Source organism: Vicia villosa, linkage group LG2 (assembly GCF_029867415.1).
Source record: "Vicia villosa cultivar HV-30 ecotype Madison, WI linkage group LG2, Vvil1.0, whole genome shotgun sequence".
In the NCBI taxonomy this organism is placed as follows: domain Eukaryota; kingdom Viridiplantae; phylum Streptophyta; class Magnoliopsida; order Fabales; family Fabaceae; genus Vicia; species Vicia villosa.
Genome location: NC_081181.1, coordinates 213,341,531 through 213,406,703, shown reverse-complemented (window position 1 = coordinate 213,406,703; position 65,173 = coordinate 213,341,531). Strand labels below are relative to the sequence as shown.

The 65,173-nt window shown below is 33.7% G+C and overlaps 4 protein-coding genes, 1 long non-coding RNA gene and 1 other non-coding gene across 7 annotated transcripts; 2 read left to right on the top strand and 4 right to left on the bottom strand.

Annotated features, from left to right (window-relative positions):
- Positions 1–1,390: 1,390 nt before the first annotated feature.
- LOC131651278 (uncharacterized) lies at positions 1,391–2,349 on the top strand. The gene is made up of 2 exons (XM_058920950.1): positions 1,391–1,642; positions 1,831–2,349. Exons 1-2 carry the CDS (start codon positions 1,391–1,393, stop codon positions 2,347–2,349), a joined length of 771 nt encoding a protein of 256 aa, XP_058776933.1.
- A 6,027-nt stretch (positions 2,350–8,376) lies between these two features.
- LOC131653810 (uncharacterized) lies at positions 8,377–11,524 on the top strand. The gene is made up of 5 exons (XM_058924101.1): positions 8,377–8,593; positions 8,694–8,945; positions 9,967–10,110; positions 10,194–10,883; positions 11,007–11,524. The coding sequence occupies exons 1-5, from the start codon at positions 8,492–8,494 to the stop codon at positions 11,250–11,252; spliced, it is 1,434 nt and encodes a 477-aa protein (XP_058780084.1). The 5' UTR covers positions 8,377–8,491; the 3' UTR covers positions 11,253–11,524.
- A 70-nt stretch (positions 11,525–11,594) lies between these two features.
- On the bottom strand, positions 11,595–15,395 carry LOC131653808 (protein NRT1/ PTR FAMILY 2.6-like). The gene is made up of 4 exons (XM_058924100.1): positions 15,185–15,395; positions 14,851–15,068; positions 13,273–13,823; positions 11,595–12,444 (listed from the first exon to the last, which is right to left on the bottom strand). The coding sequence occupies exons 1-4, from the start codon at positions 15,279–15,281 to the stop codon at positions 11,664–11,666; spliced, it is 1,647 nt and encodes a 548-aa protein (XP_058780083.1). The 5' UTR covers positions 15,282–15,395; the 3' UTR covers positions 11,595–11,663.
- A 12,084-nt stretch (positions 15,396–27,479) lies between these two features.
- LOC131654429 (small nucleolar RNA R71) lies at positions 27,480–27,585 on the bottom strand. The gene has a single exon (XR_009299468.1). It is a non-coding gene; the product is annotated as a small nucleolar RNA R71 (small nucleolar RNA).
- A 9,210-nt stretch (positions 27,586–36,795) lies between these two features.
- LOC131651277 (uncharacterized) lies at positions 36,796–38,479 on the bottom strand. The gene is made up of 2 exons (XM_058920948.1): positions 37,328–38,479; positions 36,796–37,101 (listed from the first exon to the last, which is right to left on the bottom strand). The coding sequence occupies exons 1-2, from the start codon at positions 38,477–38,479 to the stop codon at positions 36,796–36,798; spliced, it is 1,458 nt and encodes a 485-aa protein (XP_058776931.1).
- Positions 38,480–46,400: 7,921 nt separating this feature from the next.
- Positions 46,401–47,281, bottom strand: LOC131648187 (uncharacterized). 2 transcript variants are annotated; one of them, XR_009298063.1, is made up of 4 exons: positions 47,144–47,281; positions 46,933–47,033; positions 46,694–46,764; positions 46,401–46,579 (listed from the first exon to the last, which is right to left on the bottom strand). It is a non-coding gene; the product is annotated as an uncharacterized LOC131648187 (long non-coding RNA). The 2 variants fall into 2 exon arrangements; XR_009298062.1 differs by having other exon boundaries at positions 46,933–47,281.
- Between the last annotated feature and the right edge of the window lie 17,892 nt (positions 47,282–65,173).

The window sequence follows — 65,173 nt, the reverse complement described above, 5'->3', positions numbered from 1 at the left end:
CGAAATTATTATTTTTTATTTAAAAAAAAAGGTGTTTTTGGAGATGCATCTCCGAAATCACCCTTTCGAAAATGCATCTCCGAAAACACATGCGTTTTGCAGTTTAAACAAAACAACCTCCCCTTTTTTTATTTTATCCTAAAACACAAATTTTTCAAAACTCTAACCAATTTTTCCTACTACACTTGCACTTTTGAACTCTAAACTCCCTCTACAACAATCAAAGGCAACATTCAAAGGCTCACTCATTCAAAAGCTTCCTCTACAATTTGTAAGTTTTACAATTTTCAACTCTTGCATTGATAATCATATTAGGGCTGTCACAATTAGAAAAATGTAGTATGCTTAAGTTATTATGGGTCAATGGTAGTGTATAGATGATAAAAATAGGATTTTGAATGGGTTAGAAGAAGAAATGGGTTTCTGCAAAAAATAGAGTTCGCAGGTATTTTCGGAAGTGCACTTCCAAAAACAACTTCATGACCAGTTTCAGAAGTGCACTTCCGAAATGTAGTCAGAATTGTTTTTTTTTTCTTAATTGTTTCGCTGTCTTACTGGTTTCAATTTTTTCAGGAAAATGCCAGGAAACCAGGCACGACTTAGACAAGGTAGGAAGACCCATACTGTATCGGCTCGACGCGAGCGGGCGACACAAATAGCATCGACACGGACAGGGTCGAGTACGAGTACCCGTTCAAATGGATGAGGCGCCTGCAGGTTCCTCATATGGATCGAGGAGTCGGCTGGCTAGAGCGTCTTCCTCTCGTCAGGTGGTACGTGCGGAGGAGGAGGAGGAGGTGAGACATGATGAGGAGGAGATACCCGATGTTGACCCTCCACCCGGGAAGGATGATGCGGAGGAGGGCTACCCGGGAGGGCCTACAGACACTTCTGTGTTGATTTACTATCATGACCACGTCGCTCGACGTGTTTGGGAGGGAGAGGTAATCTTTTTAATTGCACTTTATAATTTAACCGTTTTTTAGTTAAGTTTTTATTCCACTTTCTCCTAACAGTCTAAGTAACCATTTTTTTTTTGTTGTGACAGGAACGGCCGACCATAAAATCCGTGAACCATGCGCAGAAAATGTTTTCTCTGTTTAAACCATAGGCTCAGTGGTTTAATGACGTTGTAGCTGAGAGCGGGCTTGGCAGGTTATGCATGACTGGATATAGTACCATCTGCCACGACATGCAGGGGGCTTTTGTCGAGCGGTGACATAAGAAGACATTTTCTTTTCACCTTCCTGTTGGGGAGTTAACGATCACATTACACGACGTGGCCTGTCTGCTCCACCTGCCAATCAGAGGGAGGTTATTGGACCATTCTCGTATACAGAGGGTTGAGGCCATAGAATGGATGGTGGATTATCTGGATATGGACCCAAACATGGCGGATTATGAGTGCAGAGCGACGAGTGGGGCGCATATAAGGTTTTCTAGCTTGAAAGAGCTGTATGAGAACCACTTGGTGGCGGCAGCAGAGTCCGAGCAGGAGGGTGACGGGCTTTTTACTGAGTATCACCGTGCTTGCGCTCTGAAGTGTTGGTTCATGTTCTTAGTAGACACTACACTCTTTGTGGACAAAAGTGCAACCTACATCGACATGACGTATCTCCGATACTTTATCGAGCTAACTATAGTTGACTAGTGGAACTAAGGGGCATCCATTCTGGTAAACCTATACCAGAAGCTGAATGAAGCTTCCAACTGGAGGACAAGAAAGTTGACTGGATCTTGCACACTCCTCACGGTACGTTTCTTTTTAATTATTTCACATTTAATTATGATTCATATTTTTTTCAACATATTATCGTATTTATGTTTCAGGGCTGGATCATCTCATACTTCCACCGCATCCACGACTTCTACATTGATCTTGTGTACGATGACGCCATGCCCAGGGCCGCACGATACGTCCTCCAAAGGGGGAATAACGCAGTGGGCCTATATCGCGTGTACCTCGACCGCACTATTCACAATGACATCCGTTGGACGCCCTTCACTGATTACTGTGATGTTGTCCCATTCGACCGCATCGCATTATATTCTGGATGGTTGGCATATGGGACCAACACCATGGTCAGGTATCTGTCGGAGCGGTGCATGAGGCAATTTGGACGTGTGCAGATGATACCGAGGTCTCCGTTTGAGGCTGCTCCTGACACCGTTATCCGAGTGAACTTCACTCCTATATTTGAGGATTGGGCTCATCACTTGGTGCCTGAGAAGTATCGGCGTACGGTGGACACCCAGGCCTGGAAATGTGTGGATGGGAACGTCACATGGTTATATCGTGTGTCACATCCTTTGATGATACCCACACTCCCGGAGATCCGCCTAGGCTAGCACATGAGGAGATCTTGGAGAACCAGCAGGCCGATGATGACCATGCCACTGATCTCCTGCCGGTATGCCAGCGAATACAGATGCTTGGACCGAATGCATTCGACAGAGGTATTATTGAGCAGGGCGGTCCAAATGCAGTATATTATATTTTGTCGATTCTATTATATTTTGTCGATTAATGTAAAATATGGGATTAATCATTGTTTTGAAAAGAAAAAAAAAAACTCAGAACATATTTCAGAGATGCATCTCCGAAATAATGGAAATTGTGAAAATGAGTGTTTTCGGAGATGCATCTCCGAATTCTGAGAAAATTGATAAAAAAAGGTGACTTCAGAAATGCACCTCCGAAGTCAGAAGTATTATGGGGTTTCAAGCAGGGGTTCTCACCACATGGGGGTGGATAAAGGAATTGTCATTTTAATTACGATGAAACCAAAAGTGTTTGAATATCAATTTCAAAAAGTAGTTAATTTATCCTCACACATTTATATATTAATAGTTTATAAATTAAATAAAGATTGACTTTAAACAACTTTTATACCTATTATCTAGGACGAAGATTGACTTCAAACAACTTTTATACCTATTATCTAGGACGGATTTAGATATTGTATATTGGTGTGATTAAACATGAAAAATTTATGAATTAAGTTATATTGAAAATAAAAAATAATATTATTTAAAACAATACATTTATAATGAAATTCGCCTATCACAATCGCGAGATTAACAAATATAAAAGTAATAGAGAAACTTAAGAGGTAGTGAAAGTGTTTCAAAACCAGACTGCGCAATCAATCGAACCCAGAATCAGAAGGGTCATCAGTCTGATTTGATTGTTGAGTCAGATAAATTATTAAACCAACGAGAGCTAGCTAGAACCAACCAATATCATTAAAAATCGACAAACCGACGGTTTTTGAAAACGGATGAAATAAATACTTACTTTTTTCCTTAGACAAAACGACGCCACTTTGATGATTCTTTTTAAAAATAAAATTAAAATATAAGTAGAGATTACTCAAAACTTATTTGGAACAACTTTCCCTCTTTAAAATTAAATTTACTAAACACTACACTTATTTTGTTATTCAGTTTTTTTTGCCATTAGACTTTGTTCAGAATATATTTTAATTTATATTTTGTACTATTTTGTTGTGTGTAATGATTATGTTTAGAATTTGAATTTAAAGAAGGAACTAGTAAATTTATGATATTTTGAATTCGGTAGGTGTCATGACTTTTTTAGAGATTGAGTCATCTAGTTCGACCGGTTTAATAACTATATAATTTTGTTATAGAAACTGATTTATTCAATTGAGTTATATGGTATATTCAAGTGAATTATCCGATTTATTCTGATTTAGTCAAGCGGCCCGACTAGTAAACCAGTGACATGTCCTTTTCGATTTGATAATCCGATTTAGTCATGTGTTACACCAGTAGTCTAGCGACCCAATAATTCAACCAATAAATCAGTGATCCACATTCTTCGATTTGATGATTAACACGATTTTTAAAATATTAGAAAGAGAGAAAAAAGAGAAATTATATATATATATATATATATATATATATATATATATGAAAAATAAAAAATTGGTGTGGCTATAGCTACAGTGTGCCTAAGGGTGGATCAGCCCGTGCCTATCATCCCTCCTAGAGTCACACTTCAATCCTTTAATCCAACTGCGATACCATGTTAAAAGTGGTTGGATCTCTTCCTCAAAAGTTATATCAGAGAATTAAATTGTCTTCACATATTTATACAATCAATAATATAGTAATTTAAACAATATATGGCTTCAAACAAGTTACAAATAACTTTAATAAATCACATGTTGCCAAATTATTGATTGAAGAAACAAAAGATGATGAGGAACCTGATATTGGAAAACCATATGTTTCCAAATAAGTAATTGAGGAACAAAATGTTGGGAGTATTTTAAGAGTGAAGCGAAATTTACCTAAAGAAATGATTTCTTGGGTGTAAACTTTGAATATGTTATTAATTTATTTTCCAAGTAAAGCTTAATTTTCATATACTAAACTATTAAATTGGTGGGTGGATGTATGTAGGTTGAAAATTTTACGGGGTTTGACAATTCCATGTTGTGTTTGGGTTGTCATTTGAGATGAATGAGGTGCATAAGGGGAAATAGGTGGTTGAATAGGTGGACAGGAGGTGGTCGTTGTTGTTTGTGTAGATGAGGTCGTTGTTTGAGAGGGAGAAGGTTTTTGAGCCGTATGTGTAGGTTTTTTATCCGGGTGGGTTATTCAGGGGGAGGTTGTTTGGTTTGTGGTTTGAGAGGGAGAAGTATGTTGGGCTACAGGTGATGGTGGTTGGGTGACTGCTATGTTGGGAGAGGAGGTTGGTCGAGGTGTGGAATACACTTGTGAGGTCAGTGGGATTATGCCATCATGTAAGAAGTTATATAGTTAGTCGTTGTATGGGCATTCATGATGGAAAAGGGAAACATATTTTCCTCAAAAATAACATGCTGAGAGATAATGATTTTACAACTTAATAATTCGTAACACTTATAACCTCTATGATTAGACAGATATCCTAGAAAGAAACAAGGTGTAAACTGAGGCTGAAATTTATTCCTCGTGATGGAAGGAATTAAGGGATAACAAAGGCATATGAATACTCGGAGGTGTGAATAAGTCGAGTCTTTTTTGGTAGAGAGTTTTTATGGGTGATTGGAGAGCGAATTACTTATTTGGAAGTATGTTGTGTAGGTAAGTGGCCATTTGAAAGGCATGGTGCCAAAAAATTGGTGGAATAGACGCATGAGCAAGGAGGGTTTGGATGATATTGTTGATTGTACAATTTTTTCTTTCGGCTTTTCAAATTTGAGAGAAGGTGTGAGGACAAGAAAATATAAAGGGAATTCCATTTAGTTCACAAGACTTTTTAAAGAGAGAGTTATCATATTCTTTGCCATTGTTACATTGTAAATATTTTATTTCACGTTCAAATTGTGTTTTAATGTAAACACGAAATTGTAAAAAAATGGAATGTACTTGTGATATATTTGAGATTGGAAAATCCATAAATAGTTTTGAAAAATCATCAAGGAATATTACATAGTAATGACGCCCTCTGGAGCTTAATATTGAAGAAGTCCAAAGATCCATATGAATGATGTCGACACACATGTAAGTAAGATAATTCTGAAAAGGTAATTTCTTTGTTTTCCAAGTAGACAAGAGTGACAAAAGAAATTATTTCAAAATTTATTACATAGCAAAAGTTTGTTTTGATGAAGAGAATTTAAAATAGGAGCTCTTGGATATCCTAAACGACTATACCATAACTCGGTAGATGAAGCGGAAAAAGTAGATGATGGTGATGTTGTTGTGTTTTGTCTTGTGGGAATGAGGGAAAGGTCATTGGAGCTATTACATCTCATTAAAAGTGTCCATGTATGAAAATCTTTCATATAAAAACCGAAAGGGTGAGACATCATTATAAATTGTAAATTTTCTAACAAAAACAATAATTTTTTAAAAGTTTCGGTGTGTGTGTAAGACATTGTTTAATGTTAGGGAATTGGGTAAAGATGCATGTCTATAACCTATAACAGGAATATGATGACTATTTCCAACAATAATATTATTACTCATATTGAAATAAGACGAGAGGTTACCTCCATTGCCCGTCATGTGAAAAGTTGCTCCGCTGTTCATATACCATTGATCATTAGGAAGAGAGATAGAGAAAGTATGCATAGCATCCTGGATGTCTGTCGAAGCATAATATTGTAGTGCTTGCCGACTGGTGAAAGTCGATGGAGCGGTGGCTTTAGTGGATTGTCGAGGCCTAGAACCAAGAATGCCAAATTATTTTCGTGAAGCACCTATTATCAGATACAGACATGGTGGAGTTGACCAAGGTTGCCATGAATAAACCCAAGACTTCTATTATGGAGAGATGGAAACCATTGTTACTGTTGCGCCCGAGAGTGACTTCCACCTCGACCATTGTGTCTTCCTCTTCCACGACCACCGCGACCATTGTGCCCTCCACCGAGAGCACCAATGTTGCGTCCGTTCTAATTGTTATTACGATTATGACCTGCTGAGGCTGAAACATCATATTGAGCGGGTAAGAAAGCAGAGTTCTCGACCGAACTCACTGCCTTCTTTGCCTTAGCTATTTTTTCTAGGATAATCATGGAACAAACGTTGTAAAAAAGGGGAAGAGAATATCTGTGATGAATGTACGATTTGACAATGGGGTACGCATTAGTGAGGCCAAGGATGAGTTGAAGTACGAGCCTTTCATTCGACACGGGAGCAATGTCATTAGAGAGTTGATCTGATAGTGATTTTAGATGTTGACAGTAGGTGGAGTCATTAGGAAATTTTTCCACATGAGCATTCGAAAATTCTTGCTCTAGGTAGAGAGCCGTATAATTTTTGTTGTCATAAAAGATATTGAACAACCGGTTCCATGCTTATTCGGCAGTTGAATCACGCTTGACAATTATGTGAAGAAGATCATACAATATAGTACCGTAAATTCATTGAAGGACAACAATATCTAGACAATGCTAGATGTGAGGATCATAGGTGTTGAATTCTAAAAAGGATGTAGGTTCGGTCGAAATAATGTGACCAATAACTTGATGAACACGACCATGAATTTTGAATAGTTCAAACCACATGTTATAATGACCTTTTTCGATGCTCGAGGTAACTTTAATGAAATTTGTAATGTTTTAGATGGTGAAAGCGAGATGGATAGGAGGTGGTGTTCCTGCCGTGGTGACAGATTTGGGAGAAGAGGTTGGGGTTTTGGTAGGAGAGGAGGAGGAGTGTTTGTAGTCAGACATGTTGTCAAAAAGAAAGTTTAGGTGGCGTGGTTAAGGTTAGGAAGAAGAAGACGACATGTTAGGGTTTGATATTTGGATCAGTACCCACTATTTATTAATAACATGTAAGTATTTGCAACTATCCTTTCTATTGATTTCTCAAAGATATATATACAATGTTAATTTCTATATCTATACAATCATGACTATTCTATAAAGAGGAGTGCTAGCAACACTCTCTTTTGAACACTCTCTCAAACACTCACTTTTTTATTGGTTTAATCAAGTGTAGGCCCCTCATTTTAAAAATAGGTCCCACATAAAATAGTAAGACCCACACATGTTTCAACCAATAGAAAAGAAAGTGTTTGAGAGAGTGTTCAAAAGAGAGTGTTGCTAGCATTTCTCTTCTATAAATAGAGATGTATAGTCTAATTTTTTATTGATAATAATATTCTAATAATAACTATAATACATTCTAATAATAACTATAATACATTCTAATAATATATCATCTATTTTTACTATAATAATAGAATAGATACAAAATTATTTTAAGTTATATATCTCTAAATTAATGTATTTTTTTAATAAAAAAATTGGATAATGATCTACCAATAGGCCTGCAAAATTAAAAAATAAATAACAACAACAATTAAGCTTTATCTCACTAAATGGAGTCAACTACATCAATTAAGTTTTGTCATAATGTTCTATATATGACAACGCTTTTAACTAAATTGTTAATCTCGAGATTTTTTTTAATAAATTCTCTTATAATTTTTTTTAGGTCTTTCTCTTTCTCTAATTGTTTGAATTCTCTTAATCTGGGCTTCTCTTTGTTTGAATTCTCTCAATCTTACAACATAATTAACATATCTTCTCTACATGTCAAAATTACCTAAGCCTATTTTCCACCATCTTTTCTATTATAAGTGTTATCCTACTACACATCCAATCCAAGACAACATCCTTATTTTTGCTACGCGTACTTTATTCTCATATTAATTCTTAAGTGCCAAACATTCTATCTCTTACAACATCACATATTTTACTACCGTTCGATAAAAAAAATTCTTCAACTTAAATGATACATTTGCATCACATAAAATCTCTAAAACCCTAATCCACTTCATTCACACAACTTAAATTCGATGGTTTTCATATTAGAAAATAAACATTATAAGTAAAGGCCATGCCCATTAGGAACAAAATGCCTCCAAAAATACCAAAGACAAAGGTAGCGTAGAATCTTTCACTCTTCTGTTATAATAACTCGTTTATTCCAGAACCAACTTTCCATCATCGAAAGAAAAATGAAAAATTTCCATAAACATTGCTTTTCAAACAACATTATCAACAGAGAGTTAGGCTTCTTTCATCCATCCTCTTTCACTCATCACTTTTACGCTTCTCAGGTTTTCCCAATCCTCTCTCTTAACATGTTTTTCTTTTCAAAGAATTCTTATCATGAATATGTAGAACTGATTAGATTTATTTATTTATTTATGATTGCAGGTTCTTGTACAGAACTTGAATTTATATGCAAAACTAGAGGGTCACGAAGGGTGTGTTAATGCAGTGGAGTTTAACTCCACTGGTGATGTTATTGTCTCTGGTTCTGATGATAGACAGGTTGTGTTTTGGAATTGGGAATCCAAAAGTAAGCTTTTTGATTATCATTCTGGTCATGAAGAGAATGTTTTTCAGACTAAGATTATGCCGTTTAGTGATGATAGTCGGATTGTGACTTCGGCGGGTGATGGTCAGGTGAAATGTCTTTTCGTGTGTGAATTGAATGTTTTGGTATTGCGTTAATCGTATACTTAATCACATGCATTGTTATTCAACTCTAAAGATCTTTTACACCTATCATTGAATCGTTCAAAATGTTTGATTTTAGTTAAAATTATTTTAAAGGCGCGCTGACGATTGATTGTGTTTGCTTGAAGAGTAAAAAGTTTTACATTCACAATGTATCCGTATTAAACTTACTTGTTCGGTTGAGAACATAGAAATAGAAAATGAGGTGGTGGAGTTGACCTGCAAAGTTAACACTTTAATGTTCAAGTCAATGAAAGAATGAGAAGTAATGTGAGAGTGAGAATGAATTTGATGAGCGATTGAGATTGTTCGCGTGTGATGTGACATGCTATGCGGGCAACTGTCTGATTGAATTGGACAATGCTTGATGCATTGGAGGGAAGGATTGTCTGCTTCTGGTCAGTGTGAAGGCCTACGTGCTTTGTGCGCATTTCTTCTTGGAGTTTACTGTTGGGCCTTGCGGACGGCTCAGAACAAAACTCTTAAAAATAAGTCATTGATCCGGTTGATTTTAATAGTCTGATATGATGCTTTTTTATTTGACGCTTTTCTGATCTCTAGAACTAGAAAGAAAATCGGATCACTGATTTTTATTTTTTATTTTTTGGTTTAAATATATCTGATGGAAGAAGAATTTGTTATCAAGCTTCACCTTGTATCTGTTGTGGTGAACACAACTTCATTTCTTTCAAAGTAGCCAACAATGCTAGAAGTTACAAAATGCTGTCAAATAATGTGCATAGAATACTGTTGTTTTGTAATTAAGCATAACCAGTTAAAGTTGTTTGTACGAGTTACGTCTTTCTGTTGATTAATTTTATCAAGATATGGTGCATTTGGCTCATTAACCTAACAATGTAAGAAAGAAATGACATGTTGAATGAGAATGACCCGAGTTAAGCACAACATAAAGACTAATAATTTAAGGTATCTGCTTAAGCATTGGAAACTAATCTTTCCTTTGCAGGTAAGGCTTGGCTTTCTCCAGGAGGATGGTAGAGTTATCACTACAATGTTGGGGAAGCACGATGGTTCTGTATACAAGCTTGCCATGGAGCCAGGAAGTCCCCACATATTTTATAGTTGTGGTGAAGATGGATTTATTCAACATGTTAGTCAAGTATTACCGCAAGTTGCATGTTGAAAGCTCCCCTTTACGATCCCCAAATGTTATATATTTTGTTTCTTTTGCAGTTTGATTTGCGAAGTAGTTCAGCTACAAAACTTTTCTGTTGTTCCTCGACCGTAGGGAACAAAAAACAGCCTCCAAGAAAAATAGGGCTGAACTCCATTGTGATTGACTCTAGAATTCCGTATTACTTCGCAGTAGGTGGATCAGATGAATATGCACGTGTTTATGACATAAGAAAATGCCGGTGGGATGCTGCAAAAGATTCAGACCATCCTGTTAACACGTTTTGCCCTCGTCATCTAATCGGGTCAAGTAATGTCCATATTACAGGATTGGCCTACTCAAAGTCAAGTGAGCTCCTTGTTTCTTATAACGACGAGCTCATCTATCTGTTTGAGAAGAATGCAGGCTTCGATTCTTTGCCTTCATCTGCTGCATATGAAGATCCAAAGAATCTTCAAGAGACACGAGTTTACTCGGGCCATAGAAATGCACAGACAGTTAAAGGAGTGAATTTTTTCGGCCCTAATGATGAGTATGTGTTGAGTGGCTCAGATTGTGGCCATATATTCATCTGGAAGAAGAAAGATGCTAAGCTGGTGAGACTAATGGTTGGTGATCAACATGTCGTAAACCAACTTGAGCCCCATCCTCACATACCCTTTCTAGCTACTTGCGGCATAGAAAAAAATGTGAAAATATGGGCGCCTATAGGGAGTGATACTCCTCCACTTCCTTCAAACGCGAAAGAGGTACTATGGTATTGGGAATTTTTTTTTGGTCCATATGTTTAGTGCTTAACCTGATATTTATATTTGTAAAATCTGGTTTACTTTATTGATTGCAACTCTCTGATTGTTAATTCATGCGAACAGGTAATTGAAGCAAACAGAAAGGGAAGGGAATATCGGTCACGGGTCACTCTTACTCCTGATGTTATGATGCACGTTCTTCGTCTGCAGAGGCGGCAGACATTGGCGTACATTGAAAGAACACATAATAGCGCGGATATTGTGAGTGACGACGAAGATGAAGAAAAGTATCTTTTAGGATTGTTAGAGGGCGATCTATCTTCTGAAGAGGATTCTTCTGCAAATTCCAGGGATTGCAACATTAGCTAAAGCTTAAAGAAACAGTTTTTGTTTCTGTTCGCCGACTAATTCCTTAGAAAATGCTGTTAGCCTCATTGTTTTTAACCATCAAATACTACGTGCTAACAAACATCTTTAGCGAATAGATTGGTATGCAATATAAAGTCTAGATTGTTCCGAATAAAGTTTGAAGTACTGGTCAATTTTAGGCAAATTCAGATACTATGTATAGAGCCAAAAAATAAATAAAACAAGTGTATATTTGATGTATGCGAATAATATCTCTCTCAATGTGAATAATCTTTGTTTGTCCTCTGAGGTAACTCTTGTATAGTCGCTTCATTTCATAACACTCTTATATTATTGTCGATCTAAGCTTAACATTGATACTTATTCTAATCATAACAGTGATGACATTTATCATAATAACATCGCATTCTCCTAAACATTTTCATACTTGTAAGAAATAGAGCACAACAAGTAATACACAAAGTTGATACCCCCAAACAGAACACACATCCAGTACACATTATCTACCTTCCCATGATTTATATCATCAGGTAACCATTCCGTACTCCTACGAACTTGGTCGATTAAAGCAGTGCTCAGGTAAAAAGCAATCCCTATAAGCATCGAAATCATTGCAGTTGATGTGGTTCTAAGTGATTGTGGAAACTGTTGGTAATAGAATGTAACTTGTCCAGGAAAATGAAAAGCTTCTCCAATGCCAACAAGCACTAACTGCGGAAACAACCATAACACTGACATGGAAACATGCTCATGTCCTAATTTGAGTCTCTTTGATTCAACGAGAGCAGAAGCAACCATGCCAAGAACATTCAACACGTGTCCGACTCCTATTCGTTGGAGCGGTGTAGGCGATTTTCCAGTAACCTTATGCCAACCTGGCAATATTAACCTGTCGAGAAAAGTGAGGAAAATGGCTGTTGATACTAAGATTATAACAGAAACAGAACCAGCCGGGATTTTGAAATGTGATCCTAAAGAACGATCCATGACTAAAGCTTGAAGTACTGTCAAGCTACTTTGTATTGCGATTGGAGTCGCGAGGAATATACTTGAAGTCCATAGTGGTAAGATTCCAATTATTTTTTTGAAATCTTCGACTTGTTGAACTGTGCATAGCCTCCATGATGATCTCTTAATTGTGTTATCTGAGTTTAGGTCTGCATCAGTTATCAGAGCTGCACGATTGAAGAACCTGCATTAGCATATACATCAGAACAATGTTAAGATTTGTTGAGGTTGGATCTAGGATCTGGTATCTAGGTCTATAAATATCATTTGTAGATCTTATTATAGACATATTCTCATTGCTCTGGGCTCATTTAGTCATTTATGTCTAATAGCTTAGTGTGTTTAAGGCCTAATGTGTCCATTTCGACCGAGAAAGATTCTGCTTTGAAGACTTTAAAGATGTATACCGTTTTCGACTAACTTATAACGTTTTAAAATATAAATAATTCAAAATAATCAAACAATAGGGGAAAAATTCAAGTATTTTTACTAGGACCGTCTTAATTTTTCGAAGGTCCAATGTAGGTTAATCACGTGTGTTGCTTAATCACGGTTTAAGTGTGACAAATCAAATAGAGACCCTGTGATTTAATCATGACAAATATTTTAAAGGTCCTTTTTAGTCACAGTTTAAACATGTCAAATTTAGGATCATGTGCGGTAGTCCTCCTTGCACGCCTGTCAAATGTACACCCACGGCTCTGAGTTTTACATGAATTGGATCCACTAGCTTATCTCAACTACTTCAACTATGAACAGTTATGGCCATTACTAAAAGTTCCCCACTCCACACTCTCTATCTTTAACACCTAACAAAATTCTGACATTCACTAAAGAATTACCCACCACCAATTTCTAAAGCAACCATCATTATAATAATTTCCCACCACCTAGACTTTTCCAAATAATAGGGTCTACCATAACAAAAAAACAGCTGCCACTATCTATGACATTTGTTGTTTCGTGTTTCTTGTTGAAACATAAACGAAACAAATGAAACAGTGCTTAGTACCTTAATCTTTTTCCTGGCGTTATTGGAGGCAGAATTTGAACAACAACATCATAACCAGTTGCACCAGTATAGTAATCTTCCATTCTAGACGAGTGCTTCCACTTCCCCTTCCTTAAACTAGCAACAAAAACCCGTCCCAAATCCAAAACCGCGCTTCCATTAGGCTTATCATTTCGATAAAATCCATAACCCGACAAAAAAACAACCACACTGAGAAAAGTAGCAACGGCGCAAACTCCGAATCCTAACGCCCAACCGAAATTATCCTCAATGTAAATGACTCCGGTTAATGCAGCTCCAGACGCGACATAGAACGCGAAAAAAAACCAGTTGAAAAATATTCCTTGATGTTCTGGTTTATCGAACTGGTTTGCGCCTAGTGACGCTGACGTGAAACGGGAGCCTCCGAAACCGATTGATATTAGGACTATGCTTATGTATAGAACTGTGTATTGGATTTCTGTTGGTGGTTTGCATGTGGAAGATGAACCGTTGCATGGATGAGGCTTTAGTGAATTTATTGTTGCTGTCAAAAATAGAATAACTGTTCCCTGCAGTATCAAAGATCATCAACAATATGTTTTGAAATTACATTAGTTTTATGTTCTGTCTTTTCAATCAGATATTGATGGAAACATTTGGAAGAACATCTCGTGGAAATAATTAAATTGAAAATGATTGAAAGATTATTATTTTTATAATGTGTGGTTATGTATGGAAAAAAGGAGATAAACAAAGACTTTTGGTTAATCATGCATTGATGGTTAGGTTTAGGATTAATTTACTATTACAATTATTTCATCATGATTGAACTTATATAAAAATTAATAATAGTTGGTGGATTAAAAATTAATTTTATATTTTGTCATTTTATAAAATTGAATTCTTAACTTAATCTTGAGATAACCTATTTTAACACACATTTGTAGGCATATAAACAACACCTATAATACAACTATTCCTTCTAATTTTTATTATAAAAAAATGTTTTTAAAATTTACTGAATAATTAAATATCTGATCTATAAATTAAATATATTAATTATTCTATAAATTTTAAAAATATTTTTTTATATAATAGAGCATAAAACATAATATTGGTTCGGAAATAAAAAAAATAAACTATTAAACATTGAAAATTATATCTATAATTGTATTGTTATAATGTAGTATTTATTATTTTTTAATCTTCTCAACTTGTGGTAAAAATCTCTTTCTAAATTATTAATCTATATATTTTTAGACTAAATATATCATTTACCAATGAATTAAAAAAATTAAATTTATGTATAAAAATATCAAAAATCTAGATAAAATAAAATATCCACGTATAATCCTTTAACTAGTTTGTTTTGAGATGAAAAATATAAATAATTAGTTTGTAAACATGAATATATTTCTTTCATAGTTAATATTCATATATTGCTAAAATATAATTCTTAGGCATGAAAGTAATAAATAAAACAAAGGAAATAGAGATATTATAATTACATCAGTGACAAAAATAGACCAAGTAGAACATAAAATAAAACAAAATGCAACCTAACATTTAGATATAGATATAGTAGTAGTAGTTTACCAGCAAAGAAACACAAGAAGAAGCAAAGGCAACAGAGAAAGAGCCAAAGAAAGAATCAGCAACAATTGCAGCAACTAGAGGAACTAGATTCGAGCTTCCAACAACCACGTTTACAATCTGGGCAGCATTGATGCTCTTTATATTGAATTCTTGTATAAGATAAACAATCAAATTTCCAACAATCCCCGCACTTGCAAGCGATAACCCCGCCACCATACCTATATAAAAAAAGAGTAACAAATTTATTAACTAACATGATCATGAACATTTTTATGTGTAAAAGTGAGTGAATAATGTTGTTGTTGTGTTGAAAGGTTAAAGAAAAGAGGTAGACCAATGAAGAAGGGGAAAGTTCTCCAACCACCATGCTTTCTCCTACTATTCAAACTTTGTGGTTCTTTTGGGGATGTTGCTAGCTTATTATCATCCATTGTTGACCTCACTCTTGTGCTGTTGTAGAAACAGTGTGTGTGGTGTTTTTTATAGGAAAGTTTGGTGTTGATTTGCACTCTCTAGGATTCTTATAGTTTAATGTTTTTTTTTTTTTGCCTTGATATTGTTATGCTTATAAGTTGTTGAAAACGTGGAGAATTCATTAACTTTTGTTGAAAGGATGTATCATTTGTTTAAACAAAAATGAACAAAGTGGGATTGACTGGATGAGATTTTTTATGGAAATAATTGGTGTTTTTTTATTTTAAATTGGAAAATCATTTTTAGAAAATGCAATATAGCTGTTCATATTGTCCTACCTAATTTAATGAATGGTTTTGTAATATCTTCAAAATATTTTGACAAACAACTTTTTAAAAATTTAATATTCAAAAATTTGAGGCTACATTTTTACTCTAGTGTAAAAGTTAGATGGCAAATCTTAGTATCTCCAAATCAAATACACTATTAAAGAACTAAAGGAAACTACAATATTTTAAAATTAAAAAGATAAAAAATTAATAAAATTAAAAAGTTTCATTTTATTTATATGATACCTTCGAATGTATCAGAGACACTTTATGATATAATGAATAATAAATTACAAAGATGAGATATTAAGGCTCTGTTTGATAAAAATAGCAGTTGGTTGATAAATTAGTTTATAGCTTATAACTTATGACTGATGGCTGATGACTTATAGCTGATGCCTGATTTATTTATAGCTAATAAGCTAATTGAAGTGTTTGATAAAATTAGTGGTTCATTAGTTGATAAATTTACGAGAATTAGGAGTAAATTCCCACAGAAGGCGCCAATGTTCCATCGTGGAATTAAAATTGGTATGTATCAATGGCGAGAGATCCTGAAATGGTGGCGCTGATATTCCGATACAGAGGCATGAGGTGAACTTGTAAGATTAGCACTTCAACGTTCAAGTTAGTTCAAAATTCAAGATGAGTGTAATAAATTTGGGGATCAGTAAAATGAACATTGAATATCACATGTGTTGTATTTTATATGTTAGGTTGTTTTGATTGGACTTGCAAGTTTAGTCCGATTTGAGGGTCAGTTCTGACATCAAGTGGTTTCAGCCCCCTCCCGATTGCAGTTGCGGGAGATCGAACTGTGGAAATTTCGCCTATTTATCTCTTAAAAGTTTTAACTTTTAGTATTTAAGAATAATATTAACATGTTCCTAGATCCAAAACTTTAAAAATATCATAAAACTCAAATTCTCTCACGATTTAGCATCTAAAAAGTGAAAATCAGGTAAAAAAATGAGTATGACATTCTTGATTTGTTTTAGTAACATTTAAAATGACACAAAATTTGTCATATTTTTTTTGTTTAATCTAAGATATCATTAAAAAAACGAAGTTAAATGAAGAAGAATTGGTTCTAAATTTAAGTCTCATGCTCTTTATATTAAATTCTTGTATAAGATAAACAATCAAATTTCCTACTATTCCTGCACTTGCAAGCGACTATATCTTTTTTTTTTTGATAACCAACGAACTTCATTAAACAGAGACCGAAGTCGGAAACAAATCTACATCCACGGGTGGAATAACATTTAACCACGTTCTACTCCCTAATCGTCTACCAATTCCTATCAAATTATGGGCATCCTTATTAAAGGAGCGATTACAAAAGATCACAGAAAAACATTCAAATTGTTTTAAAAAAACCTTACAATCCATCACCACAGGTTCAATGTTAAAATTTTCCTCCAAGCCATTTATGCAGTCCACCACCCCTTTTGCATCTGATTGAAGAACTATCGAGTGGTACTTAAGCTTCAGTGCCGTTGCCAACCCCGACTCAATTGCCATAGCCTCCGCTAAATCCGGTTCTACACTAATGTTCCTTCTGCTGCAAGTTGACAGAATCACATTCCTATTGCTGTCACTGATCACCATTCCCATTGCCATACATCCCTCATCAAAACAGCCTGCATCAACATGAATAAAGACGCATCCCTTTGGTCTTTCCGATTTTCCACTCACCATATGAACTCTATGCTTCGCGCAGATCTCAGGATTGGCCGCATTGAATTCCTGCACATACGTCTCCGCTTCTCTTCCCACGTCAAAAGGCATGACTTTAGCGTTCGAGAACACACAATCATTGCGAGACTTCCAAATTTTCCATAAAATTGTGCTCACCAACTGTCCCACATAACCGTCTTTCTGCCCCACCCACTCCTCGAGCCATTTACACGGGTCAGAATTTTGTGGAATGTGAATCCCCAAGGAGGAAGAGAACCACACCGCTTGGGCAAAAAGGCAAGCCATAAACAGATGCTGCAGATTTTCAGGTGCATAGTGACACATAGGACAAGAAATGTCTAAATTCACACCTTTCTTGGATAGGTTACTTTTTGTTGGCAGTAGGTTTTTTGCAAATCTCCATAGAAAATTCCGAATCCTCGCATGAACAGGCACTTTCCATAGCTTCTTCCACAATGATTCATTGCAATTGTGAGATGGTCCTGCCTTCTTTATCTCCCTCTTCTTTCGCATGATGTGATAAGCAGATTTTACCGAATAGTTCCCGTGCTTCTCCCAATGCCACACCAGCTTGTCCTCAATCCCTCTTCTAGAAATAGGGATGCCCAATATTTGCTTCGCATCCCACGGCACAAACCACTCGTGAACAATTTCCTTCTTCCACACTTTCAGATCATGGTGAATTAAGTCTGAAACCAGAGCCTCAGAATCATGGCTTCCTCTTGGACTCAAAACAGTAAAGCTAGAGTTCTTTGGCAGCCAGCTATCCCTCCAAACTTTCACATTATAGCCATTTCCAATTCGCCATCTCGACCCCTCTAGCACCAAATCCCTAGCGCTAAGAATGCTCCACCACACGTAACTGGGTGTGTGACCTACCCTTGCCTCTTTGATTGTACATCTTGGGAAATATATGCTTTTTAGAGTCTTGGATAGAATAGAGTTTTGCTCAGATTGGATGCGCCAGAAATGTTTGCCCAGGAGGCTCACATTAAAGTCGGAAATGTTTTCCCAACTTGCCCAGTGTATTTTGCGGTTTCCTTCCTTTGATCCCCACCAGAATTTCGCCATAAGGCTCTCGATCTCGCCGCACACCCCTTCTGGTAATTTAAAACAACTCATCATGTATGTCGGAATAGCCTGCACCACTACCTTAATAAGAACTTCCTTCCCTGATCTTGACAGCAGCCCTTCTTTCCACCCTTTTAGCTTCTTCCAAACTCTGTTAACCACAATCGAGAAAATCTCCTTTTTCGACCTACCAAAAAGTACCGGTAATCCCAAATACTTTGAGTGAGTCTGAACTGTCTTTATCCTCATCCTGTTACGGATCATTTCTGTTACTGATTCTGAAACATTTCGACTGAAGGAGACTTCCGTCTTATCGAGATTAACTTGTTGGCCTGATGCTTCCTGGTAGCGTGAGAGCACCTTCATAATCATCTCAGCCTCCACCTCATTTGCTCTAGCAAACAGTAGACAGTCGTCTGCGAAGAACAAATGTGAGATCTTTGGGGCATTCCTGGCAATCTGAATGCCATGGATTTTTGACGCATTTGACTCCGCCTTTAAAAGACCCGAAAGAGTATATGCACAAAGAACAAACAGGTAAGGGGAAAGGGGATCCCCTTGACGGAGACCCCTTTCCGGAAAAAACGTAGAACTTGGCTGCCCATTAAGGAGGATTTGGTACGACACCGAGGATATACACCGAACAACCAGCTTAACCATCAACTCCGGGAACCCCATAGATTTTAAAACTCCTTCCACAAAACTCCATTCCATCCTATCATATGCTTTAGCCATATCCAACTTCATAGCCATCACTCATTTTTTTCCTTTCTTTTTCTTCTTCATCCAATGGAAGCATTCCATTGCGAGAATGGCATTATCCGAGATAAGTCTGCCCCTCACGAAAGCACTCTGTTCCTCGTCTATGATCTCCGGAATCACTTTTTTGAAACGGTTTGCAATAGCTTTTGTTACAATCTTCATCACAACATTGCAAAGGCTGATGGGCCGAAAATCAGAAGGAGTTTTAGGATTTTTGCACTTCGGTATCAAGGCTATGAAAGTATGATTAATATCCTTCGGGTCCATTCCTTTATTCAGGATACCAATAGCCAGTTCCTGAACATCCTTTTCCACCGTGCCCCAAATTTTTTGATAGAATAGTGCCTGTAAGCCATCCGGGCCCGGTGATTTGAGTGGATGCATTTGAAATAAAGCCTCTTCCACTTTCTGTTCACTGAAATCACAGTCACACATCCTAATATTTTCCTGGCTCAGCTTCCCTTTCACCACCGCACACACAGCCTCTATATTAGATGGTTTTGATGAAGTGAACATGTTCTTGAAATATAACCTCAAAATCTCCTCACATCGGTTCCACCCGCACTTCCACGCTCCATCCTCCCCTTTAAGCTTCCTTATGGTATTTGTGGTCTTCCTTTGTTTGGCTTTCCCATGAAAAAACTTGGTATTTTTATCTCCGTCTTTCAACCACATCGCTCTACTATGTTGACGCCAGATAATTTCTTCCACTTTCAACAGATTATTCTTTTGATCCTCCAAGGCCTTGAAACACCTAATGTCTTCTTCACTGGTCCCCCATCTACACTCCTCTTCTAACAGCTCCTCGATTCGTTTGATTTCTTGCCTCACTGCTCCACTCCTAAATTCCTTGAAATTTGCCCCTATATCCTCCATAGCTTTAATTTTGTTTAAACCCCCTCCCGTACTCGTCTCCCAGTGCCTTCTCACTATATTCGCGCACTTCACATCTCTTGCCCATATGTCTTCAAACCTGAAAACGTGCTTAAATCCCTGCTTCTCCTCCTCCGTTTGCTTCTCTAATTCGATTCTAAGAGCAGAGTGGTCAGAACCAAACCTCGGCAAATGCGTGACTGATATAGGGTGGAATCTGCCAATACACGAATTTGTGCCCAAAGCTCTATCCAACCTACATTGAATGTTGTTTTGGTCTTTCCTCTTGTTGGACCAAGTGAAAGGGTAGCCTTCAAATCCCAAATCCTGCAAATTGCATTCTTCCAAGGTTTGTCTTCCCCAACTGAACTGTGTTAGTGATCTCGAATTTCCTCCCTTCTTCTCATTGTCACTGAGAACATCATTGAAGTCACCCACACACATCCAATTCGTGTTGCTTTCCTTGTGAAGATCTATCACCAACTGCCAAGTTCTCCTTTTGTTTTGTTCTTCAGGATAGCCGTACACCCCCGAAAAACTCCAATTCTGTTCCTCCTCATCCTTAACTTCCCCGCTAATATGATTTGGAGAAAAAGACTTTATATCTAGCTGCAGACATTCATTCCAAAACACGACTAATCCGCCTGCCCTCTCCTTACCATTTCCTTTACAGTCAACAGAGAAACAATTATCAAAGCCCAACTTGTACTTCACCACTTGCAAATCCCCATCCTTCAAACGAGTTTCCATTAGAAAGACGAGGCTGGGATTTTCAGTTCGGACGAGCCTTTGCAAGGCTCGAACTGCACGGGGACTCCCTAACCCCCTGCAGTTCCAACTCAGGATTCTCATTGATGAAGGCGGTGTTGGTCCTCCAACACCACCTCTGGTCTCATGTTTACATTTTCTGCCATCTCTAAGTCCGACTTCCTTTTTTTTCCCCCACATCCCAAGTCTTCCGGCATTCCTTCAGCAATGGGCACCTCCACCAATTGTCGCTTTCCTCTATCCCTTTCAATCTGTTTGATTTTCTCTTGTATTCCTTTTTTCCAACCTTCTGTCTCGTCCATCTCTTCATTTTTTGTTTGTCTTGTTGTTTTCTACCTCCACTACCCTTCTGCTTTGGGCTAATCACCACCGCTCCGAATGATTCTGCCACATCTTCAATCTCCAGCACCTTCTTTCCTTTCCCCCCTCCTGATTGTGAATTTCTGGCGTCCCGACCACAACCTCTCTATTCTCAGTAACCTTGTTTTGTACCACTTCTTGTTCTTTCTCCCCTTGATCCTTCGTCCCACACCTACTCTGATCCGATGAAACGTTAAAGAGATTTCGACTGCATGTGCTCGAGCTTGAGTCTTTCACTTTATGTTCATCAAAAGACTTTGGTAGTGGCGATGCTCGAATCCAAGGCCCATAAGACAGATCTGTTTCCTCCACTTCCTCAAAACCTTCATCACTTAGGTCACCCAACTCATCACAATCTTTGAGCTGATGTACTAACTTACCACAGACAAAGCAGAAGATGGGGAGTCGTTCATACTTAAAGAACACTTTGAAACTCTTCTCCTTATACCTGACAACCGTGCCTCTCTTCAGAGCTTGTTTCAGATCCATCGTGACTTTGATTCTCAAGAACTTCCCATGTCTGTTCACATCCTTTCCGTACATCTCTTCAAACCTGCCCAGAATATTACCCAGTTTCTTTGCCATTGCTTCCGATCTAAGTATGAGAGGCAGATTGTACACCCGAACCCAGAAAGAGCTAAAGTGCATATCCAACCCCAACGGTTGCTCTTCTCCGGAAATTCTTTTCAAAACCAATAGGTTCCTATCAAAACTCCACGGTCCATTTCTTAAAACTGTTTCCAGATCTCGTTTCACACTAAATCTGAACAGAAATAGGTTCTTTGAAAGTTCTTGTGTTTCCACCGGGTTCTTCAACCTCCAAGCATTCACAATTGTACTGATGAAAGCTCTAGAGTTGAAGGTGTTTTCTGTCCACAATTTTCCTGCAAGCGTTCGTTGAAAAATCTCTTCTTCATTGACTTCTTCCGCCTCCACCGTCACCCCTTCCTCCTCCTCTTTCGATAACGGAATGTTCCTCCACCTCTCCATATGACTCCCTTTGTATTCACCCCAGGATGAGCCTGCTTATGAAACCTCCAGAGAAAAACAACAACGAGCGCTCGGATACTAGCGAAACCAGATCCAAAACTAAGGACCTAACAAACAGTTAGAAGCAACTGGATAGACAGCCAGAAACAACTGGGAAAGAAAACCAAACCCTAAGGGAAAGGGGAAAAGTCACGATAAGTTTAGAGAGAGAGGGAGCACCTTCTCTCTAAGCACGTGGGTTATTTTTTGAAGTCTCTGCAAGCGACTATATCAAAATGAATGTCAGGTGATTGTTGTGTTAAAAGATTAAAGAAAAGAGGGAGAGCCAATGAAGAAAAGAGAAAGAGAGCCAATGAAGAAGGGGAAAGTTCTCCAATCCTCATGCTTTCTCTCATTACTCAAACTTTGTGATTCTTTTGGGTATGTTGCTGCCTTAGCATCCATGGTTGCACCTCACTTCATGTGTTGTTTTAGAAACAGTATGGTGTTCTTCTTTTATAGGAAAAGTTTTGATGTTGATTTGCACTTTCTTGGATTCTTTTAGTTTAGTGTGTTTTTGCCTTTAAGTTGTCAAAATGTGGAGATTTATTAAGCTTTTGTTGGAAAAGAATATATAGTTTGTTTATTAAAAAATGTGTAATGTGCGATCGATTGAATGAGATTCTTTTTTTTTTTTTGGAATAATTGGTGTTTTTAATTTAAAATTGGAAATTCATTTTTAGAAATGTAAAAGAGCAATTCATATTGTCTTACCTAATTTGATTAATGGTTTTGTAATATTTTTTTTATAAGACTAATAAACAATATTGTAAAATTCAGTATTCAAGGGCTTATACTACCGCAAAAATTATATCTAAATTGAGTTTTTAAGGTCTATTTAATATATTTTAACAATCACCTAAAGAAGTCCGATCTTAAATTTGAAACATTTTAAAATGGTTTTGTAATCTCATACTTAGTATATGTTATGTTATGTCTTGTTAAATTTACTTTTGTTAATTAAGTTAGTCTTAATTTTTAACAAAAATCACACATTTTAATCTTAGAAATCTATAGAATATAATGATAAACCATCAACATCAAATAATTTTTATATTTTTTCATCTTCTTTCCATTCTCTTTCTTCTTCTTCATCTCCATCCACTTTCATTTAAAATCCATCAAATTTTAAACAAAAATTTAACAAAAATCCAACACAAATAAAAACAAATAAATACATTTTAAAGGTTGAACCTGGTTTCTTCCTCGTCTTAACCAACACATTTGAAAGTGAAGATCAAGAGGGGAGAGGATGGAGAAATGTCAAAAATATTAAATGTTCATGGTTTATCATTATATTTTATAGACCTCCAAAATCAAACGGTGTGATTTTCGTTAAAAATATCTAATGCTTAAAGTTAAAAATAGGATTTGAGAGAGAAAAAGAGGTAACGTGAGAGTTAGGGTTATTATTCCTGCTTTCTTTATTAAGATTTTAGAAATGAAGCAAATTTTGATTCGTTAACCATTTGATCGAGCTAGTTTTTGGATATGAGGTTCGTGAAACATGGTGCTACACTTTCACTGTTCAAATCATCGAAAGAAGGTATGAGGAGAGAGATATTGAGTCGGAGAAAAAAATAGGATTTGAGAGAGAAAAAGGGGAAACTTGAGAGTTAGGGTTAGATATTCTCTTTTTCTTTAATAAGTTTTAGAAATGAATCGATTTCAGATTTGTTAACCATTGGATCAAGGTATCTTTTGGACACAAGGTTCGTGAAACATAGTGTTACACTTTCACGGTTGAGATCGTCGAAACAAGGTTTGAGGAGGGAGATATTGCGTTCATACATAACCAAGTTTTTGGGTTGTTTTGCTAGGGTTTGAAAGAAAATTAATCAGCACGCTCCAGTGCTGGCCACTTGGATGGAGACATTCCTTGGCTGGCTCTTATTCCTCAAATAAATCACAGGTCTCCATCCCAACCCCAAGCACAAAAGAAATCCTTTGCACAAGCTCTCCAAGCTGCATGTGACATACAAGATTATAATTTTGCCAAGACTTGCCTCAAAGATAACCGTCTCTAGATCAAGATACTTGAAGAGGCTTATAGAGAAGGACTCAAATAATGCAGGTGTAATTTATATGAGAGATTGATCACTGGTAAAAGTAACGTGTCACTGAAGGCATTAGAATTACGTGACAAACTCATGAATTTATGGAGTTCAATCATATAACCCCTTTGGGACGTGGCTATTTTAAATTTTCATTCAAATCTAGGAAGGATCTCAAAAAAGTTTAGAGTGCAGGGACATGAAATTTTAAGCCCTTACTTATGTGTTTGTCTATGTGGACGTCAAATTGTAGACATGAAAATTTGAGGAATACATATGCTCAAGTGTGGTTAAGGATGCATGGTTTTTCCTTAGTGTATTGGGAACAACTTCTTTATTTGAAATTTCTCATGGTATTAGTATTCCTTTGTCCATTGACGAGCTTCCAAGAGAAAGAACTTGTAGGCATTTTGCGCATGCGCAGATAGACCATAACATTTCAGATACTCTCTATGATCACATTTTGGTTGAACGAGAGGATTATGTTTTCTTTGAAGAATTGGAATACGAGAGTTTGCCTATATATTGTGATGATTGTGTGTATGTTGCTCATAGTATTGATAAATGTTGGTATTTTAAAAGCAAAATTATTGAGAAGCCCTTGATTAAAGAATCTACAAGATACACACCTAAAAGTTCAAACAAGCTATACCAATTAATAACAATGTGAAGGACTTAGGGAATGATGGATCTGTAAATGTCATAGGAAATGACATAGTGAATGATGACACTGAAGATTTGAATAAATTAGGAAATCATACTCTTGACAATGACATAGAGAAGGATGACCCTGTTGTGGTCATTCATCCAGAGAATGACGTTAATGCTAATGACAGGAAAATTTCATAAATAAGCTCTCTAAATAAAGAAGAAATAATACTAGAGACTACTAATAATTTGAATGAGAATTCAAAACACAATCAATTTATCTACTCTAGTCAAGAATCACTCAAACAGTTACCCTATTCTACTCCAATGTGACAAAGGTAGGTTTGATTCGGCTAGGCCATTTAAACTTATGATGGTTTGGACTCTGGATGATAGATGCATACAATTGATTGCCAATAATTGGAATATTGGTATGGTTGGTTTCCCTATGTTATTTTTCATCTTCTAAGTTGATATATCTTAAACCTATTATTAAGAAATGGAACAAAGAGACCTTGAGAAATATTCATCTAAAAGTCACTCAAGTTACTTATGAAGTTAACATGAAACAAAGTTTTATTAATGATGCAAGTTACAATGATGATCTTGGATTGAAGGAAATTAATGCTCAACTTTTTTCTAGATAAGGAACTGCATATGAAAGACCCAATTTGGAGGAATAAGGTAAGGAATAAGTGCTTTAAGAATGGAGATATGAATATAAATTTTTTTCACAACATAGTGAAATTGAGATATGCTAATAACAAAATCACTAGACAGAGGTATGAAAATATTTTTTTGGAGGAGGACACAGAATTAAATAATCATGTTATTAACTTCTACCAAAATTTGTCTAATTCATTAATACAATTGCAGTTATATTGATTAGGTGGAGAAAATTATCCCATAACTTATAACTCATGCATATAATGGTTATCTCACTAGAATACCTCAGGCGGAGGAAATTAAGAATGCAATGCATAATATGGATTGTAATTATGCTCCAAGCCCTATTGGATTTGGAACATATTTTTTCCAAGTCTATTTGGATATCATAGGGATATATGTGATCAAATCAATGAGTCAATTTTTCGAAAAAGGTTGGATCATTCCTTATCTCAATTCCACCAATGTGACTTTGATACCTAAACAACATGAAGCAGATTCTATTAAGCAATATAGACCTTTTGTACTTGCAAATTTTTAATTCAACAAGATCACTAAGATCATTGCAAACAAGTTGGCAATCTTAGCTTCTAAAATTGTTTCAAACACTAAAGAGGCTTCATTAGGGGCATGCATATTTATGAGTGCATTTGGATTACTTCAGAAGTCATTATTGTGTTGAACACAGAATACTTTGAAAGTAGTTTGGCTTTCAAGGTAGACATCAGAAAGCCTTTAATACTTTAGATTAGCAATATCTTCTGTATATAGTTTAAGAATTTATGAATTGCCAATCAATCTTCTTAACAAACTGGATTCTTGAAACATAAATTTTATAAATGGTGATCTATCTTTTGAAGATCAATTTGTCATTTGATAATACTTCTTCCAATGAACTCATTTGGAAAAGATAAGCAAATGGTGATCTATCTTTTAAAGATTCCTTCAAATGTATAAGGAGGGATCACATTGAGCCTTCTTGGACAAAATTAATTTGGCATCCCTACATACCTCTTACTAAATTTTTAGTGACTTGGAATATGTTGCATAATTGTATTGCAATATAATACAATCTGATTTGAAGTGGAAATCATATGGTTTCTAGGTGCTCTCTCTACATTTATGATATGGAAGTTGCATACCACTTATTTCTTAGATGCAAGTTTACCTTACTTTTCCAGCATCAAATGGAGTGATTGTTTCCCATGAACAATGATATAACTGGTTATGAAAGCTTATTCAAACTTGTTAGTAGTAGTTAGAGTTCTCAAATTCAGAATTTGATCATAACTTTCATCATAATAATTCTTTGAAAAACTTGACACACAAGAAATGATATCATGTTTCAAAATGGTAAAATTGACATTAGTATAGATATTATTCATTTTAAACAATTATTCTATATGGCATTTAACTCTTTCAAGGGGAAAGTGCATTCTTCAATTCACAAATTTACAATTATTAAATTCTTCGACACCAAATGTTGACCTCATCTCGCACCTAGAATTATGCAAGTTAATTAGTGTTTTTTTAGTCATAATTGGGTTGACTGCAACAAAGATGGAACTTCAAGAGGAAATCCTGGAATATGGATAGTTTAGGAACATTATTTGGAGCTTTGTCAATTAAGATCGAAGTTTGCACCTCCTTTCAAGATAAATTGAATGGAGTCATGCTTACTATCGAATATGATAACAGGAGAAATTGGAGAAATATTTGGCATGAAACTAACTCAATGTTAGCCATTCGTGCATTTTCTAATGGGGGTATAACCCTTTGGAATCTTTTAATCAAATTTAATAATACTTTACACACTATATGTTTCTTTAGATTCAAGATATCTCACATTTTCAAAGAGAGAAATGCACGTGTAGATAGATTAGTCAATGCATATTTTTCTATTGGTTATGACACTTTCTATTGGCTATATATTTCTCACAGAGTAAAAAGATTGAGCTTAGAAGTCGATTAAATAATTTTAAGCAAGATGATGGGGAATCACGCTACGAAGCATGAGAGGGATTTAAGGAAATGCTAAGGTTATTCGCTCACCATGAACTTGAAATATGGTTGATAATCCACACATTTTATAATAGTCTTTTTTATACCACGAGGATGACAATCGATGCAACTGCAAAAGGGACACTTATGAATAAAAATATCAACGAAGCCTATGCCATTATAAAGGATATGTCACAAAACCATTATCAATGGGGAAGTGTCTGTAGTGCCACTGAGCGAGCACCTTAAATAAAGGGAAACTACAAAATAGATGCCTTATGCCATCTTAATGCCAAAGTCGATGCTCTATTTCCAAAATTCTAAAAAATGAGCGCAAGTGCTATAACCTCTACTACCCCAACATGTGAAATTTGTGGAGTTGTTAGCCACTGGTACAAAATGGCAGATGATCATAGGTAGAGGAACTAACCAAGAAAGTATTAACTGCATTAACATCCACATAGGAAATCCATACTCTAACACCTAATATTGGATGGAGAGACCATCCAAAATTTTCATATAAAAGTAATTCTCTCCAACCACGAGTTAAACCTTATGGCTTTTAAGGACAAATGGGCATTAACGCTCCCGTAACACCCAACCTCGAAACTATGATGCAAACTTTTATCACAGTCCAAACTAAACAAAATAATGAGTTTAAAAATTAAAACCTGCACACTAACAAAATCTTTAGACGACTAGTGTCTAAGATTGACTCAATAGCCAACCACAATAAAATGTTGGAGACTCAAATCTCCCAAGTGGTTCACCTGCAAACCACATATTCCATTTCCATAAAGATTTGCGAAGGAAAAAATCGATGAAAATTTTAAGATATATGTGGAACAGTTAAGAAAATTACTCATAAATATCCATTTTAGAGAGGTTTTATCTCAAATTTTATCATATGTAAATTTTTTTAAAGAAATAATGCCAAACGGACGAATGTTAGAAGATAACAAAACAATGGCGCTGACTGGAGAATGACACGCCATAATTCGAAACAAATTACCTCCTGAGCTGAAAGACCTATGAAGTTTTTCAGCTTCATGTGTTATAGAAACAATGATTTCTTAGAGAGCCTCGTGAAATTTGGAGGCAAGTGTGAGACTTATACTCTTGTTAATCTATAGGATGCTTGATATCGGTAAAATTAAACCAATGATTATATCATTTCAGTTAAGAGACCGATCCATCAAAATATTCCTAGAATTTTAGAAGATGTGACAATAAAGGTTATGTCTATTTTTCACTACTCTACTATGTTAAAATCAAGAAGGTCCAAATTTATTTTAAAATAGTAATATTCCAATCCTATTGAATTAAAAATCTATCTTGATATGTGTCAAGACTAACTATTCTCTATTTTAATTTTCTTGATTTGATCTCTTAGTCTTTTTTGTATTTATGTTTATAGGTCTTCACCAAATAGATAAAAAAAAAACCTAATCAGTGCAATTTTTTGTTCATTTTTGTTTAAAGAATGTATTTCCTTTAAATTTTATACTTACTCGTGTAGCTTTTATTTTGTTTGCATCCGTTCTTTTTTGTTTTGTTTGAATTTTTGTGGAGGATGTATGAATATTTTATTTCTCTACAGTTTGTTTCTTCGTTACATTATTTTTTATTTTTTTGTTTATTATTCATATTTATTTTCTCTATATTTTGGTAGGACTAACTTTTTAAATATATTTTCACACAACAAGCAGATATTCAAGATTACCTAATTCATTAAAGATCGATCATTCATTAGAGAATGATGGTTGTTTTACTTGCAATTTGTACATGAAAGTAAGGATGCATATAAAAATGACAACTACCTAATTCATTAAAGATTGATGATTTAATAGAATGATGGTTGTTTTACTTGCAATTTGTACGTGAAAGTAAGGATGCATATAAAAACGAGAACTACCTAATTCATTAAAGATTGATGATTGTTATACTTGCAATTTGTACATGAAGGTAAGGATGCATATAAAAATGACATCGAGTAGCAATTATGGGGACCTTTTATCTCTTGGCATAATATAGTAGGATACATTATGTAATCATATTATGAGATTCAAATTATGTTTTTGATTAAGAAGATTCAAATTATTATTTTCATCTCTTTCAATTTTTATTATCTAATTTCTAATATATTGTTTAGTTATCATATTGATTATATGTTTATTGAACATAAAAGTTATATTAATTTTTAGATAAAATAAAATATTTAAATATAGTTATTAACATCAAATGTTTTTATAAAGTCAATAACTATACTGAGAAGAACCGTATTTAAAAAATATTAATTGGTTGATTCTTTTTAAGAACAATACAAATATATTGGAGAAGTGACTGAAGCGTTAAATTTTAAAATATAATTGGTGAAGAATGAATTAAAATTGTCATGAACTATAGTTTATTAACTTTATTTTGGTGTATTATTTACAATTTTAAATATAATAATATTATTTTTTGAAAAATTAAAAATATTTTCAATCTCATTTTATTAATATATTTATTATTATTTTTTAAAGTTGATGGACTGTATTTTGTTCTCTTTCTATTGAAAACTATTGTATGGTTATTTTTTAAAACTTAAATTATATATATTTTTAATAATTATTTTACTTTTATTGTATGGTTATTTTGTAAAGCTTAAATTATTTTATTCTCTTTTAAAATTTTATATTAAATTTTAAAAATTTTAAATATTAAAAATAATATTTTAAAATTTTAATTGAATAACAATTTAATAAATAACGTTAATATTTTTGGAAAAAAACAATATATGTATATTAATTTAATATACATATTTATTTTTTTATTTTTTGATGCGATTAAAAAATTATTTTAATATAACATACACATAAATAAAATTACTTTTATATTTGTTATATTATATGCTTAGAAATATCCTATAAAAATTTTAAGTTTTATGCGAACTTTCTCTTGATAATCATTTTTTCCATGGACTATTTTTTTTCTTTCTTGCCATATTAGTAATGAAAACAAAGAATAGGGGCATAATAATCTAGATACTTTTCTTGCTGAATGTGTTAGTCTCTTGCATATTCTCTTATTTTAAATAATATGTAAAAATAAGTTAGAAAAAAACTCTAGAATGCTATGAATAGTTAAATCATTTCAAATTTGGTATTTAAAATTTAAAACTTTCTAAAAAGTAAAAAGATTACAAAATATTCAAAAATCAAAATCAAAATAGTCTTAGACAAAGCACGAAGATGGAAGTTATTATCATTAAACAATGCGGTGGAACTCAACATATGCAAATATTTTTTTTGGATACTTTTATTTTTTTTATTCATTTGTATATTCTACTGATAATAATTTTTAAAAATTCATTTATATAAATAAGATCCTAGAATCATCTCTTGTTTTAATTTCATTTGTATAAAGAATACTATATAAACGTCTCCATTATTACAAATTTAGTGAATTATGCAACAAATGTTTCCACTAAGTATGTACATTGCATCATTCTATTTTCACGATGATGAATTTATTGATATTTGAAACCTTATTTGTAAGTGATATCATTTGTAATATGTTCTCACCAAACATAATTATGGAGTATTTTGTCACTTTGCCCTGCCTCAGAGCCGTCTCAAACTTTTGAGAGGCCCTGTGTAAGAAGTTGAAGTTATCATCAATTAAATTGTGAAATATTTTTAAGAGGCCCTACATAAGCGTAAATTAGCATTGGAATATATAATCGGAGGCCCTTTTTGCCATAGCTTAAACATGAAAAAGTGTGAGGCCCCGTGCTGTAGGTCGCCTTGCACGCCCTCAAAGACGGCCCTGCCCTGCCTTACTTTTTTATCTTAATATATAATTATCTTTATTGACTATTTGATTATTGTTTAATAGTTGATATCTTAATTTATTAATTTTAAGATTAGTGGAGATACATAAGGAATCGATATATCACTACTATATCTTTCACAACGGCTGAAACATAAATTTAACTTCGGTTTATGGTATGTGGTAACAAAGAGTGTGATAGTAAGTGAATTATTTATCACCATATACTATTGGTTGTGGTAATAAATTAGAAAATATTCTACTTTGTTGCACGACTGGAATAACCTGCCATAGTGAAAAGTGGAAAGGCCGTTGGTTCAATACCATCATTAGAAACAATCAACTGAAATATTTTGTTTTTTTAAAATATGTATTTGTTATTTTACAAAATTATCATTATTATAACTTATATTTTTGTGAATCAGAACAGATAAAAAACAACACAACAATACATTTGTGAATCAAAACCCCAAATAGACAATTATTATAAACCAAAAATATGTATTACATAAAAACTAAAATGACAGCAAAACGACATACGTTTTACACACCATTACATCAAACAAGAAAACATTCAACATACAAAATTATTGTGCACTAAATTCATTATATTGAAGGAAACAAGACACACAACGTGACCAAATGTCTTTTGGTGTCTTGTCTCTAAACACCTATAATTTTAAATAATAATACTTGTTAGTATATAATACATAAAAATTATAACAAATATAAATTATGGATAAAAAATGAAAAATAATTACTTGTTAGTTTTCCCATATGCCTTCTTCATGATCATAACAAATAGCATGCACACAATCTGTATCAATTTCTTCACATGAAGCAGACACATGTGTTGCAAAAAAAAAAAAAAAAGAGGTCTCAAGAATATCAAAATTTAAATTATGATTTTCATCACTATGAGGAATGTATTTTCCTTAGAGAGTAATTGACCATCTTTTTCAACGAGGGTCAGTGGCATAAAACACTTGTTTTGCTTGGGGTGCAATGATGAATGGTTCAGTCATATAAGTTATCTTGCCAAGGTCAACCAGTGTGAATCCTAACTCATCAGTTTGCACATCAATGTTACTGCCAATCCACTTGCATTTAAATAAATACACTTTGAATAAAATATAATCAATCTCACAAATCTACTCAATTACTGCAAAGTATGGTCTAGTTGCCACTATAGGATTCTTATTTTTGGAACTAGAAAAGTACATGAAACCAGCTTCAACCATAACCCCGCTATTTTGCATCGTACTACGATCATCGTTTGGTTTTGCATAAAAGGAAAATTTATAATATCGTATGCAATCCAAGTTACTACACTAAATTTAGGAATGTATGACATCTATTTACCATCATTAAAAATCTTTCGTTAAACCAATTTATGAAATTCTTGTTATGCTCTTCCAACAACCATTTGTCACTCATTCAGGAACATTTTTCCTTGGTAAGTCTTTTGTGAGTAGATAAGTAAGGTTAAACTTCATCAACATTATTCAATATATACAAAAGTTCTAGAAGAACTACATCACGATCCATTGACTTAACATTTAAACCTTGAGTACCTCTACTTTCATATCTGCAATCATGACAAGACTTTGAAATTCCTATAAAATCTATTTCATAACGGTTGAAAAATGAATACCACCATGCTTTAGATATAACACAATAAAACAAAATGCAACCTAACTTTAGATATAAATGAAGTGGGGTTTACCAGCAAAGAAACTCAAGAAGAAGCAGCACCAAGATTCACCCGACAAAGAATGAGAATATTATGATAACAAACCATGTCTGCCGGACCTGCGAATGATGTGGTAAAGAACCTGTAAAACAAACTAAAATGGAAGATGTTTACTACTTGTTCAAAATACCGAAACTGTAACACAAACTCAAAAGATATAATACCAACATTGAATAAAGGAAATAGTAACGAAAGAAACAAAGAGGAGTAGACAGATATTACAAAAATCATTTTTTTTATAGGCAATGATGTATTTAATATTAACAGCACCCACAATGCAGAGAAGAAATTCTCAGAACCTTACAAAAGTATAAGGATGTCCAGCCAAGAAGAACTAAACTATAATCAACCTACAAGTATTCTAATGGACATTGAAACCATTCAAAGAAATTACAATTAACCTTCTTTTTGCTCCCTATTGCTAACCACCACCAGGAATGCATTTTTATGTTATGGATAATTTCTTCTGCATCGCATACGCCGTTGTTGAATACAATTTCGTTACGGTGTTTCCATATGCACCAGCACACCGCCACCCAAATTACCCCCACTCTCCTTGGAGACGCCCTATTCTTTAGCACCCCCACAAGCTGTATGAAATCATCACAACAGTCAGGTTTTGATTGACAATCAGATCCGAGCCATTGATAAATCTTTCGCCACACCCCTGCAGCTAGGAAGCACAAAATGAACAGATGGTTCCTATCCTCCAGCACATTGCAACCGAAAACACATAGGCAATCGTTAGCTTCTACTATGATGTCTCTCTTAGCCAACTGAGCCCTTGTTGCAAGCCGATCCTTGAGTAACCGCCAAGCAAAAATTTTTACCTTTGACGGCATCCACGATTTCCAAACCACAGCCCATGCTTCTTTGGTTCTCGAGTCTTCCACCCCTACAGAATTTTCCTTAATCAAGCAGTTATAATAATCCTTTATAGTATAAACTCCCGAACCATTTAAAGGCCAAACAAAGCAGTCTAATTCAATCCTCTTTGGTTCGACATCCATAAGAATCTTCCTCAACTCACACCATTCCTCCTTTGCTAGATGGCTCAGAACAGACACATCATCCACCACACCCCACATCCACTGATTTTGGTTCCATGCACCCATCTCCTGCACACACTTATCTTGGCTGCCAAGTTCCTGGAACAGGTTTGGGTAGGCACGGTACAACTCGATATTCCCCAGCCATTTGCCTAACCAAAATGGTACCTTGACACCAACACCCAATCTAATTGCTATTCTGCTAGTAAAACCTACAGCACTTGTATCATCACCAATAAGCATTAGATCTCTCCACCAAAGAGACTCTAAAGAGTGGCTGCCAGATAATTGTTTAAACAGTATTCTCTTATATGACTTGCCATATCTAAACTCCAATATGCCCTGCCAAATTGAGTCATCCTCTTTTAGAATTCTCCATAACCATTTTGTCAACAATGCTCTATTGAACATAGCCAGGTCTTTAACCCCAAGGCCACCATCTTCAATTGTCTTACATATTGTGTTCCAGCTTATCCATTCAACCCCTTTTCTCTCGTCTGCGTTGTGCCAAAGGAAGTTTCGCTGCAGTTTCACCATAGCCTCAATAGTCTTCACCGGCATCTTAAACATTGACATATGGTACACAGGGAGGTTAGTAATTACTGAGTTAATTAATGTCACTCTGCCACCTATCGACAGTAGCCTACCAATCCAGGGAGAGAGCTTAGCCTTCATGTTATCAACAATCGGATTCCAAAAACCAATACTTCTAGGATTACCTCCAACCGTAACACCTAAAAACTTAAAAGGAATGCTGCCCACCTTGCAGCAAAGAAATTGACTTGCTGCCAGCGCAAAATTTTGGTCCAGGTCCACCCCATATAAGTTACTCTTCCACATGTTCACCCGTAACCCCGAGACCATTTCAAAACCGCGCAAAATTACCTTGAAAGCCCATAGATTTCTCCACGAAGCCTCACCTACTAGAACCGTGTCGTCAGCAAATTGTAGGATGTCATACGACACATCTTCATTGACCTTAAACCCTTTGAGCATGCCACCAATCGTTGCTTGCCTTACTAACCCTACAAGCCCTTCTTCTACGATTGTGAACAAGAATGGTGACAAAGGATCACCTTGGCGCAATCCCCTTTGAGCTTTAAATTCACTTGTCGGGCTGCCATTAACCAGAACAGACATATTGCTATTGAACACCGTCGCCTCCATCCATCGCATCCACCGTTGGCCAAAGCCCATGTTCGTTAACATTTCTTTCAGGAAACACCAGTCAACACAATCATAGGCTTTAGCGAAATCCACCTTCAGCAACATACAACTCTGCCTTGTTGATAAGTGCTTGATTTATGCTAAAATGACTTATTATCAAATAGCACTTATCTCAATTATTTGACACATTTCTCACATAAAAACCCTCAATTGTTGAATAAACTATTATTGTGCAAGATTACTTGGCTTGGTTTGTTCTTATGCAGGATTTGGCCTTAAAGCAAAAACCAGAAAACAGAGCATTCGCTGCAGCGAACTATATTTCGCTGTAGCGAACTACAGGAAATCAAAGGCAAAAATCCAGAAAGCAGGGCATTCGCTGCAGCGAAAGGTAGCGAATGGTAGCGAAGGCCCGATTCGCTGCAGCGAACCATATTTCGCTGTAGCAAACAAAGTCAGATGCAAACTTTCCAGTTTTGCTAGCAACGAGCAGAAGCGAAGTACATTCGCTGCAGCGAACCATATTTCGCTGTAGCGAACTTTGGCGGTTTCTAGAAGATTTGAATTCCTTAAAGCTGAAGAAAACATTCGCTGCAGCGAAATATCATTCGCGTAGCGAACTCTGGCGGTCAGAACAAAGACTTAACAATGAAGCAAGGCATTCGCTGCAGCGAACTTCTGTTCGCGTAGCGAACTCAGGCGGCCAGAACTGCTATAAAAGGAGCAGAACTCATTTCAGAATGGAGACATTCACTTTGTATCTTGTAATACTCTTATAATAGAAGTAGGAAAAGAGGTTTTTAGGTAGAGAGAGGTGGATACACATCAAGAGTCGGGAAATCGTTGTTGATGTCTTTCCAACTCAAATCTTCCATTGAGCTTCCAACTACCATGAGTAGCTAAATCCCTCTCTTGTTGGGATTGGTTGTAGTTCACCGAAACAGTATGTATTTTCTTTAATCATGGCGTTATATATAATTTATGTTTGAATCATTATCGTTGTTATCTTCGTTTTACCGTTTATTTCATGGATTAAATTGATATTGACAAATACGATTCTAATCTCGATCCAAGATAACAACTATTAAACTCTAAATGCTAGACATAGATTTAGGTTTAATATTCACTTCAAGTATTGAAACTTAATGCTACCGTATCGTTTAATAGGCTGAGAAATCGTCGATTAAACCATAAGGTAGAAATCTCAACAAACGTTTAGACATGAACTTTGTTGTGAGCAATACGTGATGATATTGAAACAAGCATACATTATGTATAACTGATCTAAGATTTACATATTGAATTGGTGGATGAAAACCAATTCCCAACAAGTCTTTTCCTCTGAAACTTATCTTTCGTTATTTACGCATTTTTACTTTCCGTAATTTTCAACCAAACAAACGTGAAACCTTATGCTTAGAACTATAGAAATTGTTGAACGGTTTTGATATCGCTCCAATCCCTGTGGATACGATAATATAAAATACTTACATTTGACTAGTACTTTCTACAATATCACTTGTTCTCTTTGCCAAGTCAATTATCTCATTTGCTACGAGCACACCGTCCAATATCTGTCTACCAGGCACAAAAGCTGTTTGAGAATTCGAGACCAGTTTCCCGATAACTACTCTTAATCTTGCTGCCAATAGTTTTGAAACTATTTTGTATATGCATCCTATCAAGCAAATAGGTCGAAATTCCTCCAGCCCTTGAGGATGCTCTACCTTAGGAATTAAGGCGATAAAAGATGCAGACAGAGCCCGAGGGAGGGAAGCTCTGTTGTGAAAGTCCTGTACACATTGAACAATATCGCTTCTAACAATTTCCCAGTATTTCTTGATGAAAGCAATATTCAAACCATCAGGACCTGGACTACGATCTCCATCACACCCAAACACAACCTCCCTAATCTCCTCACTCGAGAAAGCCTCCTCTAATTGTTCTTTGTCTCTCCTCGAAAGTCTTTTGAATTGCAGCCTACGGAGTGACGAACCGCATCTGAAAGTGATTTCTCACCTCTGCTTTTATATCCTCCACACCTTCCAGGGTCCCTTGGGCTGTTTGTAAGGAAACTATATTATTCCTTCTAGATCTTGATTTCAGGCATGAGTGAAAGTATTTTGAATTATTGTCACCTTCCTTTATCCACCTTACTCTAGCCTTCTGTTTCAATACACTCTCTTTGTAATGCAGATTCTTCCATATGTTGGTTTGAAGATCCTTTCTAATGTGATTCGAATCCTCCCCCTGTATTGTACTAACCACTAGTTCCTCTTCCAGCTTGTTTAACTCTTCAACATCCTCCTCAATTCTCAGGTCTAGCCATCCAAATACGTTGAGATTCCACCAACATAGCCTTTCTCTTAGACGTTTGATTTTTTCCTTTAAGACAAACGCACTCGTGCCCGTAACTTGTTGCGAATTCCATACCTCCCTCACAAAATTTTCGAACTCGGGATGTTCATACCAGCAATTAAATACCTTGAAAGGTTTTGCCCCCCAGTTTTTGTTGCAAGCTTTTATCCACACTAGCCTGTGATCAGATATATCTCTGTTTCCCGTTACCTGAGCAACTATCTTCCACTTATCAATAATACCATCCGACAATAGAATTCTGTTAATTCTGCTCTTTGCCTTGCCATTTGAGTTTATCCAAGTGAACTTGTTCCCTACAACTGGTAAGTCAATCACCTCCAATAATTCTATTACTCTTGAGAACTCCTCCATCTCTACTCTGTTAGTTCGCAGCCTCCCAATCCTCTCACTTCCCACCTTAATTGCGTTGAAATCCCCACCTATTATCCATTCTCCTTTTGGGAACTTATTTTTCCATTCAATCAATTGATTCCACAGAATTCTCTTTTCAGCAATTTCACAAGAAGAGTATACATTGAGGAAGTAACAATTTATACCTTCCCATGAAGCATTGATTCCCAGCAGACCTTTTGCTTTGAAGCTAAACTCAGACCTGATAACTCCTTTCTTCCAAATTGTAACCAAACCACCCGATTGACCTTCAGAATCCAAAGCTGACCATTCGCACAACTCCTTTCCCCATATACTATTGATTATCCCTTCCTCCATCTTCCTAATCTTGGTTTCTTGAATAAAGCATATGTCAGCCTTTGCCTTCGACAAAATTTGACAAATTCTCTTTCTCTTTACCATATTTCCCCCACCTCTAATGTTGAAAGTTACACAATTCATGGGACACCGCTTTTTTCCCCTTTCCTAGCTTCGAAACAGTTTCGTTCTCTGGCTTCAATATCACGTACAATTCCTTCAAATACTTCGTCATCCTCGTCTCCTTCTACCCCTAATTCTTTGATTGATCTCCAAACCTTTCTTGGCATTCCTTCTACAGATTTCCAGATTCTATTGTTGCCTTGCTTAACAGCTGAGTCTGTGATTGAATCTCCACATATAATAGAATCACTCGAACCCCCAACCATCGAGCCCTCAGATGATGCACGCACCAGATGAGAATTAGAAGCCATCCCAGGATTATTTTCTTGAGATTGAAGGAGAGCCGAAAAATAAGAAGGGGCAAAAGGGATTTTCAGATTATCATAGAGCTGCATGACTTGTCTAGACTTTTTGGGCCTGGATGGGTTAGTAGGCCCAAAAGAAGAGATTTGGTCCGACCCATTAAACCAAGCAAATGTAAGAAAGTGCGTCAATCTGAAGAAGATAATACATCCGGAGGAGAAAATATTGTCATGTAACATGTGAAATATAAAAGGCTAAGTACTCGACAACTATGACATTTACACAATCTGCAATTCCATCTACTTATATTCTAAAACTTATAACATCATGAACAACTTTGGGTGTGTTTGGTTTGGCGGTGGATAGAATTGATTTTGGAAGAATTGAGTTTAGTATAATTGATTTCAATAGAATTGAGTTTAGAATAATTGATTTATGTTTGGATACAATGATATAGAAGTGATTGACATCGATTAATGTTGTTTGGATAATTTTATCAAAAGTGATTTTGAATTGGATAATTACCAAAATGGTAATAAATTCTAATACAAATAAAAAAGAAAAGAAGTAATTGATAAAAATTAAAGAGGGTAAAAAAGGAAAATTTAAAAAAGTTGTAATAAATAATATATAATATATGTAGAATTGATTCTACTAAACTCAGAAGCTAGGAATTGTAGCTTCTACTAGAATTGCTTTTGGAGTAGGAGAATTGATTTTGAAAAAGTATCCAAACAAGAAAAAAATATCAATTTTCAAGTTGAAGTGCACTAGAAGTGCTTTTGGGGCTTGTAGAAGCCAATCCAAACATGCACTTAATGTAACAGATCATGATAGTCAAAATAGACAATTGTTTGTTAAAATTATATGTAAGCTGATAGATATTTAAAGAATACATACATGTATCAGTTCACTCGATTTACATGGAAATTTACATTTTAATTGAATTCTGATGAATTCTGATTTGAAAACATTGCAACTTACTAATTGGCAAACATGCGATATAGTTGATTAAATATGAATAACTTTTAGCGCGTCTTGCAGTTTCTCCTTCCTTCATATACAGACCATGGTTTAGAAATGAAGTCTGAAGAAATTGATTGTTAGTACTTTGTAATCTTTCTTTTCATTTCTTTTTTAATTGCATGTCTGCTAAGTAACAGAATCAAAAAGTAAAGGAAGTACATAGGATTTCATACAATGACTAATGTAATATGTACAATGTTAAGATAATGAACCGGAAAAGTATCAAAGTCCGAGCAATTTGGTTAGGTCACAGAAATTTTATTCCGATCGAAAAGAAAAAAAAGAAGAAGAAGAATCGATTTTCAGAACCAACGCCCCAGCAGCACCATGTATCCATTGAAAAAGCCAAATCGAACACAACATACCGTTGGTCGCACCACACTGCAGATCCGCCGTCGTCGCTTCTGATCGGAAAGAAGAAAAGAAAAAGATTTGATTTTCAGAACATCGCCACAACAATGCCCTGTATCCATTTGCAGAAGAATGTAATAACAGAGAGAAGTAGTGTGGGGTTATGAAAAATTGGAGAGTAATTAATCGATATTTATACACAAAGAAATTGAAGTAGTAACAAATTTTGAATTCACTAACCTTCAAAATTCAACCCTTCATGTTGATGGTCTAATGGAAGATGAAGGAATAGCAATAATATCATTGCATCGTAAAAGCAATTGAAGGTGAAAGGTCATATTTTGCTGTAACCTAGTGGAAGGCGGCTGAGGCACAAGAAAAGAAAAATTTCATCGAAAATTATGCAGTGGACATTAAAGATCTGGATGGAAAATAATTTTATAAAATAAAAAAATTAACTTGCTGAATTAGGAAAGGATAAAAATAGAAAATAGCTTAAATGAGTGACACTTCGCAAAACTTGCCGAAAAAGTCTTCTAATTTTATATACTACCTCCGGTCCTATTTATAAGAAAAAATTCCTTTTTCAGATACATTGAATAAATAATGTATAATATGTTGTCCAAATACATTATTTATTCAATGTATCTAAAAATGAAATCTTTTCTTATAAATGGGACCAGAGGGAGTATTAAACTAGTAACTAACCCGTGCGTTTGCACGGGTTCTGGTACGGGACGCGCATTTGTTTCAGATTTATATTTTTTAATAGAAAAATGCTTGGTATCCGTAAAAAAATAATAATGGAATGTATAGAAAAAAATCTGGTACCCATGAAAAAATAATAATTGAATGTATAGAAAAATATCTTGTACCCGTGAAAAAATAATAATTGAATGTATAGAAAAATTTCTAGTACCCATGAAAAAATAATAATTGAATGTATAGAAAAATATCCGGTACCCGTGAAAATAATAATAATTGAATGTATAGAAAAATGTCTGGTACTCGTAAAAAAATAATAATTGAATGTATAGAAAAATGTGTGGTACCCATGACAAAATAATAATTGAATGTATAAAAATGCCTGGTACCCGTAAAATAATAATAATTGAATGTATAGAAAAATGTCTGGTACCCGTAAAAACATTTTGATCAATAAAATTTTCAATATAAAATATAATTTTGTTATTAAATATGTTATTAGCAAATTATAACATATTTAATAAAATTTTCAATACAAAATATAATTTGGATCAATAAAATTTTCTATACAAATTATAATTGAATCAAGAATATAAATTTAAAAAAAAAATTCATTGAATTAAAATGAGCAAATATTTTAAATTCATATTGAAAAATAAATTTATTTTAAATTCTTCTTATAAGAAATTATGTCTTCTCTTTTTTAAGGTTTCTATAGCAAACATATGGTTAGGAATTTTGAAAGAAAAAAACAGGAAAATATATTTTTGTTGATATGAGTTGTCAAACTGTATGCACAGGAAAACATAGAATGCTAGTACATGATATCTGCAAAAATAAATTAAATGTGGGTCTCAATGTATTGTAGTCTTTCTAGATCTGACATTGAAATGACAACATGTTGGTCTCTTAATAGTAATAATATATTGAGTATCTCTATTTTTACATTTTCAATAATGAAATATTACATCAATTTTAATCTCATATCTTTACTCAAAATAAAGTGTTGTAATGATCATAAATGAAATAATAAATAAATTATTTTACATTATTATGAATAATATTAATAAAAAAAAGGAGACAAAAGAGATAAAAAAATTAAAAATATAATTTATTTACTTCATAGAAGAAAAATAGACAAAAATCAGGAACTAATCAATGTATTTTTTTAGCAAATTGTTTTACCAAAATTGTTTACAAACTATAATATTATAAAACAACGCCAAAACACCAAAATACTATGCACTCCAACAAATTCAAATATTATATATACTCATAACACCAAAACACCAAAACTATAATAAAAAATTTTACCAATTAATTTCAAAATTTTACCAATTTATTATTCAAATATGATTTTTTTTTATGAGATAAAAAGAATAATAAAAGATGAATTACAGTGATTTAGTTATATAATACTCAAAATTTAAATATTTCTCCATCAATTTTATTAATCATTTCTTTAAAAACATTGTATTATTTAAATATGACATTTTTTATGAGATAAACAGAATAATAAAAAATGAATGTTGATAAAAGAATAATAAAAAACAAATGAGATAAAGAGAATAATAAAAAATATCAAAATATTAATTGATAAAAAAAAAACAATTTAGAATGGAAGATGAATGTTGATGTTTATTGTATCCTAACAAAAAAATCTAAAAATGAGAAAGGCACATTTGCATTAAAATATATTTTGTCAGTTTATTTTATTGTCTCCTAACAAAAAATAATCTATACATTAACTTTTTGCCTTTTTACCTAGTTTGCGTGTATTATATCCTCCCTACCCCTACTTCGGAATCACGTGGTGCGGTCTGTTGCGTGTATTACATCCTCCCTACCCCACCACTTCCTTTATATAGTATACACAATGCTTCTATGTTTTATAAATAAATTTATATATTATAATTCAATAATTGGTCAGGTTAATATTGAACGTTATAATCTTCTATATGTGAATTATTTAGTTAAGTTTTAATATTAGGAAGAAAAAAATAGTGACAATAAGACAAATATTAAGAATATTAAGAGTAAAGATTCTAAATGCAAGAGTTAATAGTGATATGAAGTTTTTTTAGTGACATTCTCTCACACAAGGTTTGAGATTTTAGGTTTTCAAATGATTAGACATGTTGAGTAAAGGTATAAGCATAGTTGTGTTTTCAAGAAAGATAGCAATGAGGAAAGATTTTGGTTTGTTCCAAAAAGCAAATTTTCAAAAAGTAGAGATTGAGTTTTTTTTTTTTTTTTTGGAAAAAGCAAATTGCATTATAAATTAAAAGCACAAGCAGTGCTATATTACAATCACACCAGACTAAAAGCTTTTGCCAGTACTCCACCCAATTCTTATCAGTAAGATACAAACTGCTGCTAAAACAATAAAGCAGTCTCAAAACAAAGCTGCCTGCACCAACAACTACAAAATTTCAACACTAACACACCCTAACACTGCAGAACAAAGCTGCTACATATATGCAATTATGGAAAGGACCAAAACGCAGCACGAACCGAAGGATATCAACCTGCAAAAGCCACCGATCAAAACTTCAAACTGCACCACACAACAGATTTGAGTCGATAGACTGCACTTGCGATACATTATGATCTCCATACTAGCCAAAAACAAGAACCAGAAAAATCTTAATACCAAATTCTTGACGGATTGAATTCTCACACCACCAACCACATAGACCAGCTTTTTACGAAATCGACACCGCATCTAAACCTCCATTCATCCTGTTTCTGATGATGAGGAGCTTTCAAATCTACTCAAACCCAACCCACACCTATCGGAATCCCAATGCTCCAAGACCCATAGGAAAAGTAAGAAGGAAAGGAATGCAAAGAAGGTAGCCACGTGGCTTAGCAACAAAGCAAAGGGACATTTCAGTCCTTTCCAGAGCATTGAACTTTCTTATATTGTAGATATTTATGCATGTTTTTGTCTGGAATTAACTGATTGTGTCCCGTGCCATTTTATGAGACGACGAATGAAATTTTTTTTAACCTTTTATTATTTGTTAACTACAACTAATTAAAAACAGTGTGACATGGGTAAAATAGATATCATAGAAGAATTTAATAAATAATTTAGTTTTAATGATTAATTTGTTAATTAATTAGTTTTTTTGAAAAAAGTCAAATTGATTTATTGATAAATGAGTTTTTCATAATTCATATATAATTGACATATTAATTTAGATGGAGTAAAGTTGTTGTTCATATGGTACATAATTCAGATTAGTGTAGCATTAATCTAGCTTTGTCCAACATACATGTTGTCATATATTACATAATATCACTATTCTAGCAAATAGCTGAATGTGATATTTTGTTTTGAAGTAAATGATAAATGTTTTAAATAATATAGTGGAAAAGTTTCAAAAATTTTGTTTTCCGCGAAGCACTGGATACCATATTTCAAAATGTAGTAAAAGTTGTTTACTAAAGATACTTATAATGTAAATTATGTAATAATATATAATATATATTCTATAAAAGAAAGGGCATTGGGAACTTGAAGCATGATGATTAGTACAGCTTGGTGGCGTGTGAACCTGCAGTTTGAGCTATATATCTATCACTATAATTAGCAGCTAAAAGGGAACTTTTAATACACATCATTGTAGGTTCATAGGATGGCTTAATATATACAACTATGATGGATGAGGATGGCATTGGAGTGTGTTGACCCAATAAAATTGTGGAAAAAACCGGTTCCTACTGTTTCGTAGAAAAAAGGCCTACACATGTGAATTGAAATTGTGGCATTCATGTGGTATATAAATTAAAAAATAAATTAGTATAATTATGATAATTGAATTAATTGATTAATTTAAAAACATATAAATGAGATAACAAATTAATTTAAAATACTATAAATAAAATGTAATTTTTTTTTTAATAGGCAATGATATATATAAGGGAGTATAAGCGGTACTCCAACCTATTACAACGATAGAAATGCTACTTCTCAAAACAAGAGAGAGGTAGAACATTTCATGAATGAAAGTTACAATTATCTCTCAAGGAGTAATAACATAAAAGCCATGACCAAGATATATGAACAATCTCCGACATGCATTCAAGGAAGCTATAAGAAGCATTCGAAAAAATAATGGCATTCCTTGTTGTCCAAATACTCCATGTCGTTGCTAGCCAAACAACCGAAACCATAATCTTGTTGTTCTTGTTCCTAATTTTTTCATCAAAACCAGAGAATCCCTCAAACTCCGCCAGACATAAGTCGATATCTATAAGAAAAATGAAGCAGAAGAGAAAGAAGCCGAAAATAAATATATTCTAATGCATTTAATTTAATTATGGTCTTTAATTTTTTATTAAAAAAATGATAAATATTATTTTTATTATATTTTTTCTTTCATGATAGAAAGTAAATTAAAAAAATAATCCGAATTAAAAATATAAATATGATGAAAAATATATTGTTGAAGAAAGTGAATATATAAAAAAATAATGTTGAATTTGAAATAAGAAAAGAGAGGAAAAATATAACATTTAAATGTTTGGGTGTGTAAAAGAGATGATGTGATAGAAATTTTATGCATAGTGCACTAAAAGTGAAATAGGTGATGATAACTTAATACACGTTTTAGGGAAAAAGCAGGTGATGTGAACAGTATGATATGAGATGAATTGGGTTATATATATATATATATATATATATATATATATATATATATATATATATATATATATATATATATATATATATATACTATTTTTAATGTTTTAGTTTTGTTTCTATCTTATATGAATCACCATTTAATACACATATCATTTGATCATTTCTAAGAAGACTGTTCAATACAACAATAGCTTTAAATTAGATTAAATCACATTATATTTTCATTATAGGAGATCATTTTCAAGAAGACTCGGCTAGGGTGTAGTCTGGCTATTTTGTTTTCATCATCAATTTTTATAGACTTTTATTATAGGCAATTAATTCCTATAAGTTGTCATGAATATAAATGGTCAAAAAATATTGATAATAATAATAAATTAATATTCATTATAATATAAAAGCATTTACTGAAAATCAATTTCTCTCTCTTCCTTTTTTATTCTACCCTCTTCAATATGAGTTCATTTTAAGAAAATAACTTATTGTTTCATCCTCATCATTAGTCTTCTTCAATGTCTTTTATTTAATAAGTATTTTTTCAAATATGTTAGTGGTATAAATTTATTTTTTCTCAAAAATTTCATTTTTGATATACTGATTTATGGAATATTGATACAAATCTACCTAATCAATATTCTTTAAGTTCATCAAGCTTTTCTAAATCATATCAATTTTTTATTTATATAATAAAATGATTTTAGGTTTCCTAATTTGTACTAAATAAATTGCCAAAGATAAATAATATACAAACATAAAACATATTAATAATAATATTAAATTTACAATATCAAATATTATTATAATAAAGCCAAAATAAATGTATAAATAAAAACTATACATTTAGATTTACAATATCACATTAATTTTAATTTATCACAAAAGAAAATTAATTAATTTTGGAGGTGGTGAACAAATCATATAAAAATGGCAATTTCTTTATGGATTTGAGAACCAACAAATACATGATCTTCTTAATAGGCAAGTTCAGATAGCACCTTCAAAATTCTCCCTTTAGTTGAATTTTCACAAACTTACCAAAACAACTGTAAATGTCACAAACAAATAGTACAAAAATAAGACATTGATCTGCACTAAAAATGAAATAGAGAGACTAAAAAGTTAATTTTTTAAAAAAACAAAATGAGAAATTTTCTTACCTGTGAGAAAAAGGAAGTAAAACTTAGATTTGTATGTTTGGCAGTTCCTGGATGTAAAAAATTAATCTTTTCTGCACACAAAAAAATATCAGGAAAAGAAAAAGATAGATGAAAATAAAAATAAGGTTAGAAATGAAAATTGCAGATCCGCCGAAAGAGTAAAACAACATGAAAAAACATTAAAGTGAACAAATAAATATTAACAAAATGGAAAAAGAGTTGAAAGTTTTTCTTCTTACATGTTTTTGATGGAACCAAAATTATAAAGGTTGAGGTTTCAATTTTACATGATCTCATTTTAGATCTGGAAGTTTTTGTTCAATCTCATTATAGTTCAGATCTGCAAAAATTAGCACCATAACTATTAGCGAAATGCAAACAAAATAATGTTCATAAAATGAATAGAATAAATATTGCATTTTAAATATCGCAGATCAAAGAAGACCTAACCAGAAGAATGAAGAAGATGAACATAGAAAAAAGAAAAAGAGAAAGAAGAGGAAGATGAAGCATTATGAGAAGGGAGAGAGAGAGATAGAAAAGAGAAAAAGCAAATGGAGTAGTTTAATAGAAGAGAGAGAAAGAAAAGTAGAAAATGAAAAAGGTAAATAGTTTTCAAAACGGAAGATACATGATGAAGTATATAGGGAAACATAGGAAGTAGTAAAGGAAAGGAAAAGGAAGTAAGTAAAGGAAAGCAAATAAGCCAGCCATGTGGCTCATTAAGATAGCAAAGGGGCAGTTCGGTCTTTTCCAGAGCATTGAACTTTCTTATATTGTAGATAGATACTATGTAATATGATATTAGAGAATTTCTTTACCCACCTCCCTATTTTCTTGGTCACCCCTGGTGAAAAACCCAAAATACCTTTACTTCGGAAATGCATTTCCGAAACGCTTTTTTTTTCTTTCAAAATTTGTCTTATTTCGGAAATGCACTTCCAAAAACACGAAAAAAAGGTGTTTTCGGAGATGCATTTCCGAAAATATCCCTTTTTTGAGTTTTCGGATATGCATTTCCGAAAACACCTTTTTTTTTTGGAAGAAGGGTGTCTTCGGAGATGCATATCCGAAATATTCCAAGACCAAATTGGTCTTGGAATGTTTCGGATATACACTTCCGAAAGAATTCAATAATTATTAAAAAATTAAAATCAAGGTGAATCAATACAATTAATAGGTATAAAATCAAGGTGATTCAATAAAATGAAGGTGAATCAATAAAATCAAGATGAATCAAAATTTCCTAAACAATTTTAAAGTTAAAAATTATTTTACTAACTTATATAAATAAAAAACATTTTAATTTCATAAGTAAATTTTGAATTATATAGAATTAAATATAAAATTTATTCATTAAATAAAATTAAGACAAAATCTTTTTTTAATTTTTTTAAACTAAATAAAAAATTATAACTCATTTTTAATTATGAATCAGAATAGAAATATATAAATATATAATAATTTTTATTAATTTTGTAAGTGAAATATATAAATATATAATAATTATTATATAAATATATAAATATATAATAATTATTATAAATTAAAAGACTTATTTTTTTAATTTTTATAATTATTATATAAATATATAAATATATTTATAATTAATATATAATAATTATTATATAAATATATAAATATATAAATATATAAATATATAATAATTTTTATAAATATATAATAATTATTATAATTATTATATAAATATATAAATTAAAACACTCATTTTTTTAATTTTTTTTGTAAATATATAATAATTATTATAAATATATAAATAAAAAATTATAACTCATTTTGTAAGTGAAATTATTTTAATTTTTTTAATTAAAATTATTTTAAATTTCAGAATAGAAATATATAATAATTATTATTCATAACTCATAAATTATATCAAAATATACATTTATTATTATTCATTACTCATAAATTATATCAAATTTCTGATATATGAATTAATTAATATCCTAAAATTAATTTTTGGGATTTTTAGATTTTTTTTTTCCGCTGCATCTCCGAAATAATCAAAATCTCAATTTTTGGGATTTTTTCGGAAATGCACTTCCGAAGTCTGAAAAAATTTAGAAAAAAAAATATTTCGGAAATGCATTTCCGAAGCAGGGTAAAGTGGGGTTTTCGCTGGGGGTGAACTCCATAGGGAGGTGGGTAAAGAAAAAACCTGATATTATTGTTTGTCTATGGAAATGATCGATATTGGGAGAAATTACTAACTCCAATTATAGTTTTTATGAGTTTATTAAAGAACCTTTGGCTTTTCTCTCGTAACTCTAATTGGTAGGTAATTTTCATTCTTGTTTTTTGTCGGATTTATTCCGTTTTATCGTGTAAATAGGTTGGAGAACCCTTAGTTCTCTCGTTAATATTATCTTAATTAAAAAAAAAAATTGTTTGTCTATATATGGAAATGTTTCTCACAATACCATCGTGTGTTTTGATTCCTAGGGTGGATTTTATGTATAAAATATGTTCCTTTTTAGGCCATTTTTTTTCCTAGTAGTCTTTCCATTTTATGTGTGGGATAGCCTAAGAAACTCATTCTCTTGTTGATCAAGAACTCTCACCAAATACATAAAGAGTGTTATCCAACCTTCTTCAAATGCCTAGTCAAGTAGTCATTAACTGCATGTTCAATATACCCTTATTCTTAAATATAAATTACGATATATTAAAATGGAAGACCAAAACTTATATAAAAATGATAATAAAAAGCCTAAAGTTGTAATTAAACTATATTTATTTATAGAAGAATTTCTAAAATAGACACATTAAGTTATTACATACTAGTATATGATATGACAATACGGTAACAAGAGAAATCACCACTCTTTATTAATATATTAGAAATAGACAATACCAAACACACAAGGAACCTCACAAGAATCCGAAATTGAGGATCAAAAACAAAAATCAAATTTCAGTAGCATTGCTTAACTGATTTGTCTCTGCATGTATAACAACATAGTATCTTTCTGAAACAAAAACAAAATAAAAAGTCATAAGTCACCGTAAACATTAACTGAATTCCCACAAAAATATCAGAGGCAAAAGATAAACAAAACTTCCTTTATTCATAAGTCACTATAGTTCACAATATTGGCTAGTTTGGTCTCCTTTCACCATATACCACCCATTTTCTTAATTTTTTAGTATATCTATTTTTTCAACTATTGCGTATTTGCATTGTGAAGAAAGAAACTTATGAGTGTGTAATAAGGAGCTAGGGTGGATGTTGTATTTGACTTAAAAACTTGGTACCAGGACAGGAGGGAGTTTGTTTCTTATTAACACATAATTCTTTGAATATAAAGACAATGCAATTTGGTGCGGTGTGCCTGAATAACACTACAATCCTCTAGATTTAACGTATAGGGGGAGTTAGTAAGTAGTTAATGTATCACTCCTAATTTAAAGAAAATGTGTGTTGATCTATCATTCTATTTCTATCTAATTTTTTTAATAAAATTATAACTGAATGAGCTGGTTAAATTTTGAGGCCATAGTATTTTCTCATTCATTCATGAACTAATTTTTTCAATAGGTAGCTGAAGGCAGACCCAATCCAACAAAGATTCCAAGTCCTTTGCAAAGTCAAGTAAAAACCAATCAAGTATCTTTGGAATTATTAACTTGTTTGTTGTAATAATCCCAACTGCTGCTTGTAAATAATCTCTCTTTGCTGCTTCTAACTCATTATCAACTGGAACTGATGAAGAAGCTATAATAACTAGTAGCAACAAGGGGCCATCTCTCCATGAAGTGACTTGAATGCTTATATATTACAATTAGTGCAGTGACAACCTTGCTGATACTTCCTCGTATAGCTGCCATGACTCCCATGAGGCTCATGGATATATCTGGCATAAGCTATCCATGTTACAATTAGTGCAGTGACAACCTTGTTGATGCTTCCTTGTATAGCTATAAAAACCAAACTGTTATTAGAGATAATATTGAAATAGTTCTCTTAATAATTTGAGTGGTCTCAAAATTAATTGTTACAGCCATATTGAATACATGCATATCAAAAGTTTGAAAAGCAGACGCATCAGAATGAGCAACGTGCATTAGCTACATGTTTATGGACAGACAATGACCTCTAATCATCACAATGAGTTGATTCAAATGGGTATTAATCCATCTTTGAAACGGACAGTTGCTACTGACAAATCCTGCAAAGTACAATGTTAGTGGAACCTGTTTCCAACCTTTTACTGCAATGCCACACACAAGTAGAAGACCAGATTTAGCATGAGTTCCATATGGAAAGTTTTTCAGTAAATAAAAGTGTTTATAAACCTCTTTTACACAATAAATACCAAATCTTCAAGTATTGGGCTAAGTGAAAAAATAACGGAATGTCAAGTTACTAAAAAAGTGGAATATTTTTTGTCGGGGTGTTGTATATTTAACCATAATTTTTTTGGATAATAATTTTATTCTAAAAAAGTCATTGATACACATGTCGATCCATAGATTTAGGCTAAACCAAAATGACTCAAGTACCAAAGAACAACATCAACCACTAAGAGCATCCACATCCATACCACCCAATTTGGTGGTATAAATGGACCCCACTTAATATAATATATTATTTCACACTTCTCAATTATTTAAACCACTAATTAAAATTTGTAAATATCCATACTACCCATCTAAAAACTTAAAATGGGTCCCACTAATCACACAATATACACTAAAAAATTGAAAAGCACCGTAGCATTATTTGGATATGGTGGTTATGTAATACTACACCATTTGCATTCAATTATCCATACTATTATGACACAAGTGGTACATGTGGCAAATACCACCCCCTATATTTATGCTCTAAGATCCATAGATTTTGTGCTCATGAGCTCTTTGGTACTATTCTGAAAAATTACTTGATTTCTGACCATCCAAATCAAATAGACGGTTTCAGCTAAGGCGCATTTCAACAAGCTTGCCTTGCTCCCTTTGCCTTTCGTGTTGGCACTGCACCATTATATTTCACTCTCCCATTTTTGTGGATCACGGTTGTACTTCATCCAGTCAAGTACTTGTCTCCTTACTCTCTTTGTGTTTGCACGGTAAAAAAGGAGGTGGTTGCAAGTCTCTTCCCCCCGTAGTACACACATCTACCATCAGTTGCAATCCCGATTTTATTTAACCGATCTTTTGTTAGCAGTCTCATTTGGTAGGCTATCCAGAGGATAAACACCACTCGAGGTCGAGCAATATTACCAAAAAAGATCTTCCTCCATATCATTTTGGATTTAACACCCTGCAACATTTTATACATAACTCTAGTCACATATTTCCATGTGGTTTGAAATTCCTCCCAAGCCGTCGTTTGTAGTAAGGCATTTCTGTTCTTGAAAATGGCTTTGAGGATACACGAGTTGTGATCTTTCAGTTGGAAGGTTATCACATATGTGTGTTTGATATAGTATAGGTGTATCCAACGAATCCACAGTTTGTCTGCCTTGGCACACACATTCCAGAGTAATTTCCCAATTGTAGCTTTGTTTCAATTAGAGAGATCAATAACATTCCTCCCACCAGCTGAGATTGGGTCACATATGTGTTCCCTGTAACATCCTTATACCCAACACGTAAATTAGCGAGTAAATTTAAACAATTTATTTAAAAATACCGGCACCAACAAGGGTGTCACACATTCATAGGACATCATGTAACAAATAGCCCTGCTTCGTAACACGGATTACGAAAATATAAAAAAAAAAACATAATTTGGCCTCTTGGCTTTTTGCCCCTTTGGCGTTTCAAAATCAACACAGTTTCAACCTTGCAGCGGAATAACACATTTATCAAACTTCTTTATAACATAGATCAAATACCAAAAGCTAATTCAACTTCCACAAAATCATCATAAAACATGTTATGGCTTCATAATTCAAAGCCAAATGGAAACCATGAAAACAAATAGGAAAATCTCATAAAATTGCAAGGAACACAAGGTTCTCAAAATCAAACGACCCCAACCCTGATGTTACATATCAGAACAAGACTCCCTTTATTCTACCGAAAACAACAAAACACACGCCGAAGTTATCCTCTAAGCTTCTTGCATTAATTCTGATCACGTGCACGTTACCCATGTGGAGGCAACATTCAAACAGAAAGGGTGAGTAAATACAATCATTATAAAAAGTATACGGAATAAATACAGTAATTACCAACAATAATATCATCATTCAAGTATTCATTCACAACGTCACTGAAAACATTCTTCCCAGTTCATGTATCATCAATACATCATTTACGTCAGTCAATATGCAAACACGATCATGAAATGCAACATCACTGACTCATGCATGTGGTACCAATTCATCATCACTGATGACATAGTCATCTTCCTCCAAAGATCCTTAACATAGGATCGATTCCCACTTGAAACCGGAGCACATAAAAAACGCACTCAATCCACACAATGGGATTAAGGCTAACACTGGACATCAGTCCTAACATCACTGGGCATTCTTCCTTACATCACTAGACATACGTCCTAACATCACTGGGCTTCTGCCCTTACATGATTGGACATACACCCTTCTTATGCCATGAATGCACAACGCGTAACAACATAATAACAACATGACCACGACAAGACAAATTCATCATCATTCATATAATCATCATATAATATTCTCACATAGCATGTACAAAATATTACACACACATCTCATCAACTTCATTCATCACAACATCATCGAACACATCACATAAATCATGATAAAATCATTGCCCATACACTTCATCAACTTCATTCATCATAACATCATAACATCACAACTTCATCAAAGACGTCACATAGTCAGGATAAAAATCATTACTACCAATAGTACATACACCAGTACTGACAGAGTATTCAAAATTAATATTCATATAAGGCATTTCCAAGTATTTTCACAAAAACGACATAACTCGAATACGTCGAAACACGGTCACTGAGTCAAATAATTGGAATTCTAGAACTGAAATTAATTTTAAAATAAGGCTTAAATAGTCTTTTGGTCCCTGTAAGTTGGCGTGTTTTTGTTTTTCGTCTCTGTGTTTTTATTTTTGGAGATAAAGTCCTCAAATGTTAAATTTCATTTGATTTTAGTCCCTAAAGTGAAAATCCGCAAGAAAATCTGCAGGTTTCCTGCGGATTTTCCTTCGAATTTTTCTACGGATTTCAATTTTAAGGACGAAAACTAAAAGGATTTTAACATTCAGGGACCATTTCAAAGAAAAATAAGATACATGGCCGAAAATAAAAAACACGCCAACTTACATGGACCAAAAGACTATTTAAGCCTTAAAATAAAGTACATTTTTCCAGCTTTCCAACGGTTCGAACGGCACGTCAATCGGACATTCGTAGCTCGAGTTATAAATATTCAAAGTTTTAACAAAGTTACAAACACCGACAAAATACACCGATGCCACAACAACTTATTACACACCATTTAAGTTTATTTCCATAACATGAAACCATTTTTATTGAAAAGAATATCGCGTTAGATTTCTAACGCTTCGAACAGGGACCTAAACGGAGTTACTGTTTGAAAGTTATGAATTTTTCAAGTTTTAGAAATATTTCTGTTTTACTCAGGAAACCAGTTTCCTCAAAACTGGAAAGCGGTTTCTACACTCCCAGTAGTGCAAAAATCCCAATTTTCACTCAATAAACTGGTTTCCTCAAAATTGGAAACCGGTTTCTCCTACACAAAAGTAGTTTTCTGCAGAATTTTCAAAAGTGCCATTTTCATTCTTTTTTACCCGAAACCGCCGATTTGTACAGTTCAAAACACACAATTTGACTCCCCAAAACATCATATTTCCCTCGACACAAACCAACAACAATTCATACATCAAATTAATCGATTACACATCAAACAATTCACAATTTCATCATATTCATCATGTTCATCATATTCATCACAAGACCTAATTGGCTCGATCAAAGAAACAAGACCTAATTGACAGTCTGCATTGTTCTTAAGGAATGCCCTTGTTCTGATGGGATCGTCTTTCTTCCCAAGGATCACATCTTCTGAATGAGCTGATGCAAGTCTGGGTGATCTTCTGACTGTTGGCTCTTCAGAAATCCTGAGATTCTCTAAAGATGCAGCAACTTGATCTTCTGATCCATTGCTTCTGAGACTATCAGCTTCTGCAGCTTTGCTTCTTGGTTCTACTGCTTCTGATATATCAATATCAAAATCTGCAAAATTCTCAAACTGCTTTGGTTTTTCAAGACCAAGCTTATCATCAAACCTGATATTGATTGATTCTTCTACAATCAATGGTTTCAGTATTGTATACTCTGTAGCCTTTAGAGCGTTCAGAATATCCAAGAAGGAAACACTTTTGTGCTTTAGAATCAAACTTACCAAGATGATCTTTAGTATTCAGAATAAAACATACACATCCAAAAGGATGGAAATATGAAATGTTGGGCTTTCTGTTCTTCCACAATTCATAAGGAGTCGTATTTAGAATAGGTCTGATAGAGATTCTATTCTGAATATAACACACAGTGTTTATTGCTTCTTCCCAGAAATGCTTAGCCATATTGGTTTCATTGATCATGGTTCTGGCCATTTCTTGTAGAGTCCTATTCTTTCGCTCTACAACTCCATTTTGTTGTGGAGTTCTAGGACAAGAGAAATCATGGGCAATGCCATTTTCTTTGAAGAACTCCTCAAAGAATTTGTTCTCAAATTCACCACCATGATCACTTCTAACCTTTATGATTTTGCACTCTTTTTCAGATTGGATCTGAGTACAGAATTCAAAGAACACTGAATGAGACTCATCCTTGTGCTTTAAGAACTTTACCCATGTCCAGCGGCTATAATCATCTACGATGACTAATCCATATTTCTTCCCTCTGAAAGATGCTGTTTTGACTAGGCCAAACAAATCAATGTGCAAGAGTTCTAACGGCCTTGAGGTAGACACAACATTCTTAGACTTGAATGCAGGTTTGGAGAACTTGCCCTTCTGACATGCTTCACAAAGAGCATCTGATTTGTATTTCAGATTTGGGAGTCCTCTGACCAGATTTAGTTTGTTAATCTGAGAAATCTTTCTCAAACTAGCATGTCCTAATCTTCTGTGCCAGACCCATTGCTCCTCAGAAACAGACATAAGACAAGTCACCTTCTGCTTCTCAAGATCAGAAAGATCAATCTTATAAATGTTGTTCTTTCTCTTGCCTGTAAATAGGATTGAGCCATCCTTCTGACTTACAGCCTTGCAAGACTTTTGATTGAAGATTATATCATAACCATTGTCACTTAATTAACTTATGGACAATAAGTTATGCGTTAATCCTTCTACAAGAAGTACATTAGTTATGGAAGGAGAGTTACCAAGACTTATGGTTCCAGAGCCAATGATTTTTCCCTTCTGATCTCCTCCAAACTTGACTTCTCCACCTGGCTTAAGCACCAGGTCTTGGAATGTAGACCTTCTTCCCGTCATGTGTCGCGAGCACCCAGAGTCCAGGTACCATGACATTTTGCTTTTTGTCCTCTTTGCCGCCAAGGATATCTGCAACAGAAATTATCTTCTCCTTAGGTACCCACAATTTCTTGGGTCCTTTATTGTTAGTTCTCCTCAAGTTCTGATTGAACTTGGGTTTAGCATAATATTTAACAGGAGGAACAACATGATATTCTTTAGGTTTGTCAGCATGATATTTCTTAGGATGTGTCATATGCTTCTTGGTGTGAACAGTGTTAAAACTATGTGCGTGTGAAGTGAGCCTAATATCATGTGCATGGCCATATTTGAACTGATCATACAATGGCTTGTATGTGATCTTCAAATCATCAATAGGTTCAAATTTAAGTGAGGTATCACCCTCATAGCCAAAGCCAAACCTTCTGTTTCCAGAAACACCATATATCATAGAAGCAAGATGACTTCTGCCAATACTTCTAGATAAGAACTTTCTGAAACTCGAGTCATATTCTTTCAGAATATGATTCATGCTAGGAATGGATTTTTCTGTTTCAGAAGGAGATCCACTATCTTTGGATAGATTTAAAACTTTTTCCTTCAGTTCAGAATTTTCCAATTCCAGCTTCTTAGTTTCAAATTCAAACTGCTTTTTCAGCTTTTTGTATTTGATACTAAGATGAGCCTTGAGTTCCAGAAGTTCTGTTAAACTGGAAACTAACTCTTCTCTAGATAGTTCAGAAAATACCTCTTCAGAATCTGATTCTGATGTAGATTCTGATCCATCATCTTCTGTAGCCATCAGCGCGAAGTTGGCTTGCTCTCCTTCAGAGTCTGATTCTGATTCTGATTCATAATCATCCCATGTTGCCATAAGACCTTTCTTCTTATGAAACTTCTTCTTGGGATTCTCCTTCTGAAGTTTTGGACACTCGTTCTTGTAATGTCCAGGCTCATTGCACTCATAGCAGACAGCCTTCTTCTTGTCAGATCTTCTGTCACCAGAAGATTCTCCTCGTTCAAATCTCTTTGAACTTCTGAAGCCTCTGAACTTCCTTTGCTTGCTCTTCCAGAGTTGGTTTACCCTACTGGAGATCATGGACAGTTCATCTTCTTCTTCAAATTCTGATTCTTCAGGATCTTCTTCTCTAGCCTGAAAAGCGTTAGTACATTTTTTAACATTTGATTTTAACGCAATAGACTTACCTTTCTTTTGAGACTCGTTTGCGTCCAGCTCTATTTCATGGCTTCTCAAGGCACTGATAAGCTCTTCCAACGAAACTTCATTCAGATTCTTGGCAATCTTGAATGCAGTCACCATTGGACCCCATCTTCTGGGTAAGCTTCTGATAATCTTCTTTACATGATCAGCCTTGGTGTAGCCTTTATCCAGAACTCTTAATCCAGCAGTTAGCGTTTGAAATCTTGAGAACATCTTCTCAATGTTTTCATCATCCTCCATCTTGAAGGCTTCATATCTCTGGATTAGAGCAAGAGCTTTAGTCTCCTTGACTTGAGCATTTCCCTCATGGGTCATTTTCAATGACTCATATATATCATAGGCCGTTTCCCTGTTAGATATCTTCTCATACTCAGCATGAGAGATAGCATTCAGCAAAACAGTTCTACATTTATGATGATTCTTGAAAAGCTTCTTCTGATCATCATTCATTTCTTGCCTTGTAAGCCTTACGCCACTAGCTTTCACTGGATGTTTGTAACCATCCATCAGAAGATTCCATAGTTCACCATCTAGACCAAGAAAGTAACTTTCCAGTTTATCTTTCCAGTATTCAAAGTTTTCACCATCAAATACTGGTGATCTAGTATAACCATTGTTACCATTGTATTGCTCAGCAGAGCCAGATGTAGATGCAGGTGGATCTGTTGGAATTTCACCAGCCATCTTTTACTGAAGCGTTTTTCTCTTCCTGAATCTTTTCTAAACACGGTTAAGTGCTTGCACCTTAGAACCGGCGCTCTGATACCAATTGAAGGATAGAAAAACACTTAGAAAGGGGGGGTTTGAATAAGTGTAGTCTAAAAACTTGAACGATAAAAACAATTTGCACAGTTATTTTTATCCTGGTTCGTTGTTAACTAAACTACTCCAGTCCACCCCCACGGAGTGATTTACCTCACCTGAGGATTTAATCCACTAATCGCAACAGATTACAATGGTTTTCCACTTAGTCCGCGACTAAGTCTTCTAGAGTATCCTGATCACAACCTGATCACTCCAGGAACAAATGCTTAGACACAAGCTAAGACTTTCTTAGAGTATCCTGACCACCACGTGATCACTCTAATTACAACTGCTTAGACACAAGCTAAGACTTCCTAGAGTATCCTGATCAACACTTGATCACTCTAGTTACTTACAAATTAATGTAATCAATTCTAAGAGTATTACAATGCTTCTGAAAAGCTATAATCACAACAGTGATATTTCTCTTAAAGTTTAAGCTTAATCTCACTAATATATTACAACAGCAATGTAGTGAGCTTTGATGAAGATGAAGTTTCTGAGCTTTGAGTTGAACAACGTTTCAGCAAGTTTTTCAGAATAAGTTCGTTCAGAATTGGTAACCTTGCTTCTCATCAGAACTTCATATTTATAGGCACTTGAGAAGATGACTGTTGGGAGCATTTAATGCTTTGCGTATTCCATACAGCATTGCATTTAATGTTTCACTCTTTTGTCAACTACCTCGAGCCTTGTTCACGCTGTGTCTACTGACGTTGCCTTTAATAGCTTCTAACGTTCCTTTTGTCAGTCAGCGTAGCCTGCCATCTTGTACTTGCTTCTGATCTGATGTTTGTGTATACAACGTTTGAATATCATCAGAGTCAAACAGCTTGGTGCAGAGCATCTTCTTGTCTTCTGACCTTGAAGTGCTTCTGAGCGTGATACCATGAGAACTTCAGTGCTTTTGCTTCTGATCTCAAGTTCTTCTGATGCTTCCATAGACCCATGTTCTGATTCTGCTTTGACCACCTTCTGATGTCTTGCCAGACCATGTTCTGATGTTGCATGCCGAACCTTCTGAGAGAAAGCTTCTGAGCGCTGATTTGTGCATACTCTTTATATATTTCCTGAAAGGGAAATTGCAATGTATTAGAGTACCACATTATCTCACACAAAATCCATATCCTTGTTATCATCAAAACTAAGAATATTGATCAGAACAAATCTTGTTCTAACACTCACAACTAAGGTTATCTCTAACGCGAATTCGCGAGAACATCCGTATTCTCGCGTCTTCGATCTCTCGCGCGCCGCTCAAACACGAAAGCATTACGAACAGATACAAACGGTGAATGCTAGCTCTAAATCTATCTCTAGAGTTCAGAACCAACAGATTATCATCCTAGATAAGGATTCAAGAAGTTTATCTCTAAAGCAACCCAAATCCCCAGCATAGAACAAAAATCCAGGATAACATCAACACAGATTTGTAAAGCAAGTTAAATATAACATTATAATCGGTAAATATACATAAGATTCAAGTAAATATACAAACAAACCCAACCAAAGAGAAATACACAAAGAAGAAGAGAAATGAACCGAAAATCTCCCGGTTTGTCAGCTCCGTTCGACGCTCAATCCACCCCCGATCATCCTTATGCAACCTCCGAAGTTGTTTTCTAAGCTAATTTTGATCTAAGAATGAAAATGATGGAGTTGGGACTAAAACTTTCCCAAAACCATAACCCTAAAATGTCTCAAATGAAGAAATATAAAGAAAATTACCAGCCTCTGATTTGCTCCGCTGGAGCTCCGCTCAGCGGACCCCCTCCGCTTAGCGGATGACAGCAAAAATGAAATCTTGTTTTCGCCATAAGTTGAGAACCGTAACTCCGAATTGCGCCCGGTTCGAAGCGTTGGAAAGCTTATTCAATGCTATATCCAATAATGAATGAATGGAAACCAAAATGATAATTTTTATCATCCTTATTTTGAGTCTTTGGAAGTCCGCTTGATGGTGCCTAAGCGGGCTTGCACCAAAACTGCAAAATCGAAGTCGTGCCTTTGACACTTTATTCCTCAAGGCTCCAATAAGCATGAATACCTATAAAAACAAAGGAAAAACTATCAAATGGTATAAAAGTATATGAAAATACAATTATTCACAAAGTATACGTATTTATACACAAAACGGGGAATTATTCAAACGGTATTAACAAAAGTATCGATAAGTGCCACTATTTACATACACAAAATAAGTACATTTTGGCACTTATCAGGAAGAATTCCATGATAGCTTCTTACAGATCATGTTTCACAATTGTCCAAGCAGATTTGAAAAACCAAGAGTTGAAACCATCACTACCAGGTGCCTTGGTATTTCCAATTGTGGCAAGAGCATTCCAAATTTCCTGATCCTCAATACGTTTGATCAGCTGTTGAGCCCCTTCCCAAGACAGTTTTGCACCTCTTCTAATTGCAGGTAGGTCAATGCCCTTCAGCTCAATAGCTTTTGTCCCCACCAAGTTTGACCATAAAATATTTATTTATTTTTAAAAATAAAGTGTCACGATATTCAGTAAAATATGATTTATTAAAATAATTTAATTATTTGGATTAGTTATTTAATTATAATATTAGTAATATTTTACCATTAAAATATATTAACCTTATTACATAAGGGTGTATGTGACAATGAGGATTGAGCGAATGGTAACTGAAAAAGTTAGAAATAAGTATAATATTTATAATGAGTATTTTTGTTAAATAAATATACTTAATTAATTGGTGTTAGTTCCATGGTTTTGTGATTGACATTAATTTTGCTAAAACATGGTTCTTAACTGATGTTGAGCAATATGTTGAAACATCTTGACCAACTGTCATAACAGGTTCAAGTATTATGTGTTTTGACAGATGTTGTGACATCCAGAACATCCTGACCGTTAAAATATATTAACCTTACTCCCTTCGTCCCATAATGAGTGACTTATTTGGAATAAATTGATGTCCCAAAATGAATGACCCATTTCAATTTTCAATATACTTTTTCCAATTCTACCCTCTAATTATTAAAAAGTTCACCATTCCCAATACATGATAAGGGTACTATGGTAAAAACAATATTATCTCTCTTACTTTTTTACACTTTTCTTAATCTGTGTGAAATGGTGTGCTGGGTCACTCATTGTGGGACGAAGGGAGTATTACATAAGAGTGTATGTGACAATGAGGATTGAGCGAATGGTAACTGAAAAAGTTAGAAATAAGTATAAAATTTATAATGAGTATTTTTATTAAATAAATATATTTAATTAATAGATGTTAGTTCCATGGTTTTGTGATTGACATTAATTTTTCTAAAACATGGTTCTTAACTGATGTTGAGCAATATGTTGAAACATCTTGACCAACTTTCATAACAGGTTCAATTGTTATGTGTTTTGACAAATGTTGTGACATCCTACACCAGAACATCCTGACAGTTCAGAATGGTTTTATCCTTGAAAGATTTGATGGAAAAATATGAGAATCTAGAATATTCAGATACTCATTACAGACGTAGGCAATCAGTGAGTGTATAGGATAAATGCAAATGTGTTTTGGTTTTTAGAAAAAGAATCTTTGAGATTTCTTTTAGAAAACTAAGATTTGATTTGATCCTATTTTGTGTGAAGATCTTGCAGTTGTTTCAGAAAGGAGAAAGATTGGATTTATTTCAGAGTCCAAGCCCATACTACAAGAGTCCATAAATAAGGACTTAGGAAACCTAGTTTTGCAAGCATTCGCAAATAGAAACCGTGTGTGCAAAATAATGGTTAGTGTTTTGGGAGTCCTTTAAGTTCTTCGTGTGTTTTGTTCATTGTATCACTCATGTATCTTCTTATACATTTAGGTGGACGTGTAGTCTCACTCTTGAAGCTTTTAAGCAAAAGAGTTGAGTATTGTTCTAGATCAAAGCTTTAAGCAAGATCAAGTATTGTTCTTAGTTAAGGTTCTTGACTAAGTATTATTTATTTGAAAGTGTAATCTTTCTAATTTAGTTCATCTGTTCATGGGTGTGTGACTATTTTATCACTACGGTGATTGGAAATGGGATGTCGATTTCTCATATCTAAATATTGATTTATAGGTATAAGTTGCACTAGGTAAGGATTAGGAGAGAAGTTGTAAGCTGAGACTGTTTAGGCTTTGAACTAGTATTGCTAATAGTGGATTTACTTCCTGGCTTGGTACCCCCCAGATTAGGTGTTGTTGCACTGAAGTGAGTTAATAATTTACCGTGTTATTTATCATTCTGCATTTAATTTTTAGTTTTGATAATAGTATTGCCAGTCAGCAGATGTTATAACATCTATCTTAACATTGTGTGTTGTTAGGACATCTGTCATGACATCTGTTGTGTAAGTTTGTAAGCCATAAAGACAAGGAGGACGAAACATCTTTAATTTAGCAGTTTGGAACAAGGTGACAATGATGAAGTGTCTGTGGAGTCTAAGTAGAAAGGCTGATAACTTGTAGGTACAATGAATACATGCTTATTATCTGAAGGTCACAAATATTATGAAAGCTGAGATATGGTCAAATGCTTCATGAGTGATAAAAAACATTTTGAACCTTAGAGAGCAGCTGAATTATGTACAAAAAACCTGAGACTCTATGCTGAGCAGGAGGAAATTCATGATGCAAGCATTATATGAAGAATTAATTGATGACAATGGTAAGTACTGTGGAGATACCTGTTTAAACGCAATACTACCAGACTGAGAGCGATACTCACATTATGGCTTGCATGCCCTAGTAAGATGGCTACAAAATATATAATGAAAAGATTTGGGATGATACACGACAATGGCTGTATGTTTGTAACAATAATAAGGAATCTACATGCCATTTATTTTGTGAGTGTAGGAAAATGAGGGGGATCTGGAAGTATATTCTAAGATGGTTAGAAATACCACATGAACCAAAAGCTTGATTGGAATAACTCAGGTGAGTCATAGAGTATAATGATAGGAAAGGATAGAGAGATAGCTTTATGAAGTTAGCTTTTGCTGAAACCGTATATGGGTTTTGAATGTAAAAAAACGAAGTCATTTTTGGAAAGGCAATTCATAGTATTACCAAAGATAGAATAATGGAAACTATAGTGTATATAGGTTGGTGCTCTAAAAAGCTTAGAGCCCATATAACAACTTTGATGTTATAAGTTGGTGTCCTCCTTAGGTTGTTTTGAGTAGAGCTGTCAAAATGGGCTGAAGCCCATGGGCGGGCCCATTTGGCCCGAAAAATTTTAGGGCCTGGGCCTCATTTTTCGAGCCCATTTACATCCGGGCCTTTTTTAGCCCGGTTCTAAAAAGCCATAAAAAGTATGGGCCGGCCCGTATGGGCCATGGGTAGCCCATCGGCCCGAAAAAATTAAATATTTTTAATATAATTAAAATTTATCCTTTCTTAATTATAATTATTATAAAAATTTATAACATTTTCTTGTTATAACTATTATAAAATTATAATTGTCATTTGTCATGAATATTTATAACTTAAAATTTGTTGGAACAAGTTATTTAATTATTTGTGCTACATTATATAACTTGTGATGTATTTTGGATAGTTTAAATTAAGTTAATGTGTTGTTTTACATTTTAATTATTAACTTATATGGATTATTTAGAAATTATAATTTTGGATATAAAATTTAATATATATATATATATATATATATATATATATATATATATATATATATATATATATATATATATATATATATATATATATATATATATATATATATATATATATATATAATGTATTATTGCATGCAATTATATGGTTACTTACAAAAATAAGGAGAAAATTTTAATTTTTTTATAGAAATGTGCCCGTTTAGGGCAGAAGCCCATTTAGGGCCGGGTAGCCCGCAGCCCAGACAGGACCGGGCCTGGGTAGTAAAATTAGAGCCCATTTAAAAATGAGTTTTTTGGGCCCGGTCCTGAAAAGCCCGAAGCCCATATGGGCCGGGTAGCCCATATTGACAGCTCTAGTTTTGAGGGCTGAATCTGAGGGATCGCCATGTACTTGGATTTTTTTGAGTTAATATTTTCCTATTTGATTAAAAAAAAATATTTTGTGATTTGACGGGAAGTAGGGGTTTTGAAAATAAGAAGATGCAAATTATGATGTTTGAAGATCTACAACTTTAATATTGTAATCAAAGTTGATTTTTCATATTCAATTTAATAAAATATTAAATGCTTGATAATTGAATATTTCTTATTCAGGTTTAACAAAAAAATTGAAAAATTTGATTTTATAAAAAAAAGAATAAATCACTTAAAGAAAGCAGGAAATCATTACAATATTAAATTTTAACTACTATTATTTTGTATCCCATTTAATAATATTCAGTTTTAAATCATAACAATATTAATTAATTTTATTACTTTTTATTATAAATAAATTCATAATCAATAATATTAAACTAAATTTAAGTTAATGTTATTTTGTGCCGATTATAAAAGTTTTATATCTTGTAGCTTGACTTTATATTGTGATATATGTCATCGAATTTATCGCAAAATTTGTTATTACAAGAATTTAGAATTTTTTAATCTCTTATTCTTTGAAATTCTAATATACCAACATTTTTTCTTAATTTATTTGAGACAAAAGAAACTAACACGGCAACACCCAAACAATGATATTAAAAAAAATATTAAATACTATTTATTTATAACTTTAAAAGAATATTTATAACTTTGAATATATATATTTTTTAAATTTAGAAGAAAGAGAGATTTTAAAAATAAATGTATTATTTGCATATATAGAAAAATTATATTTTTGCTCTAAATATAAATACTATATATATATATATATATATATATATATATATATATATATATATATATATATATATATATATATATATATATATATATATATATATATATATATATATATATATATATATATATATATATATATATATATGTGAATATAAATAAAAATATATATTTTTTAAAATAAAA

Coding starts and splice junctions, on each gene's coding strand:
- LOC131653808 (XM_058924100.1), bottom strand. CDS start 15,281: ATGGATGATAATAAGCTAGCAACATCCCCAAAAGAACCACAAAGTTTG. Junction 13,824..14,850: donor CTTCTTGTGTTTCTTTGCTG/GTAAACTACTAC, acceptor TTGATACTGCAG/GGAACAGTTATTCTATTTTT. Junction 12,445..13,272: donor ACGCCAGGAAAAAGATTAAG/GTACTAAGCACT, acceptor ATGCTAATGCAG/GTTCTTCAATCGTGCAGCTC.
- LOC131653810 (XM_058924101.1), top strand. CDS start 8,492: ATGAAAAATTTCCATAAACATTGCTTTTCAAACAACATTATCAACAGA. Junction 8,594..8,693: donor ATCACTTTTACGCTTCTCAG/GTTTTCCCAATC, acceptor TTATGATTGCAG/GTTCTTGTACAGAACTTGAA. Junction 8,946..9,966: donor CTTCGGCGGGTGATGGTCAG/GTGAAATGTCTT, acceptor TTTCCTTTGCAG/GTAAGGCTTGGCTTTCTCCA.
- LOC131651278 (XM_058920950.1), top strand. CDS start 1,391: ATGGCGGATTATGAGTGCAGAGCGACGAGTGGGGCGCATATAAGGTTT. Junction 1,643..1,830: donor ACTTTATCGAGCTAACTATA/GTTGACTAGTGG, acceptor TTTATGTTTCAG/GGCTGGATCATCTCATACTT.
- LOC131651277 (XM_058920948.1), bottom strand. CDS start 38,479: ATGGTAAAGAGAAAGAGAATTTGTCAAATTTTGTCGAAGGCAAAGGCT. Junction 37,102..37,327: donor TGGAGGATATAAAAGCAGAG/GTGAGAAATCAC, acceptor CAATGTGTACAG/GACTTTCACAACAGAGCTTC.